At 45.2% G+C, this 71,804-nt stretch overlaps 2 pseudogenes; one reads left to right on the forward strand and one right to left on the reverse strand.

The window, feature by feature from the left end:
- Positions 1–22,505: 22,505 nt before the first annotated feature.
- LOC131579163 (bifunctional heparan sulfate N-deacetylase/N-sulfotransferase 3-like) lies at positions 22,506–39,539 on the forward strand (annotated as a pseudogene).
- A 29,881-nt stretch (positions 39,540–69,420) lies between these two features.
- The window catches only part of LOC131578660 (bifunctional heparan sulfate N-deacetylase/N-sulfotransferase 3-like), a 7,729-nt pseudogene continuing 5,345 nt past the window's right edge, over positions 69,421–71,804 (reverse strand).

Raw genomic sequence — 71,804 nt, forward strand, 5'->3', positions numbered from 1 at the left:
GGGCAAAATGCATTTACAGTTTCAGTGGTTTTTTTTTCCCAATTTCTAATCTTACTTGGGCACTAGCCAAGGGAGAAAAATCCCCTAGTTTCATGGCAAAGATTCTGTGTTATTCCATCCCTTTAAATGAATTAAAATATGGTTCTATTGCTCCCTGTTTCATTTCTTAACTTCATTTGGTAGAGTTTAGAAATCTCTTCCCATGAACTAGGTAGTGCAGAGTGCCTGCCTTGCTGTGTTGAACTCCTGGGTGAGCCTGCCAGGCTTAGTTTAGAGATTTGCTTTTAACCATCCCTTATTCCTTGTGCAATCTGTCATTTGGTTTGTTTGTAGTTGTGTTAGAAGATAAAGAGGAGGGGGATGACCCTGGAAAATTTGTCATCTGAACTGAATTTGTACCCTTTAGGCCAACAGTGAGTGCTCCTTAATTTTCTCAAGGCATGAAGGACACTGGCAGTTCCTCCCAGCCTCTTCTTTTGGGACAGCAGTCCTTTCTGTTTGGCTCCATGAAATGCTCTGCACAGTAGTGCTTGAGCTCTGAAGGGCAGGGGCATTCCATGAGGATGAATAATAAATAACTCCTGTAGCTTGAACTGTTTCCAACTTAAGCCAGCAGAAGGAATTGTTTCCCCACTTGTGAGTCTAATGGCGCTGCTGACAACTTTTGCAGTTTCAGAGCAGCAGTGCAAGATGTGTAAGGGGTTTGTGTGGAGGGAGAGCAGAAGCTTGTGACACTGGACCTTTGTCCCGTGGGCAGCTGTGCGGTTTTAAGCGGGAATGTTCTGTAGGGATGTGGAATTTAAGAACTCTTTGGAAGATTTGTAGGTTTGTTGCTGTAGGTGTGAAGGGTGGGGACAAGTCTTGTACAGTCAGGGAGCAATGATTAGGTAAGGTAGTGGGAGAGGCTCTGAAGATGGTGTTGCTGTTGCATATGATTTTTGTGGAGCCCAGCTGATGCCCACAAGATTTGTTATGACTAGCAGGATTGCAACTAAAGAGAATGCAGTCATTTTTCTTGTCATTTAGTGAAGCATCTTTTGATCCATGATGAGCTGAAGGCTCAGTGCACAAGGCTGAAAGGAAATGGCATGCTCTCAAGAGATTTTGGTCTTTGCGACTTCATGAAGGTGGATAGGACATAATTCCTTAGCTCATTGGAGCTGCAGAGTTTAGTTTGATCTCCTCTGTTTCTAGGCAGTGCTAAAAGGTGTTACTTCCCTCAATTTTGATGGCAGCAGAGAGTCAGCTAGTGAATATGGATCTAGGTGAGGTTTGTGGAACAAAATCAAACCCAATTGCCTGAAAAGCTGTTAGACAACCCTACAGTCAGTGTCAACAGAGAAGGAAGAGGTTAAAATTCCATCTTGATTTTAGAGCTATTCCTCTCTTCCTCCTGCTTTTCCCATAGTGCATATGGAACCATCGTACTTCATTTGATCCCTCCCCCTGAGTGCAGCAGCTCCCCTGCTTTCTGCTGCCCGCCTTTGCTTTCTTGTCAGACGGAATCACTGAGATAGAAAAGATGATGTGACTTAACTGACTTCATTCAAATGCCTTGGCAATCGAATTTCTGTCTCTTGGCTGGATACTCAGCATCTCTAAGTGCAGAATCCTCCCTGGCACCGTATATCCTTGCCTTGTCCCTGGCACCACCACTAAACTATTTTCCTTTCATTGTAAAGTGAGTGAGATTTTACTTGGCTGGAATTCTGCAGTGTTAGGGAATGGAGGTTTTTTCCTTCTTCATTTTTTTATGATGAATTTCTGATTTATTCTATTCACGCCTTCTGAGTGAGCCTTTCATAAGGGCTTCTGTATTTCACCGAGGCTACACCTATTTGGGTCTGAAGACTTTGATCCAATTTGAATCACTTGAAAATCGAACCTGTTTGATTGGTATGGAAGGCAGCCATTCTCCCTGTTCCAACCTTCATAAAACAGTTTATCCACGTTGAAACAAAAAACAACCTGTTGGAGATAGTCGAGACAGTGCATCATGGTGATTACAGGGATGGATAAGAAGACCATCACCTTCCTCATACCATCAAACTTGAGACTAATACTCAGGTCTGCAGTTATAATTTTAATCCACAGTAATCTACAGACAATCCTTTATTATCTGAAAAAGCTAATACCATAAAGTTGGAAGCAGGCTGAAGTTGGAAGAGTTAGGTTTCTTCAAAGCTCTTGTTTCCAGCAGGATTGGAGAGTCTTGACCTTTTGTAAGAGTAAGGTTTTAAATTTGTAATCCTGACCTTGCAACTAGAAATTGGTGTCTCCGTTGTTGCACTTGCAGCAGCCACATGACATCAAAGGAGAAGTGCATTGTTCTAACTTGTGTGGAAGCAGTGGCTGCAAATAGCATCAGGAAGTGCTGGACTGGCAGGACATTGGATGGATGCTCTTAGCCCACAGAGCTGGAAATATCAGTTGTAGCCACATGGTAAGTCCATTTATGTAATTCCAAATCTGTTCCTCACACTACCTGTGCTCCTCTATTCCGTATCAGCTTGGTGAGGAGGTAGATGAAACTGTTGGGGGAAAAAACCATTTAAATTTCAAGCAGAGTAACAGTTCCGTTCTAAATGGTGAAGGTAAAGCTGTGAGGCTACCAAAGAAATCTTTCTTTGGCTTCCAGTAAGAACTTCAAATGGGTAACAAATCGATGCTGTATAATCTGCTTTGAATGGATTTCCTTTGGAAGGTGTACTTCTTCCTGAATGACAGAACTGCAATATTTTCACACTTGCAATTGCAGCCTCAAATGGCCACAGGAAATGCAGCAGCAGCTTCTGTGTTCTGTTGCTTCTGTTTCTTAATGCTTCAGGGTGTTGCTCTGGATTTGTCCACAGCTGTCATGAGCTTAGAAAGAGAATGTTGTAAAAATAGGAGTAAAAAAGCCAGCGAGCTCGTCCTTGCAGCAGACACGGGCAACATGGGATGATAATTGTTTTTGCAAAGCATCCTAATGGGAAAGAGAGGCAGATCTCAAGAATGGAAACTTGAGAAGGTGTGTGGCTGCTTTGTACCTTCGGCTGGATTCAGGAAGGGCGGTGTTCCAGAGAGCAAAGTCAAGAGTTTGAATCAAGGAAGTGTGAGCTGCCCAGAAAGTCAGGGCCCACAGTGCTCATGTGTGTCAGGGGAAGGTGAGAATCAGGCCCATCTGCTGATAGAAATGCGAGTTCCAGCTTTAGCAGCCAAAGGATGTGCAAAGAAATGGCTTCTATGTATTGGAGAGCATGAAGCATGAAGTTAGTGTTTCATAGAGTTGTTTGAAGGCAATGTGGGATTCCAGAGCTTAGTGTTTGAATTGCAACTTGAATTTCCTTCTTTGCTGTTATTTAGAGTGCTCTGAAGGAGTAATGAGAAGCAAAAATGAAAGCAAATGTTGTTTGACGGGGACTGTGGTAGGGCTTTCTTGCCAGATTTGAAATGGCTTGAATGGATGAAAATCTCCAGGTGAGGGGAAGATTGTATCCATTCCTCTCTCTTTTTAAAGCAAATTTTCCAAGAGGGATCTAAAATTGCATTTGAGGGTTGGGGTGGGGTTTTTTTTTCCCTTCTTTCATGTGCAACCTAACAACTCCAATTTCACAGGCCTATTTAACATTTGATCCATCAAAATCAGTCCTTTGCTTTGTATTTTGGGAACTTGTTCATCTTGGGGAATTTGTCATCTTCTCAGGGCCTTGAAGGTCAATCAAATGCTGCAGGTGTCATTCTTCCTTTACTATGGTCTGTGTCCTGGGGTTTGACTCTTAAGCAGAGCTATGTTTTGATTTTGCAGCCTAGCAGTTCTGCTGTGGGGCTGTGTGCAGGTGAATTGACTTGAGAAGGAGGGGTAAATCAGCTCCTGGGAAGATGTGCACTGCCTGGCCCCGATGCTTCAGCATGCTTGAGGTCAGCTTGGCTGTCTCTGACTGTCTAATAATAATGCATCATAATAGAATGAAGTATTCATTGCAATTGCTGATCATTAAGATTTGTTTGAAGCTAAATCTGCGTGCTACTTTCTAAACCACTCCAGTCTGTTTCATCCATGACCTTCCTGATTTTAGCTGAAGCTAAAAAGCTAGTTTCTGCTGTTGTTATTTTCTGCCCTGTCCCTGTGAGAGGAAGGGATGGTGGCTGGAGGTTTGGCAGTCAGCGAGGGCCTGGCCACCACGCCAGTTCTGTACACTCAGCCTTGGAGATGTGATCAGGAATCTGCTGTTAGTTCCCAGTTTTGTATTGCAAAGACTGAGCGTGCTGCCATCCCTGTGTTTTAGGAGTGAATTTTCATTTGTTTGGTCAAACTGAAAAGCAGCCTTAATTTTCAGGTGGAATTCTTTGTGGATGAGGCTGTGAAGAATATGGTGTTTCTACTCCCATCCTCCTGGCAGTACGGTAGAACAACTCCTACCTGATTTGGTAATAAAGACCTAGTTTTTCTTCACTAAACCTGCCCTAGCAAAATTCATCAGCTGGTGATAGCTATCTCTGGAGTGGAAAATCTTTCTTGAGTTTCTTGACAATTGAATAGACTTTGTCAAGCTTTGTTGTTTAGTTTCTGTTGATCCAGAGACACTTGGGGCTCCTTTTGCTTCCTAAGGGATGAAACTAGCAAGCTCTTAGAATCAGCTATTGGGAAGATGGGTGCAGGAGACTTTGTAATTTACTATGGAAAAACATAATAATGATGAATCTTTCAGGTGGAAATGATAGTATTTCACTATATACTGTGTGAAATGCTTTTATGTGATTTTTTTAATTTCTCTTTTCTTTTTAATCCTGGATCAATTAAATGAGGCTTTTGGGGCAAGCATGAGCTGGAATTTCTATTGAGTTTGATAACCTCTGATTCTGCTCTCGTTTCTCTATCTGCTGGAACTTGTAGCAAGCTAGCTATGTCCAAGTTGAATTCTGTAATAATTATCTTTCAAATCGAGCCTTTCTCACTTGGTGTTGATGTATTTGGGGGAGGGAGGGGAATGGAGAAAAAAGAGCTCCTTTCATGAATACAATTGCAATTTCATATTTCTGCTTTGACCCTGATTTCCAAGATTCAAGTGAGCATTGGATCAGGTTGGAACTGAGGGGATGACTCATGACTCAGGCATAAAAACTACATTTCATTCCACATATTAGGAGTTTTCTGTTGCCCACAAGAAAGTCCAGGGGAAAAAAAAAAAAGGAGAAATGGGTTTCAAATTTCCTGTGCTATTTTCAGTTGACTCCTCTTTCTGGAGATGCCTTAGCAAGTGTAGGACATGTGAAAAACTTGGAACTGCAACTTTATTGTTGAGGCTGTGATGAACATTGCTTCTGTCATCAAGTTCTTGTGTTAATACTTTGAACTTAGCTCAGTAATGTTGGTATCAGCAGACTGATAAAGCCACGCCTTCCTAATTAATAATGCATTCTTCATTAAAAAAAATATCTATTTCTTCATGTATTTAATTACCTAGTGAGTATAAGATTGAATGGAGTTAATACCACGCAGATTTCAAGCAAAACACTGCTTTTTAATGTGCTTCAGTATAGGCTATGCACATGTAAATAGACATGATTTTTAAGCTTCAGTTACCTTTCATTCCCCTATGCATATTCAGATTCAGATTGATGAATGCTGAACCAAAAGCAGACATCATCTAGTTAATTTTAGTTCTTTGAATTCAGAGGCAAACTATTTTCATAGCTTTGTTTTGAGGGTGGGTTGTTTTTGATGGTTTTTTTTTTTTGCTAAGGCAATGGCAAGCATTTATTTCTCCAGCTCCCTCCCCATTTTCCACCATGGTTATTGCCAGTGATGCCTGCAGTGCTAAGTGGTCAATGAGCCTCAGCCAGGGTGAGCTGCAGGAGCCTTACAGACGTGCCTGTTCTTTCTCCCAGTGGTAGAACAAGTGCAACAGCACAGTGGCATTTTGCTAAAAGCTAATATTTTTCCCAACAGGTTCTTCTACAGGCAGAATCCAATGCTTTCTTCAAGAGCAATCCCATCTTTTCTCTGCCTGAAAGGTTGTGTTTGTTTGGGTTTTTTTCTCTTCCCCTAGGTGAGAGATAAAAAAATGAAGAGGAAACCCAGAGGAAATGCCAAAAGTAGCAACTGGTAGTAATTTTCTGTGAGTGTCTCCATTTACACTTCAAACTTGCTCTTTGAGAACTTGGAGCTGCATTTCAAATGTATTTTGGTAGGTGGTCTGCTGCTGACTATCTGCATTTCTTCTTCCATTTCTTTTCTGTGCTTGTTTGGTATGGCTGCTGAATGTCGCCAAAAAGTAAAGTGGTGTGGAAGAGTTGAGGAACCAGCTTTTGAAATTCTAAAGCTGATCTGTAGGTTTTGTTCCTATTGGACTTTTAAAAGCAGGTATGTCATCCAAGTTAACTTTCTTCAGAAAGTAACAAGACTGTGGTCTTTGCACTGATGCTCTGTATTTTAACAGAGGTATTTGATGGTGCTGTAAAGGAGCAAGATGCAGAAGAAGTTCGAGAGAAGTGATTTGAACTGGGAGCACAGATGGTTGATTGCTAGAAATCAAAAAACGGATGTTTTGTTTTGTAGGAAAATGAAATCTAATCCTATTTTGAGGGTCACCAGGATAAATACAAAGAACTAAATACAGATCTATATATATGAACCCCCCAGAAATGTATGAAGCAGGACTGATAGCTGCCACAGCCCAGGCAGCCTGTGGATCGAATTGCCTGCCTGAATTCAGGCCTTGCCTGGATGCCAGGGGAGCCGTCTCTGGATTTCTCTCGCAGCATTGCAGGGATGATCCTGCTCCTTTCGTGGTGCCCCAGAGTCCTGTGAGCCCCCCGTCCTGGGGCCATCCTGATGCCTGCCGGGGCCTTTAGGGTCCCCCCTAAAGTGCAGACAGGGTTTGACTCCAAGCTTCCTTGGAAGGTGGAGGCAGGTGAACATTGGCCACCTTCTTCTTTCCCGCTGCCCTCCGGACTCTTGCAAAGCCTGCTGGGGCACTGGGGCTCTCCATTGCAGGCAGTCTGGAGCTGCCATGCAAACCCATCTCTCAAGGAGTCCCCAGGTCTCAGGTGCAACATCAAGAAAATGACGCAGCAACGTGTAGAAAACGTGAACTTTATTCACTTGACTACTTGTAAAATCTACAATCCAACGTTTCTAGAAGACTATGGGGTAAGAATCTTAAGCCTAAAAATCTTCAAGACTTGAACTGTTTAGAATTGAACACTAAGGGAAAGGTCAACTTCTTGGGGGAAACGTGGTGGGGAATCCTAAAACGAACAACAGGGGTGTGTCTAACTTCTAAAGTGGGGAACGTCGCAGTGCCTGGGCTGGGCACTGGTCACCCGTTCCCCGTAAGGTTCTGCAGGACGGAGTGCCGCGCTGGAGGTCAGAGCTGCGGGGAGGTGCGGAGTCTCCTGCCAATGCCCTCTTTTGCCGCCGTCTTGGTGGTTGGCCTCCTCGGCTGAGAGCTGGAGCGAAGGAGCAGCCGCATCAGGTCACGGTTTTCCCTCAGCAGCTGCATCGACTTCGTGGGTCAGCCGAGTCTTGGATGGCGGCGGGGCCCTGCAGGGCCGGAAGGGCTCTGGAGATTGCGCTGCAAGGCAAAGCACAGGGATCGCCATGGAAGAGGCAGAGGGGCAGAGCGGGGCCGGCACGTGTGGGGCTGCCTTTGGCCTGGGAGACAGAGACTCGGGCTGAGTTGGGCTGGGCTGCCCCGGGGAAGAGGCTGCAGCAGGCAGAGCTCTGGCCGCCTCTGCTTGGTGCTGTCCATGGGGCTCAGCCCCTGGGCCGGATTGCCCAGCCAGGAGCTCAGGCCCCTTCTGCCGCAGGGCATTGGCCAAAGGGTGCCCAAGAGGCCCTCAAGGTCTGCCCCATCCCGCCTGCCTGACCCCCCACCCCTGCCTCACCTCTCCCCAGCGTCTCTGAATTCTTCTCCCAAGGGCCCATCCCATGGCCATTCCTATGAGGAGCACGTCGATGAGGAGGAGTGTCCTGGACGCCCACCAGATGAGCGCAGAGTCCGTCTCCTCCAGGTGGAAATCCTCCGGAACCGTCGCAGAGGCATCCGTGCTCCGCTCGGGTTTGGTGGATGGGTCGAGGGGATGGGCCAAGAGCAGCAGCAGGTAAAGCTGCAGGAGCGCGGAAGAGCCGTGAGCAGCCATAGTGCTGTGGCAGCAGCAGAAAGGCTCTGGGCGTCTGTGTGCAAGCAGCTCTGCCTGGGCTCTGGGGCGCAGCAACAGCTGGGGACAGTTGCCAGCCAGCGTGCCGTGCCCAGAGGCTGTGATGTCACAGAAGCACAGAAGGCCCTGGCTGCAGAGAGCCCTGAGAAGAGAATGTTGAGTCCAAGCTGTGAGCCATGGCGGCAAGCATGGCCAGCAGAGCGGGGCCCGAGCGCTGCGGCCTGGCTTGCCTTGCACACGTGCCACAATGATGACTCCAGCAGCAGCCCCCTGTCAGGCCATTGCAGGATCTAATGGCCCTTGCTGGGCACAAGTTCTTGCCAATGCCCAGCGTCAACCTCCCTTGGCACAGCTTGAAAGCCTCGTTGGCATCTGCTCTCTCTTGTCCTTGCCCATCTGGCTGGCGCTGCCGTGTTGCTCCCTGGCCTGTGTGTGGGAGAAGAGGCTGTGCCAATGAGTGCTGCTCAACTTTGAGGCCATTCAAAGGAGGATTTGGTTGTGCCGGCTGTGGGAAGGGATGTGCGTGCACATGGCCACTTCCCCTAGGTTTCCCCCCAGATTTTCATGAACGGCTGTCCTAGTGCAAGTCAAGTCTGTTTTAGTGAGTATTTGAGGGGTTCCAGAACACAGTGCTATCTCAGGGAAATTCTGCTGGTTTAGTTCTACTGAGGTTTGGAGGTGAGTTGCAAATGCTGAAACTTTTCTCCTTGCCGAGGTAGTAATTTCACCGTTTAGATTGTGGGGATATTGATTGCTCAATGTTGAGGACCTCATGTAACTTTCAGCACCAGAAATTGTCAACCTCCAGTGATTGTCCTTGAGACAAAACCATTTGAAATCTTTTTTTCTGTGGACAGGAATTGCTTCTGTGTTACTTCACATCATCCATTAAAAATTTGATGCCTGGAAAAAGTGCCGAGTGCTGTGTGATTTCCTTGGTAGTGTTCTTTGGAATGGCTTCCCCCCCATTTTCTGCAGCTGGCCCCAGAAAGGTAATAGATGGGTGAGAAGTTGTGAAAGGCCAACTGGTGTTGATCTTTGCCTCCTGTTTCGAGGTCTGTGGTGAGCTGTGAGTCCAAGAGCTGATCTGATGTGATGGTGAGAACAGAATTGAAGCTTTTTGCAGCAGGATGGATGGATAGAAGCAAAGCCCAGCATGGCTGGCACCAGCAAATGAATTCAAATGCATCCCTGGAAGATGTTGATTGGATTGTTCTTCTAATATTGTGGTAGTAATTCTGATGTCTGAGTAGTGAACAAGCAACAAGTCCTGAACAGCTGATTTGTAGTCAATTTTCTATCTCTAATGTAGCAAAGAGATTTTTAAGAATTGTGTTTTTTCTCTCCTGCTTGAGGAATGTGTTGTTCACGGGCTGAATCTTCCTATCACTTTGTTTTTGTAGAAGAGCAGTTTCAGCAGCAGATGATTTTCCTTGCCCTCCTTTTCATTTTTCTTTTCTGTATTATTGCCCGGCAGGTTAACCTTTTCAAATTGGGTGCTGCAAAATGTTGCTCCTAAGGATAGTTGGTGTCAAAGCAGGTTCTTTTCTGGCTTGGATTTAAACTATTGAAAGATGCAAGGTTTCTAATGAAGTTCCAGGATTGCATATCACTGGGACCTTGACTTCTTCCCTGCTTGTATCCAGAAGAACAGATTAGTGCCAGTTGAACTGCTGCCATATTATGTAGAGATCAGGAGTGGCCACCACAAGTGCTGTGCAATTCTTGGAAATTTGGTGATTTTTGTTAGAAATGATTTTTGCTTTGATAATGCAAGCTTCTCATATCCCTCTGCATTTGTGTTCTATTAATCATGGGGTTTTGTATTAACCACGGGCTTCAGTTTGCTGTCTTTTATCACTTCTTCAAATAGCAGTTTTCTACACTTGCTGGCTTGTTCCTTCTGACTTCAAATGGTATCTCTTGGGCACAGAACTTGATATTCTTGTGAACAGCGAAAAGAACATTTTTTGGTCTCTCTTGATTTGATGGAGTGATTGCTGTGGAAGGACTGGGAGGTTTTGTGGTTGAAGATGAAAGAAGTTGAGCAGCCTTGGCAAGTAAGTGTGCCAGTTGAGAAGGTGAATCTCCAGAAACCCGCGTGCAACCCGCTGCAATATACAATCTCTGAGGCTGCTGCTGTCGGGGTGCCTTTTTTCTGTTGCTTTGGGAACCCATATTCTACACAGCATCATTTGTCAGAACTCCATTTCACTTTTACACTCCCTCTGTTTTCCCACTTGTGAATGATGGTTTTCTCCGTGCCTTTAACATGGGGAATTCTTGGGGATCAAAATAATCCATATTCCATCATGTTTTATGTTTCCTCTTGGAGTTTTTTCTAGTTTTCAAATAATTACCTTTTGTTTCTATCCGGTGGCATAATGCATTTACAGTTTCAGTGGTTTTTTTTTCCCAATTTCTAATCTTCCTCAGGCACTAGATAAGGGAGAAAAATCCCCTAGTTTCATGGCAAAGATCCTGTGTTATTCCATCCCTTTAAATGAATTAAAATATGGTTCTATTGCTCTCTGTTTCATTTCTTAACTTCTTTTGGTGGAGTTTAGAAATCTCTTCCCATGAACTAGGTAGTGCAGAGTGCCTGCCTTGCTGTGCTGAACTCCTGGGTGAGCATCCCAGGCTTAGTTTAGAGATTTGCTTTTAAACATCCCTTATTTCTTGTGCAATCTATCATTTGGTTTGTTTGTAGTTGTGTTAGACGATAAAGAGGAGGGGGATCACCATGTGAGACCCCAGTCGTGATGTTCTCCTTAAGCTGCTGTGCTGACAGCAGCATGGAAACTTCTCCTCCAAGCAAGGCAGATTCCAGGTCTGGAGAGTGAAGAATCCCAGCTTCTACAGCTGCTGGTCATTCCAGAGGTTTTGGTGGTGCTCATCACCCATCTCCAGAGGCCATTTTGACAGGGAATTCAAATGGTTCAATGATTCAAATCTTCTGCGAAGAAATCACCCAACAGAAGGTCCCAAAGACTTGATGCTAGGAAACAAAAGTGACACTGCCCTAGCAAAGGGAATTCAGCCTCAGAGATGATTGATAACAGCACTTGAAGGAGGAGAACAGATGGGGAGAACACACGGAGTAGTGTGGTTAACTCAGGTAAAGAGAATGCTAAACTCCTTCCCAGACACACAGAGGAGTCTAGTACTGATAGATTTATTAATTCCTGTTCAGGAGCAGCCCCATAGGATGGGCTCTAAGATACCTTGCCCTCTGCCAGCCTTCCCTCCAGCACTTTGGGAGGAACAGCTCCTTGGCCAGCTCCCTCTGAGGGTTGTGCTGACAGTCCTGGGTGGCAGCACTCTCTGAGCTGGGAGTTTAGTATGTGTCTTCTTTTCTTGGGAGAGGACTGCAGGGAGTCATGATTTCAGGAGGAATTAAGACACTGGAGTTCTGTGTAGCTGATGAATAAAACTGGCCTGAGGAACACGTACGTCTGAGTATTTAATAGAGTATTGTGTAGTCTTTCCTTGCCTGCTATGAACAAAAGGCAGCTCCTTCACAGCCCTAAGTATTTTGATGCTCTAGTGCTATCCAAGATAATACTTATTTGAAATGTTCCTGTTAAAATATTCCATCCAGCACCAAAATAATTCGTTTTGTTTTACGGTAGCCACAAAGTAAAACGTAAAATTGTACAAGCTATAATAGATTTTTTTTAGGTGTGTAGGTGTTTCAGCAGCTAAACAAAGGTTCTTCAAAGTGATATTTGACAAGTACTCTATGTTTCTGGAGTGTGAATGTGCATATAATATTGGAGTAATTTAAATTAGAGTTGCTTTCAGGTTGTTAACTATGGAGTGTACTCAGCTGGCAGTATCTGTACAGTGGAGTGCATGCACCCAGCACAGACAACTAGGTACAGGGAAAAACAGCACCTGGTTTATAAAGGCACAGCTTTTTACCTTATAGCAGTGGCCTAAGGGTGGCTGAGTGGCATATTCAGTGGAAAGCCTAAGAGAGATGACATTTTTTAAGAGACTTTTCCCTTCTTACCACTAGAAGGGAGAAACAATCCAAACTACAAATTGGGCATAATAGTTTCAAGGATATGTAAATAGACCAGACAGCATGCAAGCAGCTGCACTTATGGGCTAATAATCTGTTGTTTCCAGTTTAACGGGTGGTTTCTTGAGCCACAGAAGCAGGGAAAACGGCTTGGAAGGGGTCTTAGGCAGAAACCTTGTGCCCACATAGCTCTTTTGGAGGACTAATTAATCTGCAGATTTGTGTGTCAGAGAGACCAGAGTATTGCAAGTTAAAACTGTGATGAATTTGAGAGGAATCTGAATATTTTTTTATACTTTTTAAAATACAATTCAGACTAACCAAAGGATCTTGTTCAATTCCTTCAGATGTTTGTAGCTCATCATTCCAACATCAGGCACTCCAGAGTTCTGCAGCCTTTGTTTGCCTATCTTATTGTGCTCCTTCAAGATTTAACAAAATGAAAAATTCATTTGTAGTGCTCAGCATGAGCCTCGGTGTCAGAATTGAGAGGAAAGCTGTTGTTGTTAGCATCAACAGGGCTGGTGCTGAAAGAAGGGGACAGGACTGATCTCTGGGTTAGGTGATGAGCAGTTAATGCAAGTGAGATGGGAGGGAAGCAGACTGAGTGAACGGGTGCTTCCATATGGCTGAAGTGAGATGTGTCCACGAGGCAAATGGAGCAGCTGGAAGTGAGGATGCAGAAGATTTCTGCAGGACGAGCCCTGTTTTTAATAGAGATTGTTCCAGGAAGACTTAGTGTGTCTCTGAGACACTCTGAAAGTGTCTCCTTTGGCACAGAGGCCTCTCTGTAATAATGAAGATGGCTCATAGACAAATGTGACATCATTAACACAGTTTTTAATATTTTTTTTGTTGTATGTCTTTTGAGTTTGTCAGCTGGAAGGAACCTGGTGAATGGAATCACTGTGTGACTAATGAGCTGTCTGTGGAACATCTGCAGTCTCAATACCTGCATCTCCAGTGAAAATAGTCTGGGAACTTCTGCCTTAATGGAACTTCAGACCACATACCTAGAAAAGGTTATCCTGTCATTTCTACTAAATTGGCTGCCAGGTTATTGTTTCTTAATTGCTTTTCTTTAGTGCTTGGAGAATTCTGATCTGCCATCACCTATTCAGCTGTGCTCTGCCAAATTTTTCCTTAATATAAAATCAGGTCAAACAGGTACTTTTAGAGATGATGTTGCAGTAATTTTAATTTAAGTTCATTCTAATATCAAACTCTGTTTTGTCAGTAAGTTGTTTGATGTGGCATTAAAATAATAATTAGTAGTCCTCAAATAAACATCAGTCTTTAAAATAGCCATAATAGAGAAATAACAAATATTATTCCTGAAGTCAAGGACTCCCTTGCCCTTGGGAACTGTATGACAGTGCCAGGATGTAGTGCCTCAAGGTTTCCTTGCTGTGCAAGTGTGATTGTGGCATTCCATTAATATTTGTTTGTGATAGAATCAACACAACAGAGCTTGAACCAAACACTGAGAAAATGTGATTTGTGGATGCATTGAAGCAACTGAATAATTCAGTCTGGCCAAAAGCTGAGGAAAGACTAGAAAACAAGTTTGGTTTTTTTGTTTTTTTTTAATTTCCAAGCAGGGAAATGTTATGAAAAACTGTCAGCCAAGTGTATTGCCTAGTTGTCTTGTATTACTGCATCTTGCAAGTGTAATTGAAACCCATCATCAAAGATGATCATCTTTTTCTGATTTTAAATGTAAGGAATAACTTGCTCCAGATCAGTTATGGTCATTATTAAATGTGAGTAACTGGTGATATTATTTATATTTTTATCAGCACTAAATGCCTTTGACTGTAGGAATAAGTGTTCTTTGGGCTAGATATTGAAAATCAGAAATTATCTCTCAAGGAGTTTGTTAGCACACTAATTTTCTAACCATGTAGTGCAGATTTTATTTCTGAGGAGTGCAACTTGAGTGATTTATAGTGCTGACAAGACTAAGCTCAGCAAATGCATTAAGTGCTGCAACTTCCTTTTGAGAAAAAAAAGTGCTTTATGTTATCAAATAGTCATAAAGCTTGCAATCATAAACCTATCTGTTCCTGTTAGCTAATCAGACTCGTTCTTCCATGGATAATATTTCAGACAGTGTTTTAGTAAATTGCATGTTTTATTGCTTTTGTAACACGGTAACCATCTTTTCCTCGATGGTTCACCAGCAGGGTACATGAGCAAGTCCCTTAAGAATATGCAAATGTTTGAAGTTGAAAACATGTCGCCCTCTTTGGCTATGTAAATCCATTTAAAAATTCCATTTTATTGTTAATGACTAGAATAAAAAGGAAAGCTCTTGAATTAGGAGAAGGATTACGGTCAAGGTCCAAATTAGTACTCCAAGCTGTCAGGAGCCCTGAAGACATAAGATTTGCATCACCTCTGCTGCTATTGCCAGTTTGCATTTAGTTGCTTTGTAATTCCTGTCCCGTGGTATTACACTGACTTTCAGTTTGTCAGCTTCTCCTAGAAAACTGAATGCATCCAGCAGACAGCCAAATGAAGGACTGAGCCAGGGAAGGTGTACTACAGGAATTTGCTCATCTTCTTTCTTATGGAAAAGCACTGGAACAATCTAATTGAAAACAGAGACCTGGCTGGTGAGCAGTGAAATGGACTACAAACCAAAGATGCTGCCCTATAAACTATTCCCTTTATTCTGTTATCTCCCATCTTCTTGCTTGTCACTTCTCCTGTGACAGGGACAAAGATGGCAGTGAAAGTGAAGTGCCAGCCTTGGACTGCCTTCGTGGATGGAGAGGATTCTGAGTGCTTGAGGTGAAGGAAGCCAGTTGGAGAATGAACAGTGTCTTAAAAAATTTAACAGTGCTTCCTTGTTCATTCTGAAAGTTATTATTCAGTGAGTCAAAGTTATTACTGAAATTGTGTCCATATTAAAAACAAGTCATTTTATTGACATTTGATTAGAAAATCAGCTTTATTAAGACTGGGAATAATTGTCCCAGGTTATTTATCTCAGGTTAATATTATAACAGCACACATGTCTGCAGTGTGTGTTCTCATTATCTGCGTTATATCTTTGTACAAATATTGAAATACCTAATAACAGGGAACTTGACATTTATTAGAGTGTAGGTTTGGAGAGGGCTAAATAATGCTTTTTAGTGTAACTTGACAGCATGAAAATGCGAGTTTTATTAATTCCACTATTGGACTGCTGTAATAGAAAATTATAAAGAGATGCAACTTCGATTTATACTTTACTTGCACCTTCCAAGTCTTTAATGTGTTATGGTTGCATTTGCTCAAATACACGGAGCAAAAAAAAAGGGATCTTGACTATTAATGTATTTTTCATTTACATAGCAACATCTAAGTATCTGTGCTTAGAAATAGAGGCGGTGCTAAATGTGCCTGTCTGACAGGTGGATAGTCAAAGAGATTCTTCATTCTGGAAAAACTCGGAGTGCAATCTTAAAAACTGAAATTTAGGATAAAATCATTCTTCATGTTTGCTGCTCTTCTGTTCCCAGGTAGGATAGTGGGCTGATACAGAGTTCCTAAAGAATCTTTAATGTTGGTATCAGGAAAGCATGTCAGGGTATTTATGCTATTTTTTAAATTATTATTATTTTTTTTATTTTTTTAAACACATATCTATGTTTACAGTTACTGTCCTGGGAAAGTCTTTAGAAAACTATGTTAGCAAGCTCAGAAGCTGAGTTTTCAGGGCGACACATGGGTAAATGAAATTAAGTGGTAAGGCTGACATGCCAAAGCAGTATTTTCTAGGCACAGCTCCGAGGAAACTTGACAGGGAATTGCATACAATATTTGTGGCATTATAAAGTGTTATTATTCACTGCTATTAGATGACCACCAGCTGCTAGCTTAAACCTACTACAATTTCTGCTCTAGAACAACCAAACTGAAAGGTAGAATTCAACTCCTTGTGATGGTAGTCCCCTTTTTCATATATTTGCACAATATCTAGTGCAGTGGGGCACTGTTAACAATAGGAAGTTTTAGCTTTTCATTTTAATCTTCAGTCTGTCTGGGTTAGCATTTGCCTTTAAGGTGACTTAACATTTTGCATGTAATTACAGTCTCTGGATCTTTGAAAAGAGCTGTTTCTCTTGAGTTTTCTGAGTGGAATAAAATACACTTATTAGCCTGTAACCTTTTTTAAATCCCTCTCCCATATGGTATTCATGGGGCATCACCTATAACAATATAGGATAATAACCTGCATAATATGGGCTATCATGAATATTGATGAACAGGGTAATTAAGATCTCTGTGCATGATTACATATGGGCAACCTATTGACGTAATTTCTTAAGATTAAATCAAAATAATACATGATAAACATAAGAGTTCTACCGGTTTATCTGATATTTCAATCCATTTCATGTTTGGGGAGAACTGAAATATTAATAAGCAGAAAGATCTGGTATTCAAATGAATTCTAGCAGGAACAAAAACAATTTCTCCCTTTTTTTTCTTTACCTGTTGACTTGTGGGACAGATGACAAGCTGATATGTTTCCCTGGAGGCTAACATCTTATGTTCCAGAATACAGGCTTTCATTAAAAAATGATGACTTGTGAGGAGATGTTCATATTCATGTGAACAGAGTGCAGGTGCTCCTCTTCTCTAGTGCCCACAGACAGCCTGAAAGAACCAGTGTGACAAACAAACCACAGCTGAAACAGCCGATAGCAACTCCAGCATCAGTGATGAGGATTTATTCCTGTTCTTGTTGGGTTTGATCTCCCAGCACTATAAAAACTCTGGGCTCACTGATGGATGGATGCTCTGAATCCTCCATCAAGGCTGGGCCAGCACTGTGATGAGCAATGTGTGATGGTCACTCAAGCTCCATCTCCAGGTTAACCACACTTTTTGCCCTCACTGCTCACAGAATGCGTCTGCTTCGCTCTGGTGATTTAAGGGCTTCTTCTAATTTCCATCCTAACTTTCTGCACCAATTTTACCCAATTGTTATTATGCCAAAAATCTCTTTTTCTCAAATAGTTGTGAGCTACCACTGCATATTAATGTCTCCCCCTCGAGTGCTGCAGCTATATCAGCTCTCAACCTTCACCTCGACTATCATGCTGTGTATTCACCTGATCATGGGGACAGCTCTTCTCTCCACCTCTTCCGCTTGGAATCACTTTCCCCAAACTTTAACCAGCCTTCCAAGTGAGGGTGTACCTCAGCCATATGAAACAGCATCAACACTTCCATACATCCACCTCTTCTTTTCCTGTCTGAAAACTGCTTGCAGTATTTTCCAGACACATCACTTTGGCTGCTGACAGACAATCCCTAACTTTGACTGGTCCCCACGTCCTTTCTCACCTCAGTGATTGCCAGCTGATGAGCTCTCAGTTTGGAGCAGACAGTGCTGCCATTGATCCTGCAGATGAAAGATGAAACTATGCTGATTTTTCCAGCTGACTGTGAATGACATTCTGCTTTGGGAAGTGTTTGTATTACTGCTCAACTGAAGTGCTGGATATAGCAGTTTGAATGTTTTCCCTCTTTGCAATGTACAAGACTATTTTAGAACTTCTCTTTTGTTATTGGTGTGGAAAACAAGTGGATTTTAGGGTAATAACACAGATTCTTAACTCTATTTTATTACATATTCTATAATCAATTTTTAACAGAAGTTTTAATTACACATTACTTTCTTTCAAAGGGCAGAGATGCTCCAGATTGTTGGTTGTGCTTGCAGAGACTTGGTTTCTTTTTAATTTTCTTCCATCCCCATTATCCCTTTCCTGTAACCAATTTCAATATTGCTAAGGAGCTTTCACTCAAATTGGCATACATTTGAAAAAACTCACTAAAATTAATACATTCTGAATCAATGCTGCTATTATTTATTTTTTTTTTGTATATTTATTATCTTGGAACCTCTGACCCTGATATAATGGGAAGGAAGAGTCTTTTCTCTCTTTTCATAAGCAAATTTCTTGGTAAATTGCAATAGAAAATGCTCAGTCCTCCTCATTAATGGATCTGTCTTACACTTCACATGGCATGACTTGAGCAGTAAAGGGTGGGTTTGCAGCTCACACACACCTAATGAATTCCTGAGCTGCTTGAATTCCAGAGCTGCCCATTTGATCATTGTGCATAGATGACAGTTGTCTCGATACCCTGATGAATGTGGAACAAAACATATTTATAACAATAGTTTATTCTAAGCCTGGAGATAAAACTGCCTTTCTGCTGCCAAGCAGTCAGCACCCACAGCATGCAATGAGCAACTTCCTTCCACTGGTTTGAAAGACATTACTATCATGTATGCAGATAGTGAGATTTTTTAGGCTAAGTTATTGAAAATTAAATAGAAAGTTCTGAAAAGAAACAATAAATGGGTTTTCCATCTGAAAGCCAGTGGCTTTATAGGGAAAATCCCTAAGTGTGGCTGGTTTCCTGTATTGTTTGCTGCAGAATAGTCATTACACACTTCACAAGTGAAGGGTATTGTAATCACAATAATGGAAAAATGTAGCTCAGTTGTAAACTTGAACAGTGTTGGGGTTTTTTCTTTTCTGAGATAGCCTCTTAGCTGATTACATTTTGGACCACAAGCATTTCTTAAATGTTAGGCCACATTTTTCTCCTCATTATATAGATGCAACTTGTAAAAAAAACCTTTTCCAGTTTCACGAGTTTCTGATTAATCCGAAGAGCATTATAAATCTACAATAAGTTTGCCTTTTGACTAGCAGCATTTGTAATAGCTTTAAAAAAGTCATCATGAAATGACTAATAACAAGCAATTGCCTTGATGCTCCTTGTTTTCAAATACCTATCTCAATTTAATGTCTTCCTGCAAGAAATTGCCAACAAAAATAATACAAATAAAAATGAGTGTTTGGTTAAAAGATGTCTCTAAACTTTGAAGTGGCAGGACTGGAAAAAGTATTTCTTTATTAATGGAAAAGTGTTGCTATTACAAGTAACGCTCCAAACGGTGACGACCCTTCTGACGTGCAGTGTAGTCAGTCTGTACATGGTATGAGCAATCTGTGCTGGGAGTTGGAGTAATGATCACCACACCAAAAATAACCAAAATTTTGCACAGGTTTCAGCAGGACCAGGAGTTCATTTGCAGATGTAGAGCCATGCAGTGGTTAGAAGCGTTTCTTGCAGCAATTGCCTGAAAGTGCTGAGACCCTGAGACAGGGTGGGATTCAGTTCATTTGAGGAAGAGAGATTGCTGACGGTGCAGAAGGACGTGGAACAGGTGAAGACTTGAGCTGGAAGCAAAACATGAGTGGGAAAGGGAGCATTTGTGTGTAGAGGCCGGCAGTGAGAAAGGCAGAAAGCTGAGTCCTTAGTTCACGGTGGAGTCTAGCAGTTGTCTAGATGTGTCTCTGTTTTGCCTGCAGTTCAGTAGGTTTTCCTCCTCCCTGATTTCTTGTCTGGATTTACTACTCATTTTCCTATTTTTTTTGTCAAGTACTGTGTGCCAGGCAGAAATCCTGGCCAGAAGCGCAGTCAGCGGTGTCCTAAGATGTATTGCTCAAAGAACAGCTAAGACATCACTCCCAGTTCACGCTGCATTGACAGCTCAAGAGCAAAAAACCTGAAAAGTAGCACCAAGGATGATGAAAGCTGTTAATATTCCTGCCAGAAGCGCACGGCGCTGCAGCTGGTGACGCTGAGCACCGCAGCCCTCAGCTGTGAGGTGTCTGGCACATCTCGGTGAGCAAGCAAGTGCTTCCGAGGACAAGCGCTCTCCGACACGTTTCTGTCCAGGCTGGCCAGCGATAACCTAAAAACAGCTGCTCAGAGAGAAGGGTAGGAGAGAAACCGTGAGTTTGAGCTCACAGCTGAGAATTTTAGTCACTTGACTTCCACCCCATGCTTCCTAGCCTGTTCTAAGAAAAGTAGAGTCCCCAAAACAAGGCTCTGTCAGGATATTCTGCCGGTCGAGAAGCTTAATCTGGGAGAAAATCCCTTTCTGTAGAATACTGAGAGGGCAACAGGATTTCAGCTGGAGTCTCTATTCCAAGGATTAATAACCTTATACATTGTAAACCCTTTTGACAAGTTCTCTTTTCTGCTCTAAGTCTAGCTGATGGACCTTGCGCTGTTTTTTAGCTTAGAAGACAGTAAAATTTGGGGTATTCAGTGTGTCATGAGAATTAAAGGGAGAAAAAGAGGAGAAAGTAAATGACAGTATTCTTGAATTACGAGCTGTCAATTCTCCTGATGTTTGGAAAGGCAACGTTCGGGTGACTTTTCTCCTTGAAGTTTTTGCCTTGCATCAGTCACAGAAAGGAAGGTTTGGACAGACAAGCACCAGTGATGGAGTTAATCCGATGTATTGAACTGTCAGCCATTAGGTGAGCTAACAATCACTGGGCAATTGTAGGTAAATGAGCTCGATCAAGAGGGCACTTGTAAAATTTATTAATTTTATTTCCCATTTGTGGAAGCTACTGCAGTTCAGACGGGGAACCGTAACTCCCTCACCTGCAGTAATGGAGCAGCTCCATCTCCAGAGCGAGGGATGCAGGGTATCAGTGAAAAATGCAGTGGGACTAACTGTGTTTAACATAGGGTTAGGAAATTCAATCAAGAAAAGCAGCGAGGCTGCAAACACATTAACTGGCATTCTCTCAAGATTTTAACCCTACATTGTCCTGACAAAATGGAAGTGACCTCACGGAATTTCCACCCTTGCCTTTAGACCGGCTCAGAAATCGGCCTAAAGGTGCTCCGAGAGCGGGGGATTGGGCGGGAGGGTGCGACTTCAACTTCCCCTCAGCGCGCCTGCAGCACGGGCTTCCTAAATTGGTTTCGGAGGAGCGGGGATGAAAAATACCAAATCCTACTTTATTTAAGACAGGGATTAAGAATCCCACAAGGGAGGGCGCGGCGGCCCTCGTGTGGGAGGGGGGCGCGGCAGGTGCCGTGAGGGGCGGGCCCGCGGCTCGCTGAGGGCGGGAGCAGCCTGAGGGCGGCAGCAGGCTGAGGGCCCGGGCCCGGGGCCGCCCCCGGCCCGGCCGAGCCTCGGAGGAGGGCGGGCGATGCGGGAGGAGGCGCGGCGGAGCCCCCGGCCGCCCCTGGCCGGCGAGCGCGGCTCCTCCTCCGGGAGGGCGCGGCGAGGCTGGCGGGCGGTGCTGCAGCCCCGGCGGCAGCCCCGCCGCACCTCCGCGCCCGCCGGGTGCCGGCGCCTCTCCCGGAGGAGCCTGTGCTGAGGGCACGGCCGGCAGCGGGCTCTGAGGCAGCGCGGGGGGACATGTCGGCGGAGCGCGGCTGGAGGTGAGCAGCGGGGCGGGCGGTGCCCGCGGGCCCGGCGCGGCCGAGCCGCACAAGTCGGCGCTCGCCGGCCCCCTGATCCCGGCAAAGTTGTGCCCGAGGCGGCCGCAGGCTCCCGCTCCGCTGCGGGCACCGCCCGGGCCGGGAGCGCGGCGGGACGGGGCGGCTGCCCGGCGCTGAGGCTCCCGCTGCGGAGGCAGCGTTTGCGGGGCTGTTCGCTGGTGTTTCTTGGGCTTTGGGTTGGTTTTTCTTGTTTCCCGGCGCACTCGGCATCTGCCCGGCGCGGTCCCCGCAGCAGCCCTTCAGTGGCCGGGCTTTTCCCTTTCGCTCTCCTCGCGGCGTTCTGCGCGACGCTGTTGCCCTCTGGTGTTTGTGAGAATTGGTTATGGCTCTGTTGGGGAGCAAAATTTGTCAGCCTAGTGCGGTAATTCTTCATAACTTCAGGTGGTTATAGCTGCTTGGATTCCCCAGATGCCATCAGAAATGGATGTGTGTTGCTGCTCGTTTCAGCTGTCATGTGCAACCCTCGGGAAATGGCAGAAAACTTTTCTATTATTCAATTCACTCCCTGGTGTGCTGTGCTGGATAATTGCTTCAGGGTTTGGTGTGGTGGGGGTTTCTCTTCCTAAGAAAATGGTAAGTGAAAGAAACGGGGTTTCTCTCGCTCTCAGCATCCCAGGCAGTTCTCTCTGAAGGAATGGTGCTGAACTCTGCCTTATTAACTCTTTATTCTTGGCAGCTGTAGGAGAAAAGGGAAGTAATGGTATGGGCATGGACCAGACAGTGTGCTGGACATTTATCTCAGAGACCTTGAGCAAATCATTTACTGTTTAGATAGTGAAGTTTCTGCAATTGCTGAAGAATTACAGGGTTTATCTCAGAAAAATTGTGTGATGTCAGGAGCTTAAAGCTCTTCCTGTAGAAAGTATTGTGTGAAGGTGAAGAGTGATGTGAAGACTAAACCAAACTTCTATGTTCTGTTGAAGTCTTCAGAGCCTTCTTTTTAAACTATTTTTAAACATTGTACGTTTAATGGTTATAAATATTTTTTCTTGACAAACTGTCATGTATGGATCTCTATCCTGGATCTCTATCACTAGAGACTTTTCAAAGGTGTCTCTAGTGCTGCATTAGGCAATGCAGCATGGAGCTAAGGATGTCACAGGTACAGTAGAAACTGAGAACTGCTTACCTCAAAGATTTGAAAAAGAATGAAAAGAATTTCTATCCACCAGAATTGCTGTGCTGCCTAAACCATTGCCTTTTTTTTTTTTTATTTCCTTCACAGCTATGAGAGAATATAAGCCCTTCAATATTCACACATTCCAGGGTTTGTTATGTGATATTAAAGGGTCTCAAAGACTTCCCTTGTCATGTCTCATATCACCATTTTTACAAGCTGAAAATGTCTTTTTAATATGCAGTTGTAAGGTCTCATTCTCAGCCTGGATTTACTCCTTTGAGCTGTTGAATACTTCAGTCAGTAAAATAATGCTGTAAGTAGGCATGCTCAGGGTTTGGACGCTTGTTTGGTGTTTTTGTAACTGATTTAACAATCTGAGCCCTGCTGTTCACCCCAGGTTTGGTTGTGTTCAGTTGCACTTTGCTGCTTCCTACCATATCATCTGTATATCCAAAGATTTCCATTTTAGTAACGCTAAAATGACTTCAGAATGCTTCCTTTGAGGAACTTGTATTTCTTAGTGACTGGCCAGAGCAGACCTTTATGTTCAAAGCAGTTAAGCAGCATTCTAATCATGTGAGATTTAAATGTCTGTAGTAATACACTAAACAATGTGCCTCCTTTTTTTCTGCTCTTCATTTAAAACTCATCCTTTGTGTAATAAATCACCAGCATGTCACCAGCACTGTGGCACTGTCCAGGCAGGTAAAGAACAGGATGAGAATGATGGGGATTATTAGAAGAGAATTATTTAAAATATGTCCCCAGAAAAATGTGATCTACCTGAATAATATTGATGGATACTCAACCCAGAACTAGCTCTCTTTTAGTAGTTCTTGATGAAAAGGGTTTTTGTTACCCTTTAACAGGATGTTTTTACTTATAAATTTGACCCAGCTGTATTGTTTCTTCTCAAGGGTCACAGTAAGCAGTTGCCCTAGCACGGGCCTGAGGTAAGACTAAACCAGAGTTTTCCTACTGGGCTTTGACAAATTTGATTTGAGAACAATTCCTCACTTATTTATGGATATTTCAGTTGAGACCATTGCTTTGGTCTTGGTATTACCACAGTGCAGAAAAGTTTCTTGTCATTTTAAAAATTGTGTTGATAGTCATGACTCAACTTTAATAGACTTTTTAGTTTTAAATTCTGTGCAGTTCTTTGTGCCTGTGCAGGTACCTAGTTTCTTACTTGAGCATCTTTTTTTACTGGATTGAGAACTCCTGTGAAGAATTTAGTAGGCTGTGTTCCCTGGAAGAGTTTCCATTAAATTATCAGGGTGACGTGATTTACAGAAGTCAAGAATTTGGTCCTTTATTCTTACCAATGAAACAACAAACGAAAGAAAGCTGCAAGTGGTAGGAACTCGAGGTGTGCTTCATGTCTTTGGGGTTCCTCACAGTATTTGTTCTGTCATCAGTGGCACTTTGTTAGTGAATTTAAAAACCTGAAACAGAACAAGCAGAGCCATGATAAACCCCCCAAGCCAATCCAAACTGAAGATCTCTATTCAGATGCAGCTATTTTGTGCTGGTTGCCTGCAGATGCCTGTAATTGTGACTGCCCAGCAGTGCTGTTCAGAGTGCTAAATCTTCTGCTTAAGAAGGTGATATTTCTTTATCCTACCAGCAAGATTTTCATGTGAACTAGTTCTGAGCTTCTGCAGTGGATGACAGGAGCACTGAGCCTTGCTGTCTGTGTTCATAACAAAATGCAACACTTGCTTCCGTGACTCAGCTTTCTCTTAGCAAGATCTTCTCCATAGTGAGACTGTAAGTTAAAAACCAAATTCTGAATATTCAAAGATGCTAATTTTCACCTTAAAATGAGCATTTTGGCACCTGCTACTTTGAGCAGCAGAGGTAAAGGGTTCTGGTCTGAATTTTAACATGGTGGCATGAAAATGCAAAATAGGACATCAAATGCAGGTTGTAGGAGAACAAATGCAGGTTCTTTTAAAGCAATGAAGTTCTAGATAAAAAAAAAACATGCAAATTTTATTGCTTCAAACCATGGAAAAATACCATACGGATTATTCTATAGGTAAAATTTATTGTGACATCAGCTTTGTGGAACTTTGGATTCATATAATATCTGACACCTGTTCTCAAGTGCTTTGAGGTACAGGTGGGACCACATTCCTCTGTCACTGAATTCCATGACTGTAGAAATCAAAAAGAGCTGAGACTGCTTATGCTATCTATGGGGTTTTTTTCATGTTTTTTTTCACTAGAACAATACTAACAAGCTTGAACTCTTGTGAAGACTTTCTAGACTCTTTCTGTTTTTTTCCTTTAAGCCTTTTTCTTATTCTTGGATATTTTTTATTGATGTCGAAGCTATCATGACTTCTCCTTCCTTTGGTAAAGTATTGTGTTCTTTTGTAATGAAAGTGAGACTCTTCAGGTACTGTCCTCTTCTGAAATGCTGCTTCTCACACACTCACTGTAGGTACATTGAGAATTAGACCTTTTGTCTGGTTTTACTGTAGGAAATGATAGTGAGCAAGGACCATCTTCCCTGAAGCCACGTCTAGAGATGTGATAAAGGTCGCTGTCCCAATCTCCATAGGTCCCACGGTGTGTCATGTGAGGAGCATCCCAAGGATGGCGCTGTCAGGGGTGCACTGTGAGTTATTTTAGCTGTAATACAGCACTAGAGTATCCAGCAAGATCTGTTGCTCAGGGGAAAATGCTGCTGTCCCTAAAGGAAAGGAACTGTATCTTGTCAAGGCCTTGAGACTGTTGATACTGTAAAATGCATGTTCTCTTTGAATTGTTTGTTTTCTTCTTCCTGCGTTCTTTTGAACTCCTGCCATACAAACCAGCAAGTGAAAATTACGTGAGCCTCAAGCTGATACAAGAGAGCGTGCATTTAAAACTTGTGCCTTGCTCTGTTCCGTCCTGCTTCCTGACTGTCTTCAGCAGGGACTGTGCCAAGTCTGGCTGTGTCCTGCTGCCTCAGAGAGTTCCTCATTCCTCACAGAGGAACCTCACATCTGTCTTGGCAGTTCCAGCCACTCCTCCTTGCAGCTGCCCGCTGTAGCCCCACGGGGGTGCCTGCAATTAGGAGCTGAGGATACAGTGACTGGGCTTTTCTTGAAGCAGACACGGGTTTCTGGGCTGGCTCCAGATTTTCCTCTCTATGGAATGGCATTAGGAACCGTGTCCTTGCTGCAAGTGTTTCTTGGGTTGCAACCCTTGTGTAATACCCAGTTCAAGCAGCTCTGTCTCATCGGCCCTTCCTTGCTCTGAGCTTAGGTCAGTGTCAATTCTCACTTTTTCTGTATCTGGACCAGCCAGGTCTGTGGTTGTCAAAGACAAGTAGGTGTATGTAGAGCTTTCCTGCAGAATGCAGTCAGTGATAATTTTAGGCACTAAAATGATGTGTTTCTTGGCATTCAGGCAGCTGAGCTGGAAACCCAAGATGAAGAGAACCCTTGGTGTGTGTCATGAAAAATCATCTGTCTGGAAGCCTCTGTCTGGTGTTAACTCATTCAGGGTGGAACTTCTCTTTGTCACCTGACTTGTTCCCGTATTAAATGTCTCTGTTATGCCATCCAGACTGAAATTCTTGAAGCTGGTGTGGCAAGGATCAGACATTTCAATGCTTAAGAATGTTAATTTCTTCTAAAGGTACTTCCATGTTGTTGTTTGGTCTTTCTGCATTCCTCAGGTTTTTTTTCAGACAGAAACCGAGAAGCTGGGGTTGTGTTATTTTAGTCCAGCACTGATTAGTGAGCGTGGGTGAAGGGCAGGTTTCCTGCCCAAAAGCTTTGAGCAGGACTTTGTGCAGCTGCAGGTCAGGTTCAAGGCTGGGTTCAAGTCTTCCCAGAAGAGAAGGGATTGATAAAGAGGTATCTGAGTAGACAGTGAGGAGAGTAAAATCTATGCAGACAGCAGGAATCTTGCTCTGAATCTTAACTATGAATGAGACGGCTCACGTACGCTCGCTCTTGATGCTGAATTTTGCGGTTTTGATGAATAGAATGCCTTGGAGTTTCTTTTCCCCTCCCTCATCTGATCTTTCTCGTTTAGTTTTACTTGATGCTCATCTTGGCACCAGGAAGATCTGTCTTCAGGGTTTCATTAAATTTGTGGACATGACATAGGTACTGTTAAGTACATCATATTTTAGCTTTTTTGAAAATCTGTAGCGAAAGACCAATTTGCTTACAATGTAGGAATAAAAAAAGAAACCAACCAGGACTGGAAGGATTAAGCTCTCAGTTGGGAAATGACCATGTTAATGCCACACCTTATCCTAATCCCATTTCCAAATGGACCTGGGTGCAAACTACGCTGAAGTTAGAGTGGCCATGTTCTAGATCTTCACACACCTAATATTTTCCAAGATCTGCTTTGAAGCTTTGTTTATGACTTACGATCATTATTTTATGCTTGTCACACCATCCAGTTGTTTTACTAGGGAGTTTTGACAGCAGTTGTACTGCTGGCTTGAAAAATTATTCTTTCCTTAAATACAAGATAAAGCATAAGTATATCCTTAGGTGATCTGCCTGTTAGGTTTAACTTTTGAGTTATGACTTTCTCTTCTCCAATTTAAGAACTTGATTATTGTATTTTGTTTTTAATGCAAAGAATTGGCAAGTGCTTCTAACAGTCTGCAAGACTCCACAGTCCAGAGAAATGCTTTGTTTTCCTCTGATGTTGCAGGAAGGAGGTTTTGCTTTGAAAACATTCCTACAGTAGATGTAATCTAGAGTGCATCAGTGTATGTTTGTACAACAGTTGTGTACGTTCTTAGTTCTTGGGAAAACTAATAAAAGATAAAATTTGTTTAATCATGTTCCCCCAGCTTTTTAGGAGTAGAAGGAAGAAGTTGATAAATTTTCTTCAGTATTTTGGTTGTTAGCAGCTGTCTACTTGGGAATTAACTTTTATCTTTAGGTGAAAAGAATTTCTAAAGCACAGTAAATACTTTGCTTTTATGCCTTGCTTTTCAGTACCTCTTGCTACTTTATTTGATCCTCTGAGCTGAGGAACCTGTGAGATTCAGAGACCTTCAAATGCACGTGGCAAGTAGTGGGAGCAGGGAAAAAAATACATTATTGCAAGGTTTGGAGCTGTTGGTCTCCAACTCTCTGGCTGGCAGTGGTTTCTTTACTCCCCATTAGTTTAAGCAGGTGATACTTCACAAGGTGCTGCCTCAATTAAATCTCTGATTTTCTTTTCTTCTAGACCATACCTTGGGTAAAGCTCTGTGGAAGACAGATGTGTGTGCTGCAATGGTGACATAAATATTTCAGAGGACTGGAACAAGTTGTTGAGAATCTGTGTTTGTTTTTCATGCTGCTGTTGAGAGCTATCTAAGGCAAGTAAACACCATGAGTTTTATCCTGAAACTTCACAGACATTTGCAAAGAAGAGTAATTTTGCTGGCCACTTTTTGTATGGTGAGCATAGTTATTTCTGCCTACTACTTGTATAATGGCTACAAAGAGGAGAATGAGCTTCCTGAAACCTCTTCAGAAGTGGAATGTGGTGATCCTCAACCGTTGCCATCCAAGCTGATGGAGATGAAGAGCACGAAGCCCATCGATCCCCTGAGGACAGACCTGGTAGTGCTGGTGTTTGTGGAAAGCCAGCACTCAAGCTTAGGCCAAGATATAAGAACCATTCTGGAATCCAGCAGGTTTCAGTTTCACCTTGAGATTGCATCTGGGAAAGGTGACCTCCCAGTGCTTCTAGACAAAAGCAGAGGCAAATACGCTCTCATAGTGTATGAAAATATTCTGAAGTAGGTGAATATGGACTCTTGGAACAGAGGCCTTCTAGATAAGTACTGCCTGGAGTACGGTGTAGGTGTGATTGGATTTCACAAAGGCACTGAGAACAGCTTGCAGAGCTTTGAGTTGAAGGGTTTTCCTTTCCATGTCCACAGCAATCTGGGTGTTCAGGACTGTTGCATTAACCCTCATTCCCCACTGCTCCATGTGACTAAACCTTCTAAGCTTGAGGAAGGGCCCTTGCTTGGAAATGCCTGGGCCGTTTTCCAGGTTAATCACACAACTTATCAACCAGTGATATTTGCAAAAGTAAAGACACCAGAAAACCTTTCTCCACCTGCTGCTCTAGGTGCTCTCTATGCCACAGTAATACATGACTTGGGGCTCCACGATGGGATTCAACGAGTCCTTTTCGGCAAGAACTTGAATTTTTGGCTGCACAAGCTGATTTTCATAGATGCCATCTCTTTCCTGTCTGGAAAGAAACTCACACTATCCTTGGATAGGTACATTCTGGTTGACATAGATGATATCTTTGTTGGCAAGGATGGAACAAGGATGAACACCAACGATGTACAGGTAAAGTATGTGCACAAACTGATGGTCAATGCAGCAAAGCGGTATTTTCATCTGAAAGTGAATAGTTGTTCATGGTTGGAACTGGAGGGCTCCACTCAGGAGCTGTTCATATTTATTGCACTTGTTGTGAGTCTTACAAGCAGGAGGTGAATGTGGTGAGCAGCAGTAAATGGCAGCATCAAATGTGAAGAGTGGACTGGGTTATTGGCTGTTTGAGATAGGTTTGGATGTCAGGAGTTGTTTGCAGCATTTCACCTCTCTCATCTCTGTTTTATGGCACTTGCTTGCAGGGAGGGTTTGTGCTAATATTGCTCTTCAAAGCTGTCAGTAAATGACTGGACAATTTCCATTTGAATGTTTAGAGCTGTACATTCCTGAAGGTCCTTTTCCACTCTGTTGTGCTGTTCAAGTGAGGTGACAGTGGTTGGTCAGTAGCACTAACATCTTCCCATTATTTCTTCCTGTGTTTCTTGTGTGCTTTTTGTGAGGAGTGTTGTCCCAAAGCAGGAAATAGGAGATCACCTTTCTCAACTTGGTCTAGAAGCTGCAAATCTCTAACATCCTGATTGTTGCCCTGTTTGCACTAAAGATAAGGCAGAATGTTTTCTTAGAAGTTTGTTAATGGGATGAGGAACTGCAAGAAGGAAAGACAAGGACAGCACTGCATGCAGTGGGTCATTTTTGTTTCATTTTTAACCAAGTTTTTGGGTTTCTTCAGTGTTAATACACTTGTCAAGCCACAGCAGCTCTGCATTCTTTGCTCTCTTAAATGAAAGGTTTGACCCTGCGGTTAAACTTTTAATTTGCTTTAAAATTGCATTTGCTCTTTTCCAAAACATTCTCTGTCCATGCACTTAAAAATGAGATTTACCTCCTTGTTAAGTAGGTGTTTTCCTTAGGCAAACAAATCCCATGGGAGAGAGCAGAAATAAAGGTGAAGCTTCCTAAATGGTTTTTCCATGGAGAAGAGGATGGCAGTGTTTGAGTTAGGTGAGTGAGCATCCTTGGAGAGTCTCCTGAATGCAAACTCAGATGGCAGGAAAAAAGTCAAGTCTGGCCAGCATCACTGGCAGAACTTGTGTTGTTCTGCAGGAGCAGAACTTTCTGGTAACAAAGTGGCTGAAATAAAGCCTGAATAAATCCATCACTGAGTTGTGCAGTAGCAGTCGGAGACAGCACGTTTTGTATTGTTTGTCTTTGCAAGTGACACCTTAGGATTGTCATTTGAAAAGAAGTTGGGATGTTGAATTGCCAGAGTTATATACCAGAAGCAGGAGACTATTGAGACAAATTTGGTTACAGCAGATAGAGAAGGATAAACCATATTGTTTGGGGAAAATAATTTGCAGTATGTCAGAAAGTAATCTTCCCAAAATAAAACTGTCCCATTAAATAGAAGTAATATCAAAGTGGAAATAACTTTTAAGTAGGATAATTTCATTTATACAGAACTGTGTTCTGAAACAATGGAATCTGAAAAAAGTGTTCCCTTCTGAGTCTTCATCTACTTAGAGTTAAAATGTTGTATTAAACATGTTAGGGCTGTCAGATGCAATGCATCTTCATTACTATTAATATCAAAGGAGTTCTCGGTGGCACAATGACATGAGGAAGGAATGAAACAAAATCAGTTTGCAGTAGTTGGAAACACGTTATTGTAAAGTGTATTTGCAGATAAATGACATCTCATTAAACAAGAGTTTTAGTGAGTTCTGCTGCAGTGCCTGTGACAGAGAATTGGGCGCTGCAAGTGTGAAAAGAGGTTCTAAATGTAGACTTTGTATCATTTCAGTACTCAAGATTAGCTCATTTCCACTAGGCACACATTTCTAATAAAAACATGTATGTTTTTCTGGCTCTTAACCTGCGGCACAGATTTTGCATTAGGTGGTGTACATTATTCTGTACCTGTTAATCCTCATGTGGTCCATTTCCTCCCTGTATAGGCAGGCAATCACAACAGTTTATTCTACTGATTTTGGTAGTGCAAAGCTTGTAGATAAAACATAGCATTACTTAGAACAAAACTTTCTGAAAAACATACATTTCTGGATTTGGAACTGTGGCTTTGATGGTGGTTGGGTTTTTTGGGTTTTGGAGGGGGTTTTTTAGGTGGTTGTTTGTTGTTGTGCTTTGTTGGTTTGGTGTAAGGAAGTGTTGCTGTGCTCTGTCCAAATCTTGCAGCTTACACACCAATCGCTACAATGTCTGTGAACATTTTTAAAGTTTTCATCTTTGCATCCCCAAATGTGGAAAACACAATTCCTGCAGTTCTGTGGTTAGAAACATAGAATGCTATAACCATGTAGTTTGGAATAGACCTTTGAGATGATGGGGTCCAACTATTAATCCAGCACTGCCAAGCCTACCAGCAAATCATGTTCCTAAATATGAGGCAGAGCAAGTAAATCCTCTCAGAAGTTTGTGTGTAAACACACAGTATCCCCCTGGTTTGCTCTTCCAGACTATCTGAAAACTTCCACTGGAATATCTGGATCCATGTCCTGCTGCTCCTGTGTGGAGTTTCTGTAGTCTGGCTGCTCCCAGTCTCCCCACTGTTATCTCAGTGCTCTGATGACACTGGAATAGGGGCTCCTTACTTCTCCTCGCAGCACCAAGGGCGTGTTTCAAAATTTACTGCAAGAGATAGAACCTTTTCTTTCAGCTGGAGACACAGTGATGGTCTTCACTGAAGGAAAGATGACTTTTGACACTGAAGTTCATAATGAGTTGGATAGAAACAAGAAATGACCATTCCTGGAAGAACTGGTTTTTTCTTGAGCTGTGGAGACTGCTTCTGAACCTCCCTGTAATTAAACAGCACTGTGTCTTACTCGACACACAGAGCAGTTCCTCAGATGGTGTAAGCTGTCAAAACATCCATTGATTTCAGAGGAACTATGACAACTTAGAAGAGTTATAGATTAGTCTTAATTCTCCAGCAGCAACTTGAGATATGCGGAACTTAATTAGACTGGCATCACGAGTGCGAGAAACATAAAGGCATACCAGAATGTGGTTTGGGGTTCTTGGAGTGTTCATATATTTCATTAAGAAAAGTCTAGTTTGTTTTCTTGATGTCTCAATAAGTTATTAGAGTTTTTCATCTGAATCTTTGGGCTCTGGCTCAAAATGTGTTAGAGGTTTTCCAGAATCAGAAATGTAGGGATGAAATATGGATACACTTGGAGCTGAGTTTCACGCATTAGAACTCAGCTAGGGCACTCATGTCTTCTACTGGCAGTGCCTGCCTTGTCGTGGGTTATTCTTATTTCCCAGATATCAGGGGAGAACACGCTGCTAGTGGTCTGCTTCAGCATCAAGTGCTGATTTGCAACAACATCAACAGCAAAAATGCTGCTCAGTCCTCCAGTCAAATTAAAAAAAGTAAAGAAACCCAGCTAGATTCCCTGACTGCTGACTTGGTCCAGCTATACAGTGTCTTTTCCAGCTTCTCTTTTCCCCTCTTTATGTCTGGACACACTTGTACAGATGATAAAGGCAAATCAGTGCATACCAGTTCTGTAATGACCTTTATCTTACGCTTTTATTCCTCTGTAAGATACCTTTGATATCCTAGTGTGGCTTTGTTCCTGTATGGCTTTGGATGTATTAGTTTCAGAGAGTGTGCTGATAGAAAGTAATGTGGAAACATCTGTTAAACCAACATCCATTCATTTACATCTAGCATTAGAGCTGCTCCACATATCTCTAATTACATTACTGTTTTATGTCTTAAGTGCTTACTCAACTCTGAAAATATAAACTGTGGGGTTCTAAGTAGTCTTATTGAGATAGCATCAAAGCAAGAAATGAGTTGGTGCTTAATCCACAGCCTGATCTTTGTCACCACTTCCCGTGTGACACCGAGACAAGGGCTCGTGATGTGTGAGAGAGATGGATGGATGGCTTTGTGTATCCATAAAGCTTCTTGGGCTCTGTCCCACGATTCTCCTGACAGAATCCTTCCCAGGTTTTGCTTTGGCCTGAAGTAGCAGACAGCTCCTGGGAAGTCAAAAGGGGTAGGAGTGGAGCTTAGAGAGAGAAGAGGTTTTTCCTAGGCCTTGCTTCAATGTCATAGGAGAGAGTGAAGCAGTAAGCAGATTTCAGCTCTGCTCAGCCCTCTTGTCATTTGTTGTTTGCACCTGTAACACTGTGGAAGAGCTGCATCCCCTTTGGTCTGTTTCCATCATGACTCTTTTTGTGACCTCCCTGCTGATAAGCAAGTCAGTCTAGTTTTGTAAATCCTTGCACAAGCAAGAGCAAAAGCAGGTCCAAGTCCCATTCATCCAAGTGCCTCAGCCAGAAAAGCTGGCTGCTGCCCCTCCTCCATTGCAGATTGTCACAGACACTAATCCAGGAGCTTGGGTTGTGCCCCCATTTTCCCTGTTTTGTGTGAACATAGAGAATCATTTGCTGTGTGACTCACAAGGGTTGTGTTCCATCAGAGACCATGCCAGGGTTTCTCTGGTCCCCAGTGCTGCAGGCAGAAGTGTTGTCACCCCGTTGTGCATCTGCTCCCAGCCCGAGTTCAGGCTGGCCGAGGGAGTGATCAGAAGGGGAACAGGTTTTGTGCAGCACTGCTCTACAGCAAGGGGCTCCTTCCAGGGCTGGGCAGTGCTCTGCTGTTCCCTGCATCAGCTCCAGCAGAAACATTCCCCAGCTCCTGATGGTCTCCAGCCGAGCCAGCAGCAAAATGCTGACTGATGGTTTCCATGGGCTGGGACTGTTGTCTCTGGGTAACACCAGCATTCTGCTGTCACCTCAGCTGCGTGTCTGAGCTGTAGCAGGGCTGCTGAGATGGGCAGGGGAAAGGGGGCTTCTCCTAAAGAGCAATGCAGGTCAGCTGCTGGCAAAGCAATTATCATCAAGAGGATCATCCATAAAGTGCAGTGATAGCTTACAAATCTCAAACCCAAGCGTTTCTTCTTTGATTATTAAAAACAAAGGGGCTTGAACTCTCGGTTTGATGTATTAAGTGATATTTTTTTAGAAGACATTTTGAGTTAGTCAAACTGGAATGATTCATAAAGCAGCTTAATTAGACCAGAGCTCCAGTGGGAGTCCCCTTTAACATGTCTACAGAGACTCTTTTAATACTCTAATCCACTTCTGAATAAAAGGTGAAACCAGGAATGGTAGTTTCAAAGGAGGAACTACAAAGAACATTTATCTTTCTCTTTTTGCTCTTCTGTCCTTGCCATCTAGATATCAAGCTTCCATTGCATTCTGAGGATGACTTTTTTTCTAGGTTAGCTCACACAAGCAGAGCTTTTTATATACCATCATTTAAACCTTAAAGAACCCTCAAAGTGAAAAATTGGATACTAAAGCACCACCAAACGGGTGTTCTAGAATTACTGTCATGAATTCATCCTGTTGTACAGTGTTTTGTTTCACCTCCTAGCAAGTTTTTTAAAAAACTTTTAGGTCGCCCTCTTATAATTTGTTTTCGGCTTTATCCGGTGCTATAGGAGGAGGCTTCGTGCTAATGCTCCAGTAGGGTGGGAAATCCTGAAATGGGAAATGGAAGTGTGCCCTGAGGTCTGTTTTTAGACTGATGTGACTAGGCTGTGCTTCAAAATAAAATGAAAAATAACCCACACAGACCTGGGTTCAGCAAAAGGGAGGCTAAAGACTTGAAAATGCTGTAGTCTGACAAGGGAAATCAAGATCATGATGTTATATTTACTTTGCACTGGGCTTCTTTAGAGATGTGCAATCTCTCTACAACATCTGCTGGAACAGAGTTAATAAGCTAAAGCAATGCTTTTAATGTCTAACTACTATTGATTCCCTTTTCTTGAGGTAGGAATTGCTTACAGGCTTTCAGCACTAACATTAAAATATCAGGATGGTAGCAGAAGGAATGGTTGGGTTTTTGGTTGGAATATGCAATGCAGTTCCAGGTGAACAATGCCCAGTGGTGATTGCTCTCCAATCATCTTTTGAGTGAGGGGTTTTTTTTTTGACAATATCTTTTTCTCATGGAAGGAAAACAAAGGTGACTTAATTAAAATGAGGAAAGAAAAACATGGATGGAATAATTCACTCCAAGTGAATAAGAACTTGGTACTTAACCATTGTACCTCTTCATCTTGCTCATTCCTACTTTCCTGCTTTCCTAATGTTCAGCAGGTTCCATTTCAAAATATCTGCCGTGATATTTTGGAGTGGCATCTTTGCTCTCAGAAGACTTTGGGGCACTTGAGAAATAATCTTCCAAATGCTGTTTGCCTACCCATCCCAGTGATGTGGCACTTTGGGTCTCAGTTTTGTTCATTTGCTGGTTTTAAGTGTGCCTGAAATGCTGACACACACAGAGCAGCAGGGCTTCTGTGAACTGAAATGGTCACCTAAAACGTAAATAGCAGTAGCAGAGATACCTGTTAAACAATTTGAAGTGCAGGCTTGAAAGAAATAAACTAAATGGTGAGAGGATAGTAAGTTGATTTCTCCTGGTGGCATAAAGCTTTTATGTTCAAGAGGAGTGTTTTAGGAAAGTAGATCCTATGCCCAAAAAAATGGAATAGGAGCAAAGAGCATCAGCATCCGTATTTCTGTTGTAGATCTGTTACATCTTGGGGCTCCCACAGAGGGCAATATTGTATAAAAGATAGTTTTAAGCCATGCATTAGGGGTCTGCCGATTCATCTGTGTTGATAGACCTTAAGGAAAATTGCTGTTAAAGTAAATTGAACTTCCAAGTGTGAGAAACTGGAAGAGACTTCAGGGGACACGACGCTGTTTAATGGGGCAGAAACTGAGAGACAAGTGAACTGCAGTGTGGGGTGATTTGCATTTTTCCAAGATGATTTGTAGAAGGTGAAAAGTTGCAGATGAAGTGCTTTGGTTTACCTTTATCTCACTCTGCCTGTGCACTTGTGTCGTTCATTTCATGCAATAACCCCTACTAAACAGTCAGAGGCTGCAGCATCATTTTGTTGACCTTAAATTAAGGCAGAAAGCTGCAGTTTTGGAATTTGAAGTTTGTAGTATCTAATTGGCTAAAGGGCAAAAGAAAGAAGTAAAGATGAATGACAACTTTTCATATCACATGAAAAATCAAGGCTCATGCATCAGGGAACTTCAAAACAATTAGTTTCATATCATTTCAGCCTAGGTCTCAATCCTAAAAGTGCATTAAAATGACACTCTCTAAGTCTCATTCCGTGGAGCTTAGATGAGCCTCAGATTTTAGGTGTTCCCAGGATGGGAGTTACAGGAATTGATTTCTTTGCAATGTGAAGTGCCTAAAATAGGAAACAGTGGCAGTTTGGGGGCCTCTTGCTGCTTTCTTCCCTTTTTATTCCTTTCTATCCAACATGGCAGAAATGCCATCTAAGTGAGTAGCAGGAAGGCAACCTACATTGTTAGCAAGTGAGGGGGAAAAAAAAGGTTAATCTTTCAGGCTTTGGAGGAGCTGATAGCAGGAGAAGAAACTGTGCCTGCAATACAAAGCCAAAAGTTATCAACTATCCTGAGAGATGTTTTCACAAATCAACAAAGAACATAAACTAGGGGAAAAAAACAAAAGGAAGCATTGCTCTGGTCTTTGTCCCTAAGATGAGAAACTGAAAAGCTGTGAGTATAAAGCAGGTATGAGCTGGTTGTCAGTGGAATGTCAGCTTCCAGCAGAACAGGAATAACTCAGGAGTCTGGAGATGAGTCTCTGCTGCCTTGCACAGTGTTTTAATCAAAGCCCTGAAGGAGCAGTTCCCAGCCAGCCACAAAGCACCACGTCAGGCCGTGCAGAAAGAGGATTGCAGCACAACTGGGGCTTCACCAGATCTGTCTGAGATCTAGAACTGGTACTAGGTGAGGCTCAACTTGAAGAATTTTCTTAGTTCCTTCTTTTGTCCTCTCACCCCAAATACAGCTTGTATTTTGCTTCAGCATGCTTCTGTAAATCCTCAGAGGATCCATCTTGGAAGCACTTCCAGGATGGAAATGCTCTGACCTTTAGATGTTGACAGATGAGGTGCATATTCTCCTGTTCTGTATTTATTGACAATAATGGCAGCTCTTCCTTTTTTAATTTTTTTTTTTTTTGTGAACGATGTAACTTTGACATATTTGTATGACTTCATTGTATAGCTGCCCTCCTGTAACATATTCTATATGTGCCAATTCTTTTACTCCAGGGATGTAAATGCAGTACCACATATTGATGAACACACTGTACCATTTAAACCACTGTCTGCACCATCACCCTTCAGAAATGAGACCTGCACAGCACTCTGCAATTCAATCAAATGAAAAAGGCCATGAATTTATCCACAGAGGCAGCATGGCTGATAAAGCAGCTCCTGTCTCCTGTGCTCAGAGGTGATTCCTGTTCCAGATCAGCTCTGTGCTGGACCTGCCTTTTGCAGATGTTGTGGGGCTGCTGCCACATGATGTGTGGTGGCTTTGTACGGGGGAGTCTCCTCCAGTGAGGATTGCACAGCACCACCAGTCATCCCAGTTAGCACTTGGATGAAATGGAGAACTGAACTCCAGAGGCAGGAACCAATTCTACTCTATTCCATTGCTTGAAATGTTTTCCTTAGAGTGTGTTCAGGGGAGGAGGGGAGATAGACCTTTTTACCTTTCTGGTTTTGTCTCTTTCCATGGTGTATCATATCCACCCTTGCCATAGCTGAGCTAGTAGGGCTGTGCTTTCTGAGAGGAATTCAACAGGAAAACGTTCCATCTTTTGTCCCCCGGGAAGAAGCAGCAGTTTTTGGGGCAATCTGTCTTCAAATGCTTCTGTAAAATTTTCCTTTTAGTTCTTGATCCTGCTCAGACACATCAGAGCGATACAAAACCCTCTGAGTAACGTCACCAGCCTCAGCAGAATGTCTAAACTCTCTAAACTCCAACTTTGCGTTATCACACCATAATTACATTAAAATGATGAACATAATGATGGCAGGTTCGAGGTCATTGGCTTTCAATCTTCCTGCTTAGGGCTGACCATAGCATTTGTCTGGATTTTCTTGTCTCAGGGACCGATCACTCCACGTTTCCTTAAGGGACCAAGCGCTTGCTCTCCACAGCTCCTTGGAGCTGAAGGTGCTTGCCCACACTGAGTGAGACTCTGTGATGTTTCTATTTGCAGATGTGCTGCTGTGATGGAAATTTCTGTTCCAGCACACTTCCACACCAAGAGAAATAGAGGAAAAAGAAAAGAGAAAGGAGTTAAAAGCCAGAAGGCATCATTTAAATGCCAGTGTGGCAACCAAAGAGGTAAGGGAATGAAAGACCGACAGAGGGAGGAGAGGAAGGTCACTGTCCCCAGGGACAGCAACGCCAGATGGCCACAAGCACAAATCAAGAATTCCACAGACAGGAGTTTTACTCTCACCCTTTGATATTTTTTTTTTCAGCATCATTTGCACTGCAGTTTATTTTCATGGCCATTGGGAGGTTGGCAAAGGGCCAGATTGCCCTGAAGGGAGGACATGTTAATGTAATACGTGCAGGGGGCTGTTCTGAGCTATTGTCAGCACTAAACCTGCTCAGAGCAGCTCTCTTTGCTGGGGTGACAGCAGCAATGAAAGATCCACCTGAGGATCTCTTCCACCTGAGATGCAAATACCCTCTCCTTCCCTTGTGCAGTCCTAAAGCTTGCACATACATTTCCTGCATGGGGGCTGGACACTGCTTCCACTTGGATTTAATTGCATTTCCCTGCTGGGTGGAAACTTCCAGTGGCCAAGGGAGAATATTCTGGCTTGAAATAAGAAGAGACATTTCTTAGTAACAACCATTGACTATTGCACATCTCTCCTGGCAAAAATAAAAGAACTGACCTTAATGGTGATTGCCAGGGAATATTCCCAGGTTTACATTTGAGACACTTGCCTTTCCAGCCCCTTTTGCCTCCCTCCAGGAAAGCTGATGTTGCACAAAGAAGAGTCAGGTAAATTGCTGTTCCTGTTAGTTCTGTGTAACTGGAGCACCAGTATCCCACATTCTGGGTAACTTCACAACCTTTGGAGTTTCCCTTCCGCTGCATTGCATTTGTTTTCTGGATGTACTCAGTTTTGCTGGCACAGGAGACAAAAATTATAAAAGGAAGTTTATGATAGAAGAGCAGGAAACAAATGACACTTGTGCATTTGTCACTGATCCTTGAAAAATTAGCTGAGCCCCAGACTTGCTTTTGGATTTCTCTCTGCTTCTTGCACTCATGTGTTAGGGTGTTCCCAAAGAATCCTAAAGAAACAAATTCTCTGGTTTGCCTCCTATTCATGGAAAGGGCAAAGATGAAGTGTCAGATTCAGTTGCTTAAAAATCTGATAAACCTGTAGGAGAAAGATGTTTTCTGCTGCACTGTTTGTCATAAACAAAATTAAGATTTAAAAAAAGCCCCACAACCTTAACAGCCTTTTCCAGAAATGAGGCAGACGCAGCAATCTTGAAGCAGTCATTGCTTCAGTCTTTCTATAACTCTGAAGACAACTAAATTAACACAGAAACCAGAGCTCTCACACACCCTCCAGCCAACAGCTCCCAAAAGTATTAAAACCCTTCTTGATTCAGTTTATTGCAGATGCTGTCCTGAAGCAGAAAAGGTGATTCTGCACTTCCTTAGTCCTTTTCCCTTGGACTGAGGTTTGGTTTGGCCTTGCGTGGTCCCGCTGAAGAGCAACAGAGAGCAGTGACAAGGCTTCCTTAAGCCTGGGATCATAAAATCTTGTTGTTTGGGCAGAGACAAATCCCCCCCTGGCTACAGCCTCCTGTCAGCTCCAGGGGACAGGACCAGGTCTCCCCTGAGTCTCACTGAGTACTTGGTTTATGCAAAACATTTGGGCTCGTTCCGTTTGCTGAGAAGAAGAGCCAAAGATGACAAACCTTGGGCACCGTCCCCTCCTCACCCCAAAGTGCCCCCCAGGATGGCCTGTGGCTCATCAAGTAACATTTCTGCAATCAGGCATTGCCAAAAGTGTTTCCAGCAACACATTCCATCACTTCTTGTCACTTTTGATTCAGTGCAAGCATGAAAATGTCTGAGATAGACAATGAAAGGCAATAGATAAAATCCAAGACAAGCGATCATAAATGGCCCTGCTGAGAAAGCAGATCCCAAGGAATGGAATGGAGGTGGAAGGTCACTCCTGACACATGAAATAGAACAGCCAGAGCAGATCCTGATGTCACCGTGATACTGAGATAGAAAAATCACCTGCTTCAAATCATTGAAAAGGAGAACAAGAAGCAGGAGGACAGGTGGGTAGGTGTGTTGTTAACTCTGTTAAACACAGTTTAAAAACCCCCAAAATGCAGTAGTTATTAACCAGATATTTGAGGAGCCACAGCCACAGATCTCTGCAGAACATTTACAAAGTGCTTGACAAATGGAAAGCTGGATCTTTTTCAGCAAGTGCCATGGGTGCTGTGCACCCAGACCTGCAGCACCAGGGCCATCCATCTGCCTCAGGAGTCCTGCTTTCATCCTTGGAGTGTGCATCCTTCCATCCTCCAGTGTGCACCGGCACTTCAGATTGAGGTAAGGACAGCATTTAATAGGGGAAAAAGAACAGGAGCTGCTACCTCCATTAAATATTGGCACCACCATGGGACACATTCACTTGAAGACGAGCACAAAGGGATTCCAACACAATTGTCCCCGTACAGAACACAAACCAAGCTTCTCCTGCTGCTCTGGGCGGTCCCTAAACACAAGAAGGAGCTGTGGGTTTTCTCCATCGCTGCTGGTGCAGCTGAAGAAGTTCCTTAAGCCTTTCCCGTTTCCCTGAGTTGCCTCTGATTTCCATCACCTCCAAATGGGCATCTGTGGCACTATGAGAAAGAGCAGCATTTTCCTTGGGAAACAGCCAGAAAAGAAGCAGAGCAGGTCCCAGACTGGGGGCTGCCCCTTCCCGGGGATTATGTGTCAGCTCTGTTAGAATTGCTAATTCTTTAGGCACCTCCTTGGCTTTGAGGAGTGGATGGGGGGAGATGGAAAGCCAAGGCCTGGGCTGAAGGCCGTGCCCGAGGTGTGCCCAGCTCCCTGCACACCTTTTCCCCCCAGGTGCAGAGCAGGTGCAGACGCTGCCCATGGAAGGCAAGGAGAGCTGGGAGCCAAGAGAGGAGCGGTTTCTCCCGGAACACCGGGAGCCGTTCCATGGCAGCAGCTCATTCCCAGCCCCTGCCCCACTCTCTGCTCCCAAAGGTCACCGGGAGCTCGCCCAAGGCACGGGGGGCTGGCCAGGGCTTTCCCACCTGGGCCGAGTGCCACAGGAGGGGCCCCTGCAGGATTTCTGTCTTGCTCGGCTTCCAGCAGCTCAGACTGGCTCCTGCATCCAGCAGGGATTGGCTGGGCATTTGCTTGGGGTTTTTGGTTTGTTGCTTTGGCTTTTAGTTATTTGGAGAGTGCTTTGAGGGTCACTTTTGCTGCTTCATCAGCTTTACCCCCTGCCCAGCTGCCTGTTGTGTGCATGGAAGGGTTCAATCTGCATTTCGCTTCTTCTGCACCCCTACTTTATTATTTTAGGCTCTTTATTTTACTTTTTCTCTTTTCCTTTTTACTGTTTTTCCCGCTTTCTTTCCCCTTTTAAAAATATTTATTTTTTCTAAATTTTTCTCTTTTTTTTTCTTTTTTTTCTCTTCTCCTGAGCAGAAGCACCTGGGGCAGCTGCACAGCCGGGGCCACTCCTGGCTGTTAGAGAAGCCGGGAGCTGACTGCTCCACGGGATTTGTTTGCTCCCAGCTCTGCGGCTCGGGGCTCTCTCTCATCGTGTTTTATCAAATAAAGTTGGTGTGGCATTCCTGGCTTTGACGATGGTGTTTTATTGGGATGTGCCAAGCCTGGATTCCCCGGGAAGCAGCAGTACGGCTTTGCCTGTGCCTAAGGACAGCCCCGGAGCCGCGCAGTGCAGAGAGAAGCCGTTCCTAAGGCACTGCTGATGATCATAACCAAGTTGAAATTAGAAGAAATGACAAGTCCCAGCTGAAACCGATGCAAAAGCAAGTTTGGATTGATTTTCAGACCCTCCTGCTTCATCTGCTTTGCCTTAGGAGCCGGGGAAATGGCTCTGATTCCCCTCCCGATGCTGCTGCTGCTGGTGCGGAGCTGCCGGCCGGGCTTCAGGGATGCTGCGGCTCCCAGAGTCAGCCGGCGCTGCCTTTGGGGGCTCGGAGCTGAGCCCCAGTCCTGCAGCTGTGGCTCACAGAGACCCTTGGCTGTGTTTTGGGAGCTCAGAACCCGACTCACCCCATCAGTTTTGGGCTTCACAAAGGGCGGCGAGTGCCGCGTTTGAGGGGCTCAAAATTCAGGCTCAGAGCTTAAAACCAGAGACCGAATCCTGCGTTTTGGACTCTGAAACCGGGCTCGTGTCCGGGCTGGATTTGGGGTTCAGGCACAGTGACTGAGCCCTGGTTTCGGGGTTTCGGTCCGAGCAAGCGAGTCCAGGCTTCAGAGACCAAGTGCCGCCGATTGACTCTCAAAGCCAGGCTGCGCTGGCCAAGTGCAGCCAGCGATGAACCGAGCTGAGATTTGGGGATGTGAAAGGCCGGTCCCTCCGAGAGATCTGGGCTCACAGAGAGCAAGTTCTGCATTTCAGGGGCTCGAGGCAGAGACCAAGTCCCGCGTTCTGGGGATTTGGCTTCACAGAGCCTCGTGTTCGGGGGGCTTGAAGTAAACGCCAGCTGCGGTGCTTTGGTGTTCAGAGCGGGCTCGTTCGGGCAGCGTCAGTCGCAGCCGCTCAGCTCTAAGGGCCGCCTTTGGCCCGGCCCCACGGAGAGCTCGGAGCCGGCGACTCGGAGCTGCCTCTGGGGCCGGCGGCGGAGCCGCGTTTGGGGCTGAGAGCGGAGCCCGAACGCCGCGTTCGGGGCCAGGGGCAGAGCCCGGCCCGGCGCGTCGGGCTCCGCTCGGGGCCCCGGGGGCTGCCCCGGCACCGGCAGAGCCCCGGCTCCCCGCGGCCGGAGCGGGACCGTGCCCGGGGCCCCGAGCGGCCGGAGCGGGAGCCGGGCGCGAACCTCCGGCTCCCGGCCCGGCCCCGCCGCAGCGCCCCGGGCTCGGAGCGGCCCCGCCGAGAGCGCCCGGGCCGGGCCGGGGCCCGCACAGCGCCGAGCGGGGATCCCGAGCGAGACCCCCGGGACAGCGGCACCCGCGGGGCGGGACAGGGGCGGGTCGGGATGGGATGGGACAGGGATGAGATGGGGGCGGGACAGGGACAGGGACGGGACGGGACGGGACAGGGATGGGACAGGGGCGGGATGGAACAGGGATGAGATGGGGGCGGGACAGGGACAGGGACGGGACGGGACAGGGGAGGGATAGGGACGGGCACGGGATGGACAGGGGCGGGACCGGGGCGGGTCGGGATGGGACAGGGGCGGGCCAAGAGCCGGGGCGGGGCCGGGCAGGTGCTCGGGGTTTGGGGCGGGCGGGGCCGGGCTCAGGTGCGCGGGGCGGGGCCGGGCAGGTGCGCGGGGCCCCAGGGCGGCTGCGCGGGGCGGGGCCGAGGGGATTTAAGGCCCGGAAGTCGCTCCCGGCGCCATTTGCTCCCCAGCGCTCGGAGGTGCCGGCACGGGCCGGGCCGGGCTCCCCGGCGGGGCCCAGGTGAGGCGCGGGAGCCTCGGCTTCCCGCCCCTGCTTCTCTCTTCCCCTTCTTTCCTCCCTTCCTTTCTCCCGCTCACCTCCGTCTCCTCCCTCCTCTCCGCAAACCCCCCCTTTCCTCTCCCCCGCTGCTCTTCTCTTCCTCCCCTGCACCTGGGTCCTGTCCCTCCTCCTTGCACAGCCCGACCCTCCAGTGTATCCCTCCTCCTCCCCCCGCTCCTCCTCCCCCCGCTCCTTCTCCCCTCCTGAGCTCCCCTTCCCTCCTCTCCCTGCCCCATCCTGCGCACCCCGACCGCCCCCGGCCCTCCTTCCTCCCCTCTCCTTCCCCCGGGCACCCAGCCCGAGCGCCCCCCATTCCCGCTCGGCCTTTCCCAGCTGCACCTCCCTCTCGTGCTTCCCTACAAACGCCGAGCCCGCTTCTGTTCCTCTTTCCCCTTCTCCCTCCGCTCTGTGTCCCCGCTGAGCTCCGCTCCTGCTCCCTTCTGCCTCCCTCCCTGTGCGCTGTCTCTCGGCCCTGTCCCTCTGTGTCCCCGTGTCCCCTTCTCCCCTTGGTCTCTGTTTGCCCTTTGCAGAGAAGCCGCGAGGTTCGGGGCGCCGGATAATAAAGCCCCGAGGGCCGGAGCCGGCGCCCCCGGCGGGAATCCCCACACGGGGCCGGAGTCCGCGGTGCGGGTCCCCCCACGCACAACACCGCCCCACACTGCCGGGTGTCCCCACATCACACTGGGGGCTGAGGGGGGCCGGGGCTGGGAGGGGGGCTCAGGGTGGGCCCCTCCTCCGGAGGGGTCCTGGGGTGGGGTAGCGAGGGTTGGGGGCTGGGGGGGTTTGGGATGGGGGGGTTTGGGAAAAGCCCCCTCGTTAGGAGGGGGTCCCGGGTGGGGGGTGCGGGGGGGTTTAGGGTGGGCCCCCTCCTCTGGAGGGGGTCCTGGGGGGGAGGGTTTGGGAAGGGCCCCCTCGTTAGGAGGGGGTCCCGGGTGGGGGGTGGGTCAGGGAGGGCCCCCTCCGGAGGAGGGGTCCCGGGGAGGGGCGGGGGGCGGGGCCCCCTCCGGAGGGGGGGGTCCGGGGTGGGAGGGGCTGGGGGTTCCGCCCCCCCTAAGCCCCTCCCACCTTGGCCCCTCCCCTCCGGGCGTGGCCCGGCCCGGCCCCTCCCCAGGACCCCTCCTCCGGACAGGGGCCCTGGGGGGGAGGGGGGCGGGGTGGGTGGGGGGGCAGCAGGCGGGGTCACGTCACTCTGAACCGTAATCGCACATTTGTGTCAAACGACCGCACTCCCCCTCCTATTCCCCCCCACCCACCCCGCCCCCCTCCCCCCCAGGGCCCCTGTCCGGAGGAGGGGTCCTGGGGAGTGGCCGGGCCACGCCCGGAGGGGAGGGGCCAAGGTGGGAGGGGCTTAGGGGGGCGGAACCCCCCAGCCCCTCCCACCCCGGACCCCCCCCTCCGGAGGGGGCCCCGCCCCCCGCCCCTCCCCGGGACCCCTCCTCCGGAGGGGGCCCTCCCTGACCCACCCCCCACCCGGGACCCCCTCCTAACGAGGGGGCCCTTCCCAAACCCTCCCCCCCAGGACCCCCTCCAGAGGAGGGGGCCCACCCTAAACCCCCCCGCACCCCCCACCCGGGACCCCCTCCTAACGAGGGGGCTTTTCCCAAACCCCCCCATCCCAAACCCCCCCAGCCCCCAACCCTCGCTACCCCACCCCAGGACCCCTCCGGAGGAGGGGCCCACCCTGAGTCCCCCTCCCAGCCCCGGCCCCCCTCAGCCCCCAGTGTGATGTGGGGACACCCGGCAGTGTGGGGCGGTGTTGTGCGTGGGGGGACCCGCACCGCGGACTCCGGCCCCGTGTGGGGATTCCCGCCGGGGGCGCCGGCTCCGGCCCTCGGGGCTTTATTATCCGGCGCCCCGAACCTCGCGGCTTCTCTGCAAAGGGCAAACAGAGACCAAGGGCAGAAGGGGACACGGGGACACAGAGGGACAGGGCCGAGAGACAGCGCACAGGGAGGGAGGCAGAAGGGAGCAGGAGTGGAGCTCAGCGGGGGCACAGAGCGGAGGGAGAAGGGGAAAGAGGAACAGAAGCGGGCTCGGCGTTTGTAGGGAAGCACGAGAGGGAGGTGCAGCTGGGAAAGGCCGAGCGGGAATGGGGGGCGCTCGGGCTGGGTGCCCGGGGGAAGGAGAGGGGAGGAAGGAGGGCTGGGGGCGGTCGGGGTGCGCAGGATGGGGCAGGGAGAGGAGGGAAGGGGAGCTCAGGAGGGGAGAAGGAGCGGGGGGAGAAGGAGCGGGGGGAGGAGGAGCGAGGGGAGAAGGAGCGAGGGGAGGAGGAGGGATACACTGGAGGGTCGGGCTGTGCAAGGAGGAGGGACAGGACCCAGGTGCAGGGGAGGAAGAGAAGAGCAGCGGGGGAGAGGAAAGGGGGGGTTTGCGGAGAGGAGGGAGGAGACGGAGGTGAGCGGGAGAAAGGAAGGGAGGAAAGAAGGGGAAGAGAGAAGCAGGGGCGGGAAGCCGAGGCTCCCGCGCCTCACCTGGGCCCCGCCGGGGAGCCCGGCCCGGCCCGTGCCGGCACCTCCGAGCGCTGGGGAGCAAATGGCGGCGGGAGCGACTTCCGGGCCTTAAATCCCCTCGGCCCCGCCCCGCGCAGCCGCCCTGGGGCCCCGCGCACCTGCCCGGCCCCGCCCCGCGCACCTGAGCCCGGCCCCGCCCGCCCCAAACCCCGAGCACCTGCCCGGCCCCGCCCCGGCCCTTGGCCCGCCCCTGTCCCATCCCGACCCGCCCCGGTCCCGCCCCTATCCATCCCGTGCCCGTCCCTATCCCTCCCCTGTCCCGTCCCGTCCCTGTCCCTGTCCCGCCCCCATCTCATCCCTGTCCCATCCCATCCCGACCCGCCCCTGTCCCGCCCCGCGGGTGCCGCTGTCCCGGGGGTCTCGCTCGGGATCCCCGCTCGGCGCTGTGCGGGCCCCGGCCCGGCCCGGGCGCTCTCGGCGGGGCCGCTCCGAGCCCGGGGCGCTGCGGCGGGGCCGGGCCGGGAGCCGGAGGTTCGCGCCCGGCTCCCGCTCCGGCCGCTCGGGGCCCCGGGCACGGTCCCGCTCCGGCCGCGGGGAGCCGGGGCTCTGCCGGTGCCGGGGCAGCCCCCGGGGCCCCGAGCGGAGCCCGACGCGCCGGGCCGGGCTCTGCCCCTGGCCCCGAACGCGGCGTTCGGGCTCCGCTCTCAGCCCCAAACGCGGCTCCGCCGCCGGCCCCAGAGGCAGCTCCGAGTCGCCGGCTCCGAGCTCTCCGTGGCGCCGGGCCAAAGGCGGCCCTTAGAGCTGAGCGGCTGCGACTGACGCTGCCCGAACGAGCCCGCTCTGAACACCAAAGCACCGCAGCTGGCGTTTACTTCAAGCCCCCCGAACACGAGGCTCTGTGAAGCCAAATCCCCAGAACGCGGGACTTGGTCTCTGCCTCAAGCCCCTGAAATGCAGAACTTGCTCTCTGTGAGCCCAGATCTCTCGGAGGGAGCGGGGTTTCACATCCCCAAATCTCAGCTCGGTTCATCGCTGTCTGCACTTGGCCACCGCAGCCTGGCTTTGAGAGTCAATCGGCGGCACTTGGTCTCTGAAGCCTGGACTCGCTTGCTCGGACCGAAACCCCGAAACCAGGGCTCAGTCACTGTGCCTGAACCCCAAATCCAGCCCGGACCTGAGCCCGGTTTCAGAGTCCAAAACGCAGGATTCGGTCTCTGGTTTTAAGCTCTGAGCGTGAATTTTGAGCCCCTCAAACGCGGCACTCGCCGCCCTTTGTGAAGCCCAAAACTGATGGGGTGAGTCGGGTTCTGAGCTCCCAAAACACAGCCAAGGGTCTCTGTGAGGCACAGCTGCAGGACTGGGGCTCAGCTCCGAGCCCCCAAAGGCAGCGCCGGCTGACTCTGGGAGCCGCAGCATCCCTGAACCCCGGCCGGCAGCTCCGCACCAGCAGCAGCATCGGGAGGGGAATCAGAGCCATTGCCCCGGCTCCTAAGGCAAAGCAGATGAAGCAGGAGGGTCTGAAAATCAATCCAAACTTGCTTTTGCATCGGTTTCAGCTGGGACTTGTCATTTCTTCTAATTTCAACTTGGTTATGATCATCAGCAGTGGCTTAGGAACGGCTTCTCTCTGCACTGCGCGGCTCCGGGGCTGTCCTTAGGCACAGGCAAAGCCGTCCTGCTGCTTCCCGGGGAATCCAGGCTTGGCACATCCCAATAAAACACCATCGTCAAAGCCAGGAATGCCACACCAACTTTATTTGATAAAACACGATGAGAGAGAGCCCCGAGCCGCAGAGCTGGGAGCAAACAAATCCCGTGGAGCCGTCAGCTCCCGGCTTCTCTAACAGCCAGGAGTGGCCCCGGCTGTGCAGTTGCCCCAGGTGCTTCTGCTCAGGAGAAGAGAAAAAAAAGAAAAAAAAAGAGAAAAATTTACAAAAAATAAATATTTTTAAAAGGGGAAAGAAAGCGGGAAAAACAGTAAAAAGGAAAAGAGAAAAAGTAAAATAAAGAGCCTAAAATAATAAAGTAGGGGTGCAGAAGAAGCGAAATGCAGATTGAAGCCTTCCATGCACACAACAGGCAGCTGGGCAGGGGGTAAAGCTGATGAAGCAGCAAAAGTGACCCTCAAAGCACTCTCCAAATAACTAAAAGCCAAAGCAACAAACCAAAAACCCCAAGCAAATCCCCAGCCAATCCCTGCTGGATGCAGGAGCCAGTCTGAGCTGCTGGAAGCCGAGCAAGACAGAAATCCTGCAGGGGCCCCTCCTGTGGCACTCGGCCCAGGTGGGAAAGCCCTGGCCAGCCCCCCGTGCCTTGGGCGAGCTCCTGGTGACCTTTGGGAGCAGAGAGTGGGGCAGGGGCTGGGAATGAGCTGCTGCCATGGAACGGCTCCCGGTGTTCCGGGAGAAACCGCTCCTCTCTTGGCTCCCAGCTCTCCTTGCCTTCCATGGGCAGCGTCTGCACCTGCTCTGCACCTGGGGGGAAAAGGTGTGCAGGGAGCTGGGCACACCTCGGGCACGGCCTTCAGCCCAGGCCTTGGCTTTCCATCTCCCCCCATCCACTCCTCAAAGCCAAGGAGGTGCCTAAAGAATTAGCAATTCTAACAGAGCTGACACATAATCCCCGGGAAGGGGCAGCCCCCAGTCTGGGACCTGCTCTGCTTCTTTTCTGGCTGTTTCCCAAGGAAAATGCTGCTCTTTCTCATAGTGCCACAGATGCCCATTTGGAGGTGATGGAAATCAGAGGCAACTCAGGGAAACGGGAAAGGCTTAAGGAACTTCTTCAGCTGCACCAGCAGCGATGGAGAAAACCCACAGCTCCTTCTTGTGTTTAGGGACCGCCCAGAGCAGCAGGAGAAGCTTGGTTTGTGTTCTGTACGGGGACAATTGTGTTGGAATCCCTTTGTGCTCGTCTTCAAGTGAATGTGTCCCATGGTGGTGCCAATATTTAATGGAGGTAGTAGCTCCTGTTCTTTTTCCCCTATTAAATGCTGTCCTTACCTCAATCTGAAGTGCCGGTGCACACTGGAGGATGGAAGGATGCACACTCCAAGGATGAAAGCAGGACTCCTGAGGCAGATGGATGGCCCTGGTGCTGCAGGTCTGGGTGCACAGCACCCATGGCACTTGCTGAAAAAGATCCAGCTTTCCATTTGTCAAGCACTTTGTAAATGTTCTGCAGAGATCTGTGGCTGTGGCTCCTCAAATATCTGGTTAATAACTACTGCGTTTTGGGGGTTTTTAAACTGTGTTTAACAGAGTTAACAACACACCTACCCACCTGTCCTCCTGCTTCTTGCTCTCCTTTTCAATGATTTGAAGCAGGTGATTTTTCTATCTCAGTATCACGGTGACATCAGGATCTGCTCTGGCTGCTCTATTTCATGTGTCAGGAGTGACCTTCCACCTCCATTCAGTTCCTTGGCATCTGCTTTCTCAGCAGGGCCATTTATGATCGCTTGTCTTGGATTTTATCTATTGCCTTTCATTGTCTATCTCAGACATTTTCATGCTTGCACTGAATCAAAAGTGACAAGAAGTGATGGAATGTGTTGCTGGAAACACTTTTGGCAATGCCTGATTGCAGAAATGTTACTTGATGAGGCACAGGCCATCCTGGGGGGCACTTTGGGCTGAGGAGGGGACGGTGCCCAAGGTTTGTCATCTTTGGCTCTTCTTCTCAGCAAACGGAATGAGCCCAAATGTTTTGCATAAACCAAGTACTCAGTGAGACTCAGGGGAGACCTGGTCCTGTCCCCTGGAGCTGACAGGAGGCTGTAGCCAGGGGGGGATTTCTCTCTGCCCAAACAACAAGATTTTATGATCCCAGGCTTAAGGAAGCCTTGTCACTGCTCTCTGTTGCTCTTCAGCGGGACCACACAAGGCCAAACCAAACCTCAGTCCAAGGGAAAAGGACTAAGGAAGTGCAGAATCACCTTTTCTGCTTCAGGAGAGCATCTGCAATAAACTGAATCCATAAGGGTTTTAATAATTTTGGGAGCTGTTGGCTGTAGGCTGTGTGAGAGCTCTGGTTTCTGTGTTAATTTAGTTGTCTTCAGAGTTATAGAAAGACTGAAGCGATGACTGCTTCAAGATTGCTGCGTCTGCCTCATTTCTGGAAAAGGCTGTTAAGGTTGTGGGGCTTTTTTTAAATCTTAATTTTGTTTATGACAAACAGTGCAGCAGAAAACATCTTTCTCCTACAGGTTTATCAGATTTTGAAGCAACTGAATCTGATACTTCATCTTTGCCCTTTCCATGAATAGGAGGCAAACCAGAGAATTTGTTTCTTTAGGGTTCTTTGGGAACACCCTAACACATGAGTGCAAGAAGCAGAGAGAAATCCAAAAGCAAGTCTGGGGCTCAGCTAATTTTTCAAGGATCAAGGACAAATGCACAAGTGTCATTTGTTTCCTGCTCTTCTATCATAAACTTCCTTTTATAATTTTTGTCTCCTGTGCCAGCAAAACTGAGTACATCCAGAAAACAAATGCAATGCAGCGGAAGGGAAACTCCAAAGGTTGCGAAGTTACCCAGAATGTGGGATACTGGTGCTCCAGTTACACAGAACTAACAGGAACAGCAATTTACCTGACTCTTCTTTGTGCAACATCAGCTTTCCTGGAGGGAGGCAAAAGGGGCTGGAAAGGCAAGTGTCTCAAATGTAAAGCTGGGAATATTCCCTGGCAATCACCATTAAGGTCAGTTCTTTTATTTTTGCCAGGAGAGATGTGCAATAGTCAATGGTTGTTACTAAGAAATGTCTCTTCTTATTTCAGGCCAGAATATTCTCCCTTGGCCACTGGAAGTTTCCACCCAGCAGGGAAATGCAATTAAATCCAAGTGGAAGCAGTGTCCAGCCCCCATGCAGGAAATGTATGTGCAAGCTTTAGGACTGCACGAGGGAAGGAGAGGGTATTTGCATCTCAGGTGGAAGAGATCCTCAGGTGGATCTTTCATTGCTGCTGTCACCCCAGCAAAGAGAGCTGCTCTGAGCAGGTTTAGTGCTGACAATAGCTCAGAACAGCCCCCTGCACCTATTACATTAACATGTCCTCCCTTCAGGGCAATCTGGCCCTTTGCCAACCTCCCAATGGCCATGAAAATAAACGGCAATGCAAATGATGCTGAAAAAAAAAAATCAAAGGGTGAGAGTAAAACTCCTGTCTGTGGAATTCTTGATTTGTGCTTGTGGCCATCTGGCGTTGCTGTCCCTGGGGACAGTGACCTTCCTCTCCTCCCTCTGTCCCTGTTTCATTCCCTTACCTCTTTGGTTGCCACACTGGCATTTAAATGATGCCTTCTGGCTTTTAACTCCTTTCTCTTTTCTTTTTCCTCTATTTCTCTTGGTGTGGAAGTGTGCTGGAACAGAAATTTCCATCACAGCAGCACATCTGCAAATAGAAACATAACAGAGTCTCACTCAGTGTGGGCAAGCACCTTCAGCTCCAAGGAGCTGTGGAGAGCAAGCGCTTGGTCCCTTAAGGAAACGTGGAGTGATCGGTCCCTGAGACAAGAAAATCCAGACAAATGCTATGGTCAGCCCTAAGCAGGAAGATTGAAAGCCAATGACCTCGAACCTGCCATCATTATGTTCATCATTTTAATGTAATTATGGTGTGATAACGCAAAGTTGGAGTTTAGAGAGTTTAGACATTCTGCTGAGGCTGGTGACGTTACTCAGAGGGTTTTGTATCGCTCTGATGTGTCTGAGCAGGATCAAGAACTAAAAGGAAAATTTTACAGAAGCATTTGAAGACAGATTGCCCCAAAAACTGCTGCTTCTTCCCGGGGGACAAAAGATGGAACGTTTTCCTGTTGAATTCCTCTCAGAAAGCACAGCTCTACTAGCTCAGCTATTTGAAGGGTGGATATGATACACCATGGAAAGAGACAAAACCAGAAAGGTAAAAAGGTCTATCTCCCCTCCTCCCCTGAACACACTCTAAGGAAAACATTTCAAGCAATGGAATAGAGTAGAATTGGTTCCTGCCTCTGGAGTTCAGTTCTCCATTTCATCCAAGTGCTAACTGGGATGACTGGTGGTGCTGTGCAATCCTCACTAGAGGAGACTCCCCCGTACAAAGCCACCACACATCATGTGGCAGCAGCCCCACAACATCTGCAAAAGGCAGGTCCAGCACAGAGCTGATCTGGAACAGGAATCACCTCTGAGCACAGGAGACAGGAGCTGCTTTATCAGCCATGCTGCCTCTGTGGATAAATTCATGGCCTTTTTCATTTGATTGAATTGCAGAGTGCTGTGCAGGTCTCATTTCTGAAGGGTGATGGTGCAGACAGTGGTTTAAATGGTACAGTGTGTTCATCAATATGTGGTACTGCATTTACATCCCTGGAGTAAAAGAATTGGCACATATAGAATATGTTACAGGAGGGCAGCTATACAATGAAGTCATACAAATATGTCAAAGTTACATTGTTCACAAAAAAAAAAAAAAAAAAAAGGAAGAGCTGCCATTATTGTCAATAAATACAGAATAAATGCAGGAGAATATGCACCTCATCTGTCAACATCTAAAGGTCAGAGCATTTCCATCCTGGAAGTGCTTCCAAGATGGATCCTCTGAGGATTTACAGAAGCATGCTGAAGCAAAATACAAGCTGTATTTGGGGTGAGAGGACAAAAGAAGGAACTAAGAAAATTATTCAAGTTGAGCCTCACCTAGTACCAGTTCTAGATCTCAGACAGATCTGGTGAAGCCCCAGTTGTGCTGCAATCCTCTTTCTGCACGGCCTGACGTGGTGCTTTGTGGCTGGCTGGGAACTGCTCCTTCAGGGCTTTGATTAAAACACTGTGCAAGGCAGCAGAGACTCATCTCCAGACTCCTGAGTTATTCCTGTTCTGCTGGAAGCTGACATTCCACTGACAACCAGCTCATACCTGCTTTATACTCACAGCTTTTCAGTTTCTCATCTTAGGGACAAAGACCAGAGCAATGCTTCCTTTTGTTTTTTTCCCCTAGTTTATGTTCTTTGTTGATTTGTGAAAACATCTCTCAGGATGGTTGATAACTTTTGGCTTTGTATTGCAGGCACAGTTTTTCTCCTGCTATCAGCTCCTCCAAAGCCTGAAAGATTAACCTTTTTTTTTCCCCTCACTTGCTAACAATGTAGGTTGCCTTCCTGCTACTCACTTAGATGGCATTTCTGCCATGTTGGATAGAAAGGAATAAAAAGGGAAGAAAGCAGCAAGAGGCCCCCAAACTGCCACTGTTTCCTATTTTAGGCACTTCACATTGCAAAGAAATCAATTCCTGTAACTCCCATCCTGGGAACACCTAAAATCTGAGGTTCATCTAAGCTCCACGGAATGAGACTTAGAGAGTGTCATTTTAATGCACTTTTAGGATTGAGACCTAGGCTGAAATGATATGAAACTAATTGTTTTGAAGTTCCCTGATGCATGAGCCTTGATTTTTCATCTGATATGAAAAGTTGTCATTCATCTTTACTTCCTTCTTTTGCCCTTTAGCCAATTAGATACTACAAACTTCAAATTCCAAAACTGCAGCTTTCTGCCTTAATTTAAGGTCAACAAAATGATGCTGCAGCCTCTGACTGTTTAGTAGGGGTTATTGCATGAAATGAACGACACGAGTGCACAGGCAGAGTGAGATAAAGGCAAATCAAAGCATTTCATCTGCAACTTTTCACCTTCTACAAATCATCTTGGAAAAATGCAAATCACCCCACACTGCAGTTCACTTGTCTCTCAGTTTCTGCCCCATTAAACAGCGTCGTGTCCCCTGAAGTCTCTTCCAGTTTCTCACACTTGGAAGTTCAATTGACTTTAACAGCAATTTTCCTTAAGGTCTATCAACACAGATGAATCGGCAGACCCCTAATGCATGGCTTAAAACTATCTTTTATACAACATTGCCCTCTGTGGGAGCCCCAAGATGTAACAGATCTACAACAGAAATACGGATGCTGATGCTCTTTGCTCCTATTCCATTTTTTTGGGCATAGGATCTACTTTCCTAAAACACTCCTCTTGAACATAAAAGCTTTATGCCACCAGGAGAAATCAACTTACTAGCCTCTCACCATTTAATTTATTTCTTTCAAGCCTGCACTTCAAATTGTTTAACAGGTATCTCTGCTACTGCTATTTACATTTTAGGTGACCATTTCAGTTCACAGAAGCCCTGCTGCTCTGTGTGTGTCAGCATTTCAGGCACACTTAAAACCAGCAAATGAACAAAACTGAGACCCAAAGTGCCACATCACTGGGATGGGTAGGCAAACAGCATTTGGAAAATTATTTCTAGAGTGCCCCAAAGTCTTCTGAGAGCAAAGGTGCCACTCCAAAATACCACAGCAGATATTTTGAAATGTAACCTGCTGAACATTAGGAAAGCAGGAAAGTAGGAATGAGCAAGATGAAGAGGTACAATGGTTAAGTACCAAGTTCTTATTCACTTGGAGTGAATTATTCCATCCATGTTTTTCTTTCCTCATTTTAATTAAGTCACCTTTGTTTTCCTTCCATGAGAAAAAGATATTGTCAAAAAAAAACCCTCACTCAAAAGATGATTGGAGAGCAATCACCACTGGGCATTGTTCACCTGGAACTGCATTGCATATTCCAACCAAAAACCCAACCATTCCTTCTGCTACCATCCTGATATTTTAATGTTAGTGCTGAAAGCCTGTAAGCAATTCCTACCTCAAGAAAAGGGAATCAATAGTAGTTAGACATTAAAAGCATTGCTTTAGCTTATTAACTCTGTTCCAGCAGATGTTGTAGAGAGATTGCACATCTCTAAAGAAGCCCAGTGCAAAGTAAATATAACATCATGATCTTGATTTCCCTTGTCAGACTACAGCATTTTCAAGTCTTTAGCCTCCCTTTTGCTGAACCCAGGTCTGTGTGGGTTATTTTTCATTTTATTTTGAAGCACAGCCTAGTCACATCAGTCTAAAAACAGACCTCAGGGCACACTTCCATTTCCCATTTCAGGATTTCCCACCCTACTGGAGCATTAGCACGAAGCCTCCTCCTATAGCACCGGATAAAGCGGAAAACAAATTATAAGAGGGCGGCCTAAAAGTTTTTTAAAAAACTTGCTGGGAGGTGAAACAAAACACTGTACAACAAGATGAATTCATGACAGTAATTCTAGAACACCGGTTTGGTGGTGCTTTAGTATCCAATTTTTCACTTTGAGGGTTCTTTAAGGTTTAAATGATGGTATAGAAAAAGCTCTGCTTGTGCAAGCTAACCTAGAAAAAAAGTCATCCTCAGAATGCAATGGAAGCTTGATATCTAGATGGCAAGGACAGAAGAGCAAAAAGAGAAAGATAAATGTTCTTTGTAGTTCCTCCTTTGAAACTACCATTCCTGGTTTCACCTTTTATTCAGAAGTGGATTAGAGTATTAAAAGAGTCTCTGTAGACATGTTAAAGGGGACTCCCACTGGAGCTCTGGTCTAATTAAGCTGCTTTATGAATCATTCCAGTTGGACTAACTCAAAATGTCTTCTAAAAAAATATCACTTAATACATCAAACCGAGAGTTCAAGCCCCTTTGTTTTTAATAATCAAAGAAGAAACGCTTGGGTTTGAGATTTGTAAGCTATCACTGCACTTTATGGATGATCCTCTTGATGATCATTGCTTTGCCAGCAGCTGACCTGCATTGCTCTTTAGGAGAAGCCCCCTTTCCCCTGCCCATCTCAGCAGCCCTGCTACAGCTCAGACACGCAGCTGAGGTGACAGCAGAATGCTGGTGTTACCCAGAGACAACAGTCCCAGCCCATGGAAACCATCAGTCAGCATTTTGCTGCTGGCTCGGCTGGAGACCATCAGGAGCTGGGGAATGTTTCTGCTGGAGCTGATGCAGGGAACAGCAGAGCACTGCCTGTGATAAACAGAGACCCTTTTGTTCGACTAAACATGTAGATATGATATTCTGTAATATTAAGTTCTGTAAAATCAAGATTGTTACTTACCCTGTACCTACTTACGATAGTTACTTACGTATGTATAGTATCTGATGCTTGTATAGCTACTGACGTTTATTATGTCCTTGCTAAGATTCCTTGAATTCAAAAAATTACTGAGCTAAGCCTTTACAGGGAATAGTGAAGAAAGGTTACAGGAAGATAAGGAAAAGACCGAACGAGCAGACCCATAGACCGATGAAGGAGCATGCGTAGAAAGACCCGAGGAAGGACACGTCATCGGGGAAGCCCGGAGAGCCGGACTGATTAAAAGGAGACACACGAAAAACGGAGGCACGGCCGTGGAAAAGCGGGATCGCTTTCCGGCTGTCCAGCGCTGTATTTTGCTTATTGCTTGCTTGCTATAATTAATAAAATTTCCCTTTATTAACTTTAAACACTCTCTCGAGTGAATTTATAACAATTTGGTGCCGTGACTCGGATGCAATTAGGAGGACGGATCGCGGCACTTCCGGGAAGGCGCCTCCGCTAAAGTTTAGCGGCCCGGGGGGGGGCCGGGTCCTCCCTCGATTGCACCGACGAACCTAAAGTTAAAGCAATAAGCAAAAGGAGACCGGTCGACCCCTTAAAATTCTGTGCACAGAGTCCGGACGAAGACGCGGGACGTGGGACGCGTGAGTAGTGTAACGGGGATCCGTCTGGGCGGGGTCGGGATCCCGGAGTGTGGTGAGTGTGTGTGAGTCTGAGAGGGGAACCGGTAGCCGGATTCCCCAGGCGAGAGCGGACCCCCTATTAGTGCGGTTCCCATTGGCCCGCGAGGACCTGGGCCACGAACGGGGGGAAGCGAAAGGAATTGTGTGATTGAAAACACTCCGGAAGAATGGGACTGGGGAGAAGCAAGCCCTCTGTACCTGTTAAACTCCCACCAATACCTAAGGATAGTCCGTTGGGCTTTATACTAGATAATTGGGAACATTTCCCGGGGACAGAAAATAAAGATAAGGCAAAAATGATTCACTATTGTGTAGTAGTATGGGGAGGAAAGGAAATTTCAAGGAAAATATTTTGGCCTATATTTGGATCATCTGAAGAGTGGGTTAAACAAAAGTTAAATTCCTGGGTAAAAACAAAGATCCCTTTTAACCCAGAGGAGAGTGCTTATGCAAAAATCTGGGTAGAAAATCCCGATGTTCATTTATTTGAATTAACAGAAAATTCAGAAAATTCGGGGGAAAGGAAAAGAAAGAAAAAGAAATCCCGAAAGGAAGATACTATGATAATGCCCCCTCCTCCATTTGTGCCACCACCACCTCCCCCTCGAGCACCTCCCCCTCCCCCTCGAGCACCTCCCCCTCCCCCTCGAGCCCCCTCCCCTCCCTCTCGAGCCCCTTCCCCTCCCCCTCAGAATTCTGAGGAGGAGGATTCAGACATGCCAGACCTGTCAGAAGTGGGGCCAGTCACCAGGAATAGAGCCAGAAGGAAACGGGAACATTTATTCCCACTAAGAGAAATGCCCATGGGTGGCCCCCAACCTGGAATAGGGTTTATATCTGTCCCTCTTAGTTCAGGGGATGTCAGAGACTTTAAAAAGGAGATGGGGCGTTTACTGGAAGATCCTTTGGGGGTTGCAGAAAGAGTTGATCAATTTTTAGGACCTAATATATACACATGGGAGGAATTACAATCTATCCTAAATATTCTATTTACTGCAGAAGAGAGGAACATGATTAGAAGGGAAGGCATGCGTATTTGGGATGCCCAGCATGCTCAGGGACCATTGGCAGATGTAAAATGGCCCCTCCAGAATCCCCATTGGGATCATCAGAATCCAGCCCACAGAGCAAATATGCAGGATTTGAGAACTATTATAATTCAAGGAATTAGGGAGGCAGTCCCAAGGGGTCATAATATTAATAAAGCATTCAATGAGAGGCAAAAGAAAGATGAAACTCCCACGGAATGGTTGGAAAGGTTAAGAAAAAATTTTCAACTATATTCCGGAATGGATCCAGATACACAATTGGGGCAAGCACTGCTTAAAGCACAATTTGTGGCAAAATCCTCGGAGGATATTCGGAGAAAGATAGAAAAATTAGATGGGTGGCAAGATAGGGGTTTGGATGAGCTTTTGAGGGAGGCCCAAAAAGTGTATGTCAGGAGAGAAGAAGAGGCTCAGAAGCGGCAATATAAAATGATGGTGGCTGCTGTAAGAGAAGGTGGAAATCAAACATGGAAAGAGAAACAACAGAGATCGATTAGAAATTCAAAGGAGGGACAGAACACTAAAACTTGTTTTTACTGTGGAAAGAAAGGACATATTAGGAGAGAATGTAGGGTGAGGATCCAGGATGAAAAGATGTTTAAAGAAGACTAGGGGTGTCAGGGGCTCTTTATATTTATAGGGGACAAAAAACATCAGAAAGAGCCCTTGATAAAGTTAAAAGTGGGTCCCCAACAAGAAGAAATAACCTTTTTGGTAGATACTGGAGCGGAAAAATCAACTATTCAGTTTTTACCTAAAGGATGTAGTCTATCCAAAGAAACTGCCACAGTAGTGGGGGCAAAGGGAGAACCCTTTAAGGTGGGGGTTATTAAAGATGTGATGATAGAATCAGATTCAAAAGTCGGGTTGGGAAATTTTTTGTTAGTGCCAGAAGCAGATTATAATTTGTTAGGACGGGATTTAATCATTGAATTGGGAATGCATTTAGATATAGTTGATAAGGAGTGGAAAATAAAGCTATGCCCTTTAAGAGTAGAAGATGAAGACAAAATAAATCCAGAAGTGTGGTATACCCCTGAGAGTGTGGGACAGTTGAAGATAACTCCATTCTCGGTCACTATTAAAAACCCAGAAATCCCAGTTAGAATAAAACAATATCCCCTGTCACTTGAGGGACGAAAAGGGTTGAAACCAGAAATTGATAGATTGTTAAGTAAGGGACTATTGGAACCATGTATGTCACCTTTTAACACACCCATATTACCAATAAAGAAACCAGATGGGACTTATCGCTTAGTGCAAGATTTAAGAGAAATTAATAAACGTACAGTGGCACGGTTCCCCGTAGTAGCAAATCCGTATACATTATTAAGCAAACTGGGACCTGACAGTCAGTGGTACAGTGTTATAGATTTAAAGGATGCATTCTGGGCCTGCCCTCTTGATGAGGCTAGCCGAAATTATTTTGCATTTGAATGGGAAGATCCAGACACAGGGAGGAGACAACAACTGAGATGGACAGTATTGCCCCAGGGATTTACAGAATCTCCCAATTTGTTTGGGCAAGCATTAGAACAAATTTTACAGGATTATCAGACGGACCCAGGAGTGACCTTGATACAATACGTGGATGATTTGCTTTTAGCTGGGAAAGAGGAAGAAGATGTAAGGAGAGAGAGTATTAAATTGTTAAATTTCCTGGGTCTAAAGGGATTGAAAGTATCCAAAGCAAAGCTTCAATTTGTAGAAGAAGAGGTGAAATATTTAGGTCATTATCTTAAAAGAGGGGAGAAAAGAATAGATCCTGAAAGAATACAGGGGATTTTATCACTACCAACTCCTAAAAATAAAAGACAGATACGTCAAATTTTGGGATTAACAGGGTATTGTAGACAGTGGATTGAAAATTATAGCAGTAAAGTTAAATTCTTATATCAGAAATTGACACAGGAAGGATTAATAAAATGGAGTTCAGAAGATACAGAAAAACTCCGGGAACTACAAGAGAGTTTAATTCATGCTCCTGTTTTGAGTCTCCCAGATTTGAGGAGACCCTTTTACTTGTTTGTAAATGTAGAAAATGGAATTGCCTTTGGAGTCCTAACTCAGGAGTGGGCAGGGAGGAAGAAGCCAATAGGGTATTTATCAAAGATTTTAGACCCTGTGAGTAAAGGTTGGCCAGCCTGTCTACAAGCAGTAGCAGGATGTGCCCTACTGGTGGAGAAAGCTAGAAAAATCACCTTTAATAGCAACTTGAAAGTAATATCCCCCCATAATATTCGAGGTGTGCTACAACAAAAGGCGGAAAAATGGATTTCCGATGCTAGACTTTTAAAATATGAAGGAATTTTAATTGAAGCCCCAAACTTAATATTAGAAACTACAACTGTACAAAATCCGGCTGCATTTTTGTATGGAGAACCTGAAAGTGAATCTTTGATACATGACTGTATAACTACAATTGAAGAACAAACCAAAATTAGACCTGATCTGGAAGAAGAGGAATTAGAAAGCGGAGAAAAATTGTTTGTGGATGGGTCCTCCAGAGTAATAGAAGGAAAAAGGAAAACAGGATATGCTGTAATAAGAGGACCAGATATGCGAGTTTTGGAATCAGGTCCATTAGACAAATCTTGGTCAGCCCAAGCCTGTGAATTGTATGCGGTATTAAGGGCATTGAAATTACTAGAAGGAAAGGAGGGGACAATATATACAGATTCAAGATATAGTTATGGGGTGGTGCATACGTTTGGTAAACTGTGGGAAGAAAGAGGTTTAATAAACTCTCAAGGGAAAGATCTGGTTCATCAAAAACTTATAATGGCAGTTTTAAAAGCCCTGAGAAAACCCAAGAGGTTAGCCGTGGTTTATTTAAAGGGACACCAGAAGGGAATAGACTTAAGGAGTAGAGGAAATAATGCTGCCGATCAAGAGGCAAAACAGGCAGCATTACGAATAATGGTCCTAAAAGAAAAAGGGGGGGAGGAAAAAACTTTAGAACATAAAGATAATGACTTGAGAATTAGATTTACTGAAGAAGAAAAGTTAAAACTCCCAGAGACAGGAGCAATAGAAAGCTCAGAGGGGAGATGGTTTCTCCCAGATGGCCGGGAAGTACTACCAAAAGCCATAGCACAAAGAATATTAGAAAAGATACATCAAAAAACACATTGGGGCACACAGGGGTTAATAGACTATTTTGCAGCAAAGTATATGAGCACAGGTATTCGAGATTTGGCTAAGCAAATTACTAGAAGTTGTCTCCCATGTTTAAAAACAAATAGGAAAAATCTTAGAAAATTACCTTATGGAGGGAGACCCTTAGCAAAAAGACCCTTTGCAAATATTCAGATTGATTTCACAGAACTACCAAAGGTAGGGAGATTTAAATACCTCCTAGTCTTAGTGGATCATCTCACTCATTTCGTGGAAGCTTTCCCAACATCTAGGGAAACTTCACGAACAGTTGTAAAAGTGTTACTAGAAGAAATAATTCCCAGATATGGGGTACCAGAGACAATAGATTCGGATAAAGGTCCCCATTTTACATCCAAAATAACTCAAGAAGTTTCAGAAGCATTAGGAATAAAGTGGGAACAACACACCCCTTGGCACCCTCAAAGTTCTGGAAGAGTAGAAAGGATGAATGGAGAAATAAAAAAACAACTCACTAAGCTAGTGATGGAAACAAAATTATCATGGGTTAAATGTGTTCCACTAGCCCTTCTGAATATTCGAACCCAGCCAAGGGCAGATTTAGGAATTTCCCCTTTTGAGATGTTATATGGTATGCCTTATAATATAGAGGAAGTCCAAACACATCCAAATGTAAGTGATCAATATATCAATAAGTATTTAATAAAATTAATGCAATTTAAAAAAGCATTGTGGGAAAAAGGAATGCTGGCTCAGAGACCACCATTGGATTTTATATTACACCAGGTACAACCTGGAGAGTGGGTGTTGATAAGAAGCTGGAAAGAAAATCCCTTAACACCGAAGTGGGAGGGACCGTATCAAGTCCTATTAACAACAGACTCTGCAGTTCGAACAGCTGAGAAGGGGTGGACACATGCCAGTCGGATAAAGGGACCTGTGAAGCCACCAGAAGATAAGGACTGAGAAGCAGTTAGCCCGGCTGGGAACTTGAGACTTAAAACAAAGTAACATCCAAGGACTATTAACCGGTTTAGAAGCTTATGAATAGTAACTTTTATAAAGGTTTTTATATAGAATATAAAATACCCTCATCTAGTGGTAGAGAAATATATAATAGGAGTGTTAAAATAGGCTGTGCTTTATGTCAGAATTGTTATCCTTTTGTTTGTTTTAAATGTATAGTATGTGAAGAATATTGGTGGACCCACTGTCATAGAGGCTACCCACCGAGAGGGGTGTGTAGATCTTGCTACATAGCCCAGAGAAAACTCACTAATTGGGCCTTAATAACTAGAATACAAGCAGGAGAATTTGAAAAAGGATCAGAGGAGTGGTGGACTATTTATGCAAAAGGAGTTAATCCCTTGTATTATTGTTATCATCCAAACGAACCTTCACTTTTTGTAACAAACATAGTAGCTGGGTTGTGTAGACAGAGGCTTCCGGAATTGAGATGTAATATCCCTTTAATAAAGCATAAAAGTTGGAAAAAATACATACAAAGAATTAATAAGAGAAGGAGTAATTTCCCTCCCGAAGAATACTCTTGCTGCCGAGAAGATGGTACACCCCGTGTCCCGCAGCAAACGGGTCGACGATGGGAGAGGCAGAGGAGTAATAAACTGTGGAGGGAAACACTCCAATATACATGGGACCAAAAGGTCATGGACCTGGAAATGCCACAAGAATGGGAATGATACAACCCAGCAAAATAATTTTTGGGAAATCCAAACTGACACTATACAAAAGAAAAGCCTCTATTATAGCAGGGGAAGCCAATACTCATTTAAGAAATCAATAATAGTTACAATCTTAATTAGCACATTTGACATTTGTATAGGCAAGACTCACGAACCTTTTAATTGGTCTATAATTCGATGGGAAGACCAGGCTATTATCCAATCACAGATCGTCTCTGGAGACCCTAGCTTTCAAGTTACACTGGACTCTCTTATTAAATGGAAGAGTACTAGTCATATCCCGCTCGGGAGAGTACTATATATGTGCCCAGCTTCTAATCCAGGCAGAGGATATTGTAATTACCCTGGGGAATTTTACTGTAGATATTGGGGCTGTGAAACAATTTCCATGGGGTGGAAAGTACAAAACCCAGATAAGTATCTAAAGGTTGAACGGGGTCCACATGGATGTATAAAGCCCTGGATAGGCCCCTCGGGAGAAGTAACATATACTGGGACTTGCAAATTTCATTACATCAATATTACACAGTCCCAAGACCCTGGGTGGTTATTGGGACGAACCTGGGGTCTCAGGATATGGGAACCTGGAAAAGATCGGGGAGTGCACATTCTTATAAAGAAAGAAATAGTTCTACATGATTCGGGATCTGTTGGGCCAAATCCAGTGGTATGGGGAGTAATAGACCCCAAAGTAAGAGATCAGAGTAATTATTCAGAAAAATTAGAAAATAACACACAAGTAACAACTACAGTAGAGACACCCCAAGAATATGGAAATGAAGTTCTTTGGAAAATATTGCAAGCTACCTTTAAAGTATTAAATGATACACACCCAAATTTAACTAGAGAATGTTGGTTATGCTATAACATTAACCCACCCTTTTATGAGGCCATAGGTTCCACAGCAGAACCAAAAAGAGTAAATGGCACTAATCCTGCTGCCTGTTTATGGAAATCGGGAAGAGAAAACACTCCAGGAATAACATTATCTAGAGTCACTGGAAAAGGTAAATGCGTGGGAAATGTGCCCCCAGATAAGAAACATTTATGTCAGACAAAATTACAGGTTAAAGATCCTCGTAAGCCAGCTCAGTGGCTGATTCCAGCACCTAATACTAAATGGGTTTGTAACACTTTAGGAGTAACCCCATGTGTTTCTGTAACAGTCTTTAATGAAACTTATGAATTTTGCATACAAGTTATAATAGTTCCCCGGATTATTTATCATCCTGAAGAATATATGTATACACAATACCAGAACACAGAACACCATTTGATGAAACGAGAACCCCTCACAGTATTAACAGTAGCCGTATTACTAGGTATAGGAGGGGCTGGATTAGGAACAGGTATAGCATCCTTAGTTCATCAACACCAGGGACTTAAAGAGCTTAGAATTTCAGTAGATGAGGATTTAAGGAGAATTGATGAATCCATAAAAGACCTCACAGACTCCCTAGACTCATTGGCAGAAGTGGCTTTGCAAAACAGAAGAGGATTAAACTTATTATTTTTACAACAAGGGGGCCTGTGTGCTGCACTTAAAGAAGAGTGTTGTGTATATGTAAACAAAAGTGGGATAGTAAGAGAAACCATGGCTAAATTACAGGAAGGACTGGAAAAGAGAAAGAAAGAACAAGAAATGCAACAGAGTTGGTACGAATCCTGGTTTAATTATTTTCCCTGGCAAACAACTTTACTATCTACTATAGCCGGACCACTGATTTTACTAATTTTAGGACTTACTTTTGGCCCTTGCATTCTTAATAAAGTTATTAACATCGTAAAAAGCAGGTTAGAGGCAGCTCATCTTATGTTAATACAGACCAAATATGAACCCTTAAATGGAGAAGAAACCGAAGATTATCTAGAACTAAGTAAAAGGGAATTGCAAAGATTTAACGAACAAAAGTAGGGAATAGAAAAAGGGGGGATTGTGATAAACAGAGACCCTTTTGTTCGACTAAACATGTAGATATGATATTCTGTAATATTAAGTTCTGTAAAATCAAGATTGTTACTTACCCTGTACCTACTTACGATAGTTACTTACGTATGTATAGTATCTGATGCTTGTATAGCTACTGACGTTTATTATGTCCTTGCTAAGATTCCTTGAATTCAAAAAATTACTGAAGTAAGCCTTTACAGGGAATAGTGAAGAAAGGTTACAGGAAGATAAGGAAAAGACCGAACGAGCAGACCCATAGACCGATGAAGGAGCATGCGTAGAAAGACCCGAGGAAGGACACGTCATCGGGGAAGCCCGGAGAGCCGGACTGATTAAAAGGAGACACACGAAAAACGGAGGCACGGCCGTGGAAAAGCGGGATCGCTTTCCGGCTGTCCAGCGCTGTATTTTGCTTATTGCTTGCTTGCTATAATTAATAAAATTTCCCTTTATTAACTTTAAACACTCTCTCGAGTGAATTTATAACACTGCCCAGCCCTGGAAGGAGCCCCTTGCTGTAGAGCAGTGCTGCACAAAACCTGTTCCCCTTCTGATCACTCCCTCGGCCAGCCTGAACTCGGGCTGGGAGCAGATGCACAACGGGGTGACAACACTTCTGCCTGCAGCACTGGGGACCAGAGAAACCCTGGCATGGTCTCTGATGGAACACAACCCTTGTGAGTCACACAGCAAATGGTTCTCTATGTTCACACAAAAAAGGGAAAATGGGGGCACAACCCAAGTTCCTGGATTAGTGTCTGTGACAATCTGCAATGGAGGAGGGGCAGCAGCCAGCTTTTCTGGCTGAGGCACTTGGATGAATGGGACTTGGACCTGCTTTTGGTCTTGCTTGTGCAAGGATTTACAAAACTAGACTGACTTGCTTATCAGCAGGGAGGTCACAAAAAGAGTCATGATGGAAACAGACCAAAGGGGATGCAGCTCTTCCACAGTGTTACAGGTGCAAACAACAAATGACAAGAGGGCTGAGCAGAGCTGAAATCTGCTTACTGCTTCACTCTCTCCTATGACATTGAAGCAAGGCCTAGGAAAAACCTCTTCTCTCTCTAAGCTCCACTCCTACCCCTTTTGACTTCCCAGGAGCTGTCTGCTACTTCAGGCCAAAGCAAAACCTGGGAAGGATTCTGTCAGGAGAATCGTGGGACAGAGCCCAAGAAGCTTTATGGATACACAAAGCCATCCATCCATCTCTCTCACACATCACGAGCCCTTGTCTCGGTGTCACACGGGAAGTGGTGACAAAGATCAGGCTGTGGATTAAGCACCAACTCATTTCTTGCTTTGATGCTATCTCAAGAAGAGTACTTAGAACCCCACAATTTATATTTTCAGAGTTGAGTAAGCACTTAAGACATAAAACAGTAATGTAATTAGAGATATGTGGAGCAGCTCTAATGCTAGATGTAAATGAATGTATGTTGGTTTAACAGATGTTTCCACATTACTTTCTATCAGCACACTCTCTGAAACTAATACATCCAAAGCCATACAGGAACAAAGCCACACTAGGATATCAAAGGTATCTTACAGAGGAATAAAAGCGTAAGATAAAGGTCATTACAGAACTGGTATGCACTGATTTGCCTTTATCATCTGTACAAGTGTGTCCAGACATAAAGAGGGGAAAAGAGAAGCTGGAAAAGACACTGTATAGCTGGACCAAGTCAGCAGTCAGGGAATCTAGCTGGGTTTCTTTACTTTTTTTTAATTTGACTGGAGGACTGAGCAGCATTTTTGCTGTTGATGTTGTTGCAAATCAGCACTTGATGCTGAAGCAGACCACTAGCAGCATGTTCTCCCCTGATATCTGGGAAATAAGAATAACCCACGACAAGGCAGGCACTGCCAGTAGAAGACATGAGTGCCCTAGCTGAGTTCTAATGCGTGAAACTCAGCTCCAAGTGTATCCATATTTCATCCCTACATTTCTGATTCTGGAAAACCTAACACATTTTGAGCCGGAGCCAAAAGATTCAGATGAAAAACTCTAACAACTTCTCGAGACATCAAGAAAACAAACTAGACTTTTCTTAATGAAATATATGAACACTCCAAGAACCCCAAACCACATTCTGGTATGCCTTTATGTTTCTCACACTCGTGATGCCAGTCTAATTAAGTTCCACATATCTCAAGTTGCTGCTGGAGAATTAAGACTAATCTATAACTCTTCTAAGTTGTCATAGTTCCTCTGAAATCAATGGATGTTTTGACAGCTTACACCATCTGAGGAACTGCTCTGTGTGTCGAGTAAGACACAGTGCTGTTTAATTACAGGGAGGTTCAGAAGCAGTCTCCACAGCTCAAGAAAAAAAACAGTTCTTCCAGGAATGGTCATTTCTTGTTTCTATCCAACTCATTATGAACTTCAGTGTCAAAAGCCATCTTTCCTTCAGTGAAGACCATCACTGTGTCTCCAGCTGAAAGAAAAGGTTCTATCTCTTGCAGTAAATTTTGAAACACGCCCTTGGTGCTGCGAGGAGAAGTAAGGAGCCCCTATTCCAGTGTCATCAGAGCACTGAGATAACAGTGGGGAGACTGGGAGCAGCCAGACTACAGAAACTCCACACAGGAGCAGCAGGACATGGATCCAGATATTCCAGTGGAAGTTTTCAGACAGTCTGCAAGAGCAAACCAGGGGGATACTGTGCGTTTACACACAAACTTCTGAGAGGATTTACTTGCTCTGCCTCATATTTAGGAACATGATTTGCTGGTAGGCTTGGCAGTGCTGGATTAATAGTTGGACCCCATCATCTCAAAGGTCTATTCCAAACTACATGGTTATAGCATTCTATGTTTCTAACCACAGAACTGCAGGAATTGTCTTTTCCACATTTGGGGATGCAAAGATGAAAACTTTAAAAATGTTCACAGACATTGTAGCGATTGGTGTGTAAGCTGCAAGATTTGGACAGAGCACAGCAACACTTCCTTACACCAAACCAACAAAGCACAACAACAAACAACCACCTAAAAAACCCCCTCCAAAACCCAAAAAACCCAACCACCATCAAAGCCACAGTTCCAAATCCAGAAACAGATGTTTTTCAGAAAGTTTTGTTCTAAGTAATGGTATGTTTTATCTACAAGCTTTGCACTACCAAAATCAGTAGAATCAACTGTTGTGATTGCCTGCCTATACAGGGAGGAAATGGACCACATGAGGATTAACAGGTACAGAATAATGTACACCACCTAATGCAAAATCTGTGCCGCAGGTTAAGAGCCAGAAAAACATACATGTTTTTATTAGAAATGTGTGCCTAGTGGAAATGAGCTAATCTTGAGTACTGAAATGATACAAAGTTTACATTTAGAACCTCTTTTCACACTTGCAGCGCCCAATTCTCTGTCACAGTCACTGCAGCAGAACTCACTAAAACTCTTGTTTCATGAGATGTCATTTATCTGCAAATACACTTTACAATAACGTGTTTCCAACTACTGCAAATTGATTTTGTTTCATTCCTTCCACATGTCATTGTGCCACCGAGGAGAACTCCGTTGATATTAATAGTAATGAAGATGCATTGCATCTGACAGCCCTAACAACATGTTTAATACAACATTTTAACTCTAAGTAGATGAAGAATCAGAAGGGAACACTTTTTTCAGATTCCATTGTTTCAGAACACAGTTCTGTATAAATGAAATTATCCTACTTAAAAGTTATTTCCACTTTGATATTACTTCTATTTAATGGGACAGTTTTATTTTGGGAAGATTACTTTCTGACATACTGCAAATTATTTTCCCCAAACAATATGGTTTATCCTTCTCTATCTGCTGTAACCAAATTTGTCTCAATAGTCTCCTGCTTCTGGTATATAACTCTGGCAATTCAACATCCCAACTTCTTTTAAAATGACAATCCTAAGGTGTCACTTGCAAAGACAAACAATACAAAACGTGCTGTCTCTGACTGCTACTGCACAACTCAGTGATGGATTTATTCAGGCTTTATTTCAGCCACTTTGTTACCAGAAAGTTCTGCTCCTGCAGAACAACACAAGTTCTGCCAGTGATGCTGGCCAGACTTGACTTTTTTCCTGCCATCTGAGTTTGCATTCAGGAGACTCTTCAAGGATGCTCACTCACCTAACTCAAACACTGCCATCCTCTTCTCCATGGCAAAACCATTTAGGAAGCTTCACCTTTATTTCTGCTCTCTCCCATGGGATTTGTTTGCCTAAGGAAAACACCTACTTAACAAGGAGGTAAATCTCATTTTTAAGTGCATGGACAGAGAATGTTTTGGAAAAGAGCAAATGCAATTTTAAAGCAAATTAAAAGTTTAACCGCAGGGTCAAACCTTTCATTTAAGAGAGCAAAGAATGCAGAGCTGCTGTGGCTTGACAAGTGTATTAACACTGAAGAAACCCAAAAACTTGGTTAAAAATGAAACAAAAATGACCCACTGCATGCAGTGCTGTCCTTGTCTTTCCTTCTTGCAGTTCCTCATCCCATTAACAAACTTCTAAGAAAACATTCTCCCTTCTCTTTAGTGCAAACAGGGCAACAATCAGGATGTTAGAGATTTGCAGCTTCTAGACCAAGTTGAGAAAGGTGATCTCCTATTTCCTGCTTTGGGACAACACTCCTCACAAAAAGCACACAAGAAACACAGGAAGAAATAATGGGAAGATGTTAGTGCTACTGACCAACCACTGTCACCTCACTTGAACAGCACAACAGAGTGGAAAAGGACCTTCAGGAATGTACAGCTCTAAACATTCAAATGGAAATTGTCCAGTCATTTACTGACAGCTTTTAAGAGCAATATTAGCACAAACCCTCCCTGCAAGCAAGTGCCATATAACAGAGATGAGAGAGGTGAAATGCTGCAAACAGCTCCTGACATCCAAACCTATCTCAAACAGCCAATAACCCAGTCCACTCTTCACATTTGATGCTGCCATTTACTGCTGCTCACCACATTCACCTCCTGCTTGTAAGACTCACAACAAGTGCATTAAATATGAACAGCTCCTGAGTGGAGCCCTCCAGTTCCAACCATGAACAACTATTCACTTTCAGATGAAAATACCGCTTTGCTGCATTGACCATCAGTTTGTGCACATACTTTACCTCTACATCGTTGGTGTTCATCCTTGTTCCATCCTTGCCAACGAAGATATCATCTATGTCAACCAGAATGTACCTATCCAAGGATAGGGTGAGTTTCTTTCCAGACAGGAAAGAGATGGCATCTACGAAAATCAGCTTGTGCAGCCAAAAATTCAAGTTCTTGCCGAAAAGGACTCGTTGAATCCCATCGTGGAGCCCCAAGTCATGTATTACTGTGGCATAGAGAGCACCTAGAGCAGCAGGTGGAGAAAGGTTTTCTGGTGTCTTTACTTTTGCAAATATCACTGGTTGATAAGTTGTGTGATTAACCTGGAAAACGGCCCAGGCATTTCCAAGCAAGGGCCCTTCCTCAAGCTTAGAAGGTTTAGTCACATGGAGCAGTGGGGAATGAGGGTTAATGCAACAGTCCTGAACACCCAGATTGCTGTGGACATGGAAAGGAAAACCCTTCAACTCAAAGCTCTGCAAGCTGTTCTCAGTGCCTTTGTGAAATCCAATCACACCTACACCGTACTCCAGGCAGTACTTATCTAGAAGGCCTCTGTTCCAAGAGTCCATATTCACCTACTTCAGAATATTTTCATACACTAGGAGAGCGTATTTGCCTCTGCTTTTGTCTAGAAGCACTGGGAGGTCACCTTTCCCAGATGCAATCTCAAGGTGAAACTGAAACCTGCTGGATTCCAGAATGGTTCTTATATCTTGGCCTAAGCTTGAGTGCTGGCTTTCCACAAACACCAGCACTACCAGGTCTGTCCTCAGGGGATCGATGGGCTTCGTGCTCTTCATCTCCATCAGCTTGGATGGCAACGGTTGAGGATCACCACATTCCACTTCTGAAGAGGTTTCAGGAAGCTCATTCTCCTCTTTGTAGCCATTATACAAGTAGTAGGCAGAAATAACTATGCTCACCATACAAAAAGTGGCCAGCAAAATTACTCTTCTTTGGAAATGTCTGTGAAGTTTCAGGATAAAACTCATGGTGTTTACTTGCCTTAGATAGCTCTCAACAGCAGCATGAAAAACAAACACAGATTCTCAACAACTTGTTCCAGTCCTCTGAAATATTTATGTCACCATTGCAGCACACACATCTGTCTTCCACAGAGCTTTACCCAAGGTATGGTCTAGAAGAAAAGAAAATCAGAGATTTAATTGAGGCATCACCTTGTGAAGTATCACCTGCTTAAACTAATGGGGAGTAAAGAAACCACTGCCAGCCAGAGAGTTGGAGACCAACAGCTCCAAGTCTTGCAATAATGTATTTTTTTCCCTGCTCCCACTACTTGCCACGTGCATTTGAAGGTCTCTGAATCTCACAGGTTCCTCAGCTCAGAGGATCAAATAAAGGAGGAAGAGGTACTGAAAAGCAAGGCATAAAAGCAAAGTATTTACTGTGCTTTAGAAATTATTTTCACCTAAAGATAAAAGTTAATTCCCAAGTAGACAGCTGCTAACAACCAAAATACTGAAGAAAACTTATCAACTTCTTCCTTCTACTCCTAAAAAGCTGGGGGAACATGATTAAACAAATTTTATCTTTTATTAGTTTTCCCAAGAACTAAGAACGTACACAACTGTTGTACAAACATACACTGATGCACTCTATATTACATCTACTCTAGGAATGTTTTCAAAGCAAAACCTCCTTCCTGCAACATCAGAGGAAAACAAAGCATTTCTCTGGACTGTGGAGTCTTGCAGACTGTTAGAAGCACTTGCCAATTCTTTGCATTAAAAACAAAATACAATAATCAAGCTGTTAAATTGGAGAAGAGAAAGTCATAACTCAAAAGTTAAACCTAACAGGCAGATCACCTAAGGATATACTTATGCTTTATCTTGTATTTAAGGAAAGAATAATTTTTCAAGCCAGCAGTACAACTGCTGTCAAAACTCCCTAGTAAAACAACTGGATGGTGTGACAAGCATAAAATAATGATCATAAGTCATAAACAAAGCTTCAAAGCAGATCTTGGAAAATATTAGGTGTGTGAAGATCTAGAACATGGCCACTCTAACTTCAGCGTAGTTTGCACCCAGGTCCATTTGGAAATGGGATTAGGATAAGGTGGGGCATTAACATGGTCATTTCCCAACTGAGAGCTTAATCCTTCCAGTCCTGGTTGGTTTCTTTTTTTATTCCTACATTGTAAGCAAATTGGTCTTTCGCTACAGATTTTCAAAAAAGCTAAAATATGATGTACTTAACAGTACCTATGTCATGTCCACAA

Source organism: Poecile atricapillus, chromosome 4 (assembly GCF_030490865.1).
Source record: "Poecile atricapillus isolate bPoeAtr1 chromosome 4, bPoeAtr1.hap1, whole genome shotgun sequence".
NCBI lineage: Eukaryota > Metazoa > Chordata > Aves > Passeriformes > Paridae > Poecile > Poecile atricapillus.